This window comes from Micromesistius poutassou, assembly GCF_964030765.1.
Source record: "Micromesistius poutassou genome assembly, chromosome: 14".
NCBI lineage: Eukaryota > Metazoa > Chordata > Actinopteri > Gadiformes > Gadidae > Micromesistius > Micromesistius poutassou.
This window is the reverse complement of record NC_140284.1, coordinates 12,940,811-13,000,488: the sequence shown is the minus strand read 5'-3', so window position 1 is coordinate 13,000,488 and position 59,678 is coordinate 12,940,811. Positions and strand designations below refer to the sequence as shown.

The window sequence follows — 59,678 nt, the reverse complement described above, 5'->3', positions numbered from 1 at the left end:
CAGCAGCCTCAACATTGCCAGGTGTTGGTTCGGCAAGCCTTCCCTCAAAGGGATGGAATGGAGGGTTGTCTGGGACTAATGGGACAAATTGGCATGGGCTATATACACAGACATTTGGCAGGTGGTTCCATGAAATAAGTAAATCTGTAATCCCTGGGGCTTTCAGCTCTTAGGTTGAATTTAAGGCTGTACACTATTCCATGTGGGCACATAATGACGGACCATCCACCTATAACAGCACAAAGTATCAATTTAGTCTAATTTCTTTATATACCTTATGTAACTACTGTAATAAATCTACATTTTCAGATTGCTCACCAGAGGCCCCCAAATGGATTGAAAGACCTTGTCATAGGTCTGCCTGCTCTCCACCCCCCCCCAACAAGTTCCATGCGGGACCGCTTTGTGTACATGTTGCAGGATTTGCAAAGCGTTCGAATAGTGGACACCTAAAAAATTTTGGATTCATAATCTGTGTTTCCCATTAGTGGTGGCAAGTGGACATAGAAATCAAAACAGACATAATTTCACTTTGTCATATTGCATGTCAGAAGAGTAATGCATTTGAATTTGTTGGGAAAAACAGTCTGTCTAGTTACTTGACCAGATGAAATGAGACGGAGAGGTAATAAAGTCTGTCAGCATGAGGGCCTTGGATTTATTGAGTAAAGTAGCAAAAGTGATACAGGTTCATAAGGTGTGAGAGATCGAATATTTCTAAGTCCCTAACAGCGCTGAGGTCGTCTGGAGCTTCGCCTCCGTGGAAGTTCTGCTTCAGAAGAGCGTGAGGTAATCCGTGTGGTAGTCTTATGCTGTCTTTTCCCTCCTAACGAGGTGTGTGCGTTTGGGCTGGTGTGTGTTTTTGGATGTTATCAGTGCTGGCGTGGGGGTTACCTGGATCCAGCTCCCCGTTCAGCTCCCTAACCTTGAGAAAGGCGGGAGGCGCCCTGGGCTGCGGTTAGACTATGTGTTAATGACTGTGGTCCAACGGTGGGATTTCTAACCGTCTTCTGGGTTGACTGGATCTTATGGGTCATGACATAAAAGTTGAAAGGCGTACACACCTGTTCTTGCGAATGTGTGGTGCATTGTCTGAGTCTCCAGCATCTCCCCTAATTGGGATATGCGGCCTCCGGCTCAGGCCTTGGCCTGAACAAATAGCTGACTATGCCTGTGTTAGTTTAGAACTAGGGTTAACTATATTCGTAATGTACGTGTCATGTGGTGTGTTCGTAATGTACATATCATGTGGTGTGCTCGTTGAGCTGTTTTGCCCATCAAATTCCTCATCCTCATCTGCTTACCCGTGGTCGGGTCACGGGGGCAGCAGCTCCAACAGGGGCCCCAGACTTCCCTTTTCCGGGCCACATTGACCAGCTCTGACGGGGGAATCCCGAGGCGTTCCCAGGCCAGTGTTGAGATAGAATCTCTCCACCTAGTCCTGGGTCTTCCCTGAGGTCTCCCCCCAGTGGGCATCCTTACCAGATGCCCGAACCACCTCAACTGACTCCTTTCTAGGCGGAGGAGCAGCGGCTCTAATCCGAGTTCCTCATGGATGGCTGAGCTTCTCACCCTAACTTTGGTTACAGTTCGTAACTGGCGTCTTTAATATCCTGTCCTCTGACCATTTATAATGGATGTTATCCTTGTCTCTTATACGCTTTGCGTTTATTGAGGAAGTTATGATTGCTTGTGTGAACCTTTAATCCATTGTCGCATACATTCGTTCCAGTTTTACACATTCTGTGCTCTGTTCATTGTTACGCCTGCCAGCGGTTCCTCCGCCCCCAGTGGCAGTGGACGTAGGAGAAGCCTTGTTACTCTGCATTGCCCAGTTCTCATAGATTACATGAAATACGGGTTGAGTCAGAAGTTACAGACTCTCTTTATTCTCTTGATTATCGCTTTGCGTGGTCTAAGGAGAATTTCAGGTTCTTGAGTCTGATGTGCCCTGTGACTTAGGTCTTTGTGACTGGGGTCCAGCAGGAGTACATTGATTGGGCTCCGCTCACAGCTTCACCTTAGCCCATAAGGCGAAGCCTAGACGGCGTAGCCTACATGAAATAGAATGATAGTTATGTTATTATAACTCTAGTTCTATGTTTGTAGGCGTAGCCGTCTAGTTTCCCACCTGCTGTTCCCCCCAATTGCTGAAAGAATAGCGTGGAGGACGAACGCTGCTCTGCGCCGCGTTATATACACGGTGCCGTGGGGAATGTGGGCGGTGCCCACGTTGATTGGTGCATAGCTGAAATTTTCAGTGTGCGCGAGCACGCGCACGGGACAAGTCAATAAGGCTACGCCTACAATCATAGAACTAGGGTTATAATAACATAACTATTGTTTTCCCTCAACCCTGGCCAATCAGGAGTGAGGCCCATTAATAAATGGAGCACACCTGTGCAACTCACTAGTGATGAATTTCATGATTCGTTTGCTTGAATCAGTTAGTTTGCCAAGAAGAATCGTTTGTTCGTTCATTCGTTCTTTCGTTCGTTCTTTCGTGTTTCCGGTAGCGGTGAATCGGTTCTCAGCTGAGTCGGTCAGACTCAGCTCCTCCCTCGTTCTCATTCTCAAATGAATCACGGTCGTGCAATGGTGCAAACAATCATCAATCAACACAACAATACAACATTAACTAAGTTCCTTTCACCACTAACACATTCAGCGAATGAACAGTGACTCGCGAGTCGCCTGGGGAGTCGAGTCTCGGAGAACGAACGAGATGAACTGAAATTGGGAATCAGATTGGTTCGTTCTTGTTAAAGAGTCGTTCATTCGTCATTCATGCTGGTTGCTGCCTCAGCTCTTCCGTTGTGTTGTCAGAGCCTTATTTAAATTTGTTAAAGGTACGTGGTGGGAAGTAGGAGGCTAGGTAAGTTGGGTACCATACATATGCATTCACGTAGGTACTCCTACGTGAATAGTTAAAAATACTAGGTCAGTTGATTGTTGCCACCCTTGTATTTTTCCCCCTTTTTTACATGAGCAGAGTAGGCCTTTTGTTGTTTTGTTTTTTGGTTACAGAGGTAGTGAATAGTTAGGCCTAGTTTTGTTATACTTGTTTCATTTGTTTGGCAACTTCCTTTCGGTCCCTACTTCCCCCACAGGTTTGTTTTGACGGCTCTAACAGAAAATTTTCTGTTATGACAATAAAACCCCTTACTTTTTGACACCTTTACTTTGACTCCGTCAATATTATTTAGTTGTATTATTTTGTTTCATTTACCTTCGTCTCATTTACCCCTGGTTCCACCAAAGGGGACGTAATAATCTGCAAAAAGCAGTGATGAGATCCTCAGAACACCAAACTGCAACCCCTCCCCACCACGACTACGCCTCGATATCCTGCCCATGAATATCACAAACAGTATTGGTGACAAAGCGCAGCCCTGGCGGAGGCCAACATCCACCGGGAACAAAACTGACTTTTGACCTGTACTCCCGCAGCACCTCCCACAGTTTCTCCCAGGGGACCCGGTCATATGCCTTCTCCAGATCCACAAAACACATGTAGACCGGATGGGCATACTCCCAGGCCCTCTCCAGGATCCTTGTGAGAGTGAAGAGCTGATCCGTAGTTCCACGTCCAGGGTGGAAACTGCATTGTTCCTCTTCAATCTGAGGTTCGACGATCGGCTGAATCTTCCTTTCCAGCACCTTGGAGTAGACTTTACCAGGGAGGCTGAGAAGTGTGATACTCCGGTAATTGGCACACACTCTCTGGTCCCCCTTTTTGAACAGGGGAACCACCACCCCGGTCTACCACAGGTGTAAATGTTGACTTGAGGAGGGGCGATCGGGATTGTTGACGTGGGGGGGGGGGGCTTGTCATGTTGACCAAAAGTCATTCTCCATGGCCTCTCCGAACTTCTCCCACATCCGCTGCTTAGCCTCCGACACAGCAGCGGCTGCAGCCCTTTTGGGCCTGTCGGTACCCAAGTGTCCGAGGGTTACCACCCCTTGAGGAACCTAAGACCCTGAGGCCACAGCTCTCCGCCGCAGCTTCAGCAATGGTTTTAGGAGCAAGTTTTTTTTTATGATACATTTTTTTTATTTGTCTTTTCAGTCAATGTACACATTGCAATCAATGTACACATTGCAGGGGAAGCATCTTTGCAGCCCAAAATAAACAAACAATAAGCAAATTGACTTGAGCAGCCCTGAATCCATACATACAACAGGGGCACAGTGAAACATTGCTTGCCCCGAAGCCTGCTCCCCCTAACTCTCCCATCCCTCATTCCCTCCAGCCCACCCAATCTGCCCCCACCCCTCAACCCCCAACATGACAAGCTCAAGGTGTTGAACAATTAAAATAAAATAAAGAATAATAAAAATAATAATATATATATACGTATATATACATATATATATACATACATACATATACACATATATATATACATACATACATGCACACACATACATACATATACACATATACATACACATATGTACACATACATATACATACACATACATATATATATATATACACATATATACATACATATACATAATAATAATAAATAAACACACACACACACCCCTGGGAATCCCATGTCCATTGTGTACATACCCATTATATACATATAATAAATGTCATTCAGACATAGTAGTATCAAAAAGAAAATAAATAATAATAAATAAATAAATAAATGCTACGATCATATGATGATATCCACAGAAGTCGCAGTCGTTTTAGGAGCAAGTTAAAAATGTATGGAAAATAATCTGTAAGTTGTTCATAAAGAATGTTTACTTACATTTCTGTGATCTATATGTAAACATCACTAGTTCAATAACATTTATAAAGAAGTAAAATGCTATATTGTTGTTCAGTTCCAAAATGATATTAATATTAATATCAACAAGCAAAGCGTAGCGTGGCAAGTTTTTTTCTTCTTCTACTGATCTCACTCGCATGTCACGTGAGCGGATGGCAGCACACGTGGCCAAGTGTTTCAGATTCCGACCCTCTGGTTAACGGAAGCCTTTATCTGGCCCATGTGAAGGAAATGGTCTACATCAGGCCTATTCAAGTAGCGGCCCTTCTTAATTTGTTTCTGGCCTGCAAGAGGTTGCCTGCAAACCAAAGAAAAAATTATTTAAAAAATATATATTAAATAACAGCTTATTTTAATTAACGATTATACATTTGTTAATGAAATGATAATCTGCAAAATCACTTATTTCAAAATCATCATCCCTAGTTTAATATATATTTCCCTTTAATGGATGTTTTCAAGCAAAGGAAAGGTGATGTATAATCAAGAAGAGATTAAATATTTAAAAATGAAAGAGCAGTTCATTGGATATCCATCATTTGAAATCCATAGTCTTTATAGCTTAAATGCCGACAGAATGTAAAATACACAATATCAAATAATTCTTTGTATAATTTAAATGTTCAATCTCACAAAACTAGCCATTGATCATCAAGCCTTTGGTTCTAGAGAGTAAAGAAGTAAAGGATATTTTGGTGCCATCAACTTTATTTTCTAAATGGTTGTTTTTGACAATGACAAACTTCTGAATATATGTTTTCTTATTTCTGGTAACTTAAGGCCATACACTAGAGGGTTAATTATTGGAGGAATCACTATAAACTCCAGTGATAAAATTGTAGCTATGATTGGATTGAGTTCATCAGGGTTAAAACGGCTAAGTGTGACATCGCTAAATGCTGTAATGGAATAAATCACAAATGTCACAATGTGGGGGAGACATTTTTGCAAAACCTTTCCTTTGAACTCAACTGAGCTTTTTCTACAAACAAGATAAATGTGTAAATAGGTGTACAACACATACAAAAGTGGGAGAAAAGCTGTGCATATACTCATCAGCATACCAACAATGTTATTGAGTGTAGTGTCGATACATGACAATCTGACAATAAACCACGGTGCACAAAACACTTTCTTTATCTCATTACCACATAATGGAAGCCTAACAGACAATAAAACGATAGTGGCTACAGAAAAGGCAGGACATATCCATGCCAATAATGCTAACTTCGAAACTGTTTTACAAGTCATTTTACTGTTGTAATGTAAAGGATGACATACAGCAATATACCTATCATATGCCATAATGCTCAGAATAGTACATTCATAGGATGCATAGGAGTATATGATGTAGATCTGAGTGAAACAAGCCGGACGTGAAATCAAATGGGTGTCTGATAAAAGGTCTTGTAGAAGTCTTGGGAAGAGTCCAGCTGAGCCATACAGGGAGTTTATAGAAAGACATGACACGAAAATATACATGGGTTCATGTAATGATCTTTCTCGTGATATAGTTAATATTATCACCAGGTTAGCAGAAACAATAAAGGCATACAGTAGGAAACAGAAGACAAAGGCTAGGTAGCGGTAGGGTCCTATGTTCACAAACATTGTGAGTTTAAAGTAGACCTCAAAAGTACCGTTTTCCATTTCATCCACTGTACCACAGTCCTTGAGGATATTTGCTATTTAACTTCAACAACCTAGCTGGGATCTATATTGGCTGTTGTCACCTGTATGGAGAGGGAATTAAGCAGAACATATATTTTTGAGTGAGATGGATGAGATAATTGGTTAAAATAAAATAAAACATGTACTTACCATTTAGATGTGCTTTGGTCATTTGCAATGACTAACCTGGTAGTCAATCCCCCAGATCCATGTTGTCTCTTGTTCATAGCCAGACAGACCACTAGAAGAAGATGCTAGGTAGACTAGGAGTCCAATGGACTATAAATATCATCGTCAGCACACTCTAGGGTTTCACACAAATCCCCAAGTGCTTTGGGGTCAACAGCAGTAGTATTATAGTAGGTCTTATGGTGTGAACGTGTACGTGGTCACTGGGATCATGGCTAGGTTCATGAAGTCTCTTTTGCTTGTAGATACTTTATTTGATGAGCTATGAAACTGTGTGATCAATTGTTAAATTGTAATATTCTGTGCTTCCTGTGTTTTCAGCTTGTCTTAAGTTGTTTTATGATGTTTACGGTACGCTACGAAGAAGAAAAGATATGTTCTCTGACTATGGATACAAGGGAGTGTTAGTGCTAAGAAATTAATAAAATAAATGATGAAATAAATAAACTCCACTTAGGTTCTGTTATGTTTTGGGTTTCTTTTAGGGATGTCCCACTTTTTCACTTCCGATACCAATACCGCAGCTTTGGCTATCTGCTGATACCGCTATCAGTCCGATACTTTGTTTTACTCTTGAACAAATAATAATAATAATAATAAAATAGATGGAAGCACTTTTCTCAAGATTCATTCTCATGAAACATCTCACTAAAGAAGAGTTGAATGGCTTAAATCAAGTGAAAAGATTTTGTGACGATCCCTCCACTCAGGCACTAGGTGTCCCTGTTTCTTTTGAGTTGTGTTTTACAGATGCTGAGTGGAGTGATCGTCAGCTTCATGAGTAACACCTGGGCCAGTGTGCTCTGCCTATAAAGACCTTCCTTATTCTGCGAAAGGACTCTTGCGGGGAACTGACTCCTGTTTACCGGCAGGCCTGATGGCAGCACTTTCTTTTTGTTTATTTTGATTTGTACATACATTATCACACATCCATACATGCATTCATGACTGACACTGATCTTTACATGTTTGTATTGGTTGAATTGTAAAATAAATACCGCTTGCTAGTAGCCAGCTCGTGTTTGTTCTCCCTACTTTGGCACAGCCTTGGAGCCGGGTTGTGACAATTTGAACAGAGTTCAAAAGTCTAAATGGAGTAAACAATGTAAACGTGCAAAGTATTAAAAAAATGTAAAATGGTTGGAAACAAAGTGAAGGGTTAAACTAATAGTTAAAGTGATAAAGTTTGAATACAGTTGAGATTATATAGATATAATCTATAGCTGAGCTGTTACAGCTGATAGTTTGAAATGGTTGAATCAAGTGTATGCGTGTGATATGGCTAAAATTTCGCCATCAGGTTTGAGGCAGAGGGTTACCGACACACATTCCAGGTAAGTACGCACGGAGAGTGGAATTCCTGTTTGAGTATTTATTCCAACAATCTGGTTGACTTTCAGGAAGTGCAATTGAAGGATGATAGGATGCAAAAAGAAATGATAGACAAGTGTTTCAGGAATACGTAAAGCTTATGCGGTCGAAAAACTATTCCTTCTCCGCCATTTAACCTGCCCTACTCTCAGTCATGGACTAATAAATAAGTCTAGACAGCCGCGCCACCGAGGCACGTCAGGATTAGAGGGCGTGGCTACGTTACTACGTTTACAGGTAGATATAAGGTAAGCGCGTACAAACGTCCTAATGTCAGATACTATCAAATCACATTAAATAATTTACAAATAATAAAGACTTAGAAAGTAACTAAAGTTTTCTAAGACAAAATGCAAAATGCCAAATTATGGCTTCTACAGCGTGTGTGTGTCTTCACACAAACCAGGAAAAGTGTTATTGACGTTATTCTTTCACATCTAGGTAATCGAGATAAGATCACAAAATGATGAGGCTTGGTTGGACTCCTTGGAGTCTCTTTCATAGGGCACATAATTTGTGTAGATAGCCATGACGTGAAAAATATTGTTTATGTTAGCATTTAGCTTCTACTGTAATGGCTAAATATACTGTCCAACTGCATTTTTTCTTGTTAAAAATATATTTTTCTAGAAAACTAAAATATACCATATATATTTAGTTCCTATCCTCTATGTGTAACCACAGACATTTTTTCAAAAATCATTAGGCATTTCGTTTGTTTTGCTACTGAAAGTGTAAAAATATCATGTGGTGCGACCGTCCAGTCATGAATCCAGTTTTGGACATTTATTTAAAATGAATCTAAATCTATTCAAAGTTATTTTCTGCCCTATCTGGCATAAATTCTATAGTGTTTAGTACCCTCATGTGAAATTACAATGATCTTGTAATGATATTTCTCTCTTATTATGCAAGTAAACTTTGTCCAAGTATGTCCATTTTATGAAATATGTGGTGCGACCATGAAGAAACCACCATTTTGGAGCTTTTATTTTGAAAGCTACACCAACACAGGAAGTTCTATCACACACAACTTTGCAAAGGACCCACAGAAGCAGTTAGCAGGTTTGTAACTCTGTCTCATCTTTTAAAAAAAACCTGCTTTTAAAATGGCTGGTAAATAGTTTCCAAATCTGGATGTCATGTGGTATGACCTCAAAAAGTATTTATTAGGACGTTTTTGTATTTTAATATCATTTTGATGGTTTATATATGATAAAGGTAGTAAATTGTTATATTATTTAAAGATAAAATTTTGCTTTTTCTTAATTTTTTCATGAATTTCAGAGACAACGCTTTATGTTAAATCCTTGTAGATAATATTGAAAAAGGGCAGAGTACCTTGCAAGGAGAAGAGAAAGGTTTGTTGTAAAAGCTGAAAAAAATTAAAACTATAGATTGAAAAGCAACTTGAACTACATGACGTTATATTGTGTGGAGGACATTTAAAATCATACACATTTTCATTGAAATATCAATCTGCTAAAGCCAAACTGTGAACACTGTAGTTTGACACAATGATACATTTGTTTTAGCTACCAGAGAAGAAAGCAGCAGGGAAAGATTCCTTACATAAGGTCAAGTGAGCTGTCAGACAGAGAGAGGAAGAAGCAGAGAGGGAAATGGAAGGCTGCATCCAGTGAATACAGAGATGAAGATGAAAAAGATGGAAAATGCTGTGTTAGACCTCACACCACCATCAATGGAGAATACTCCACCGATTGATGTAAGCTCCAGAGCCTTCAGAAAATGATGATCAACTAGTGGTAGACTCAGTACCAATGAATGAGGGTTTTAGTCCACCAGTGGCTTCCACACCAGAGAGGGTTAAGAGGCTTGATAGGAGTTATTCAGAAGAAAAACGCTGCAAAAGACTGCAGAAGGAGAAGGGTATTCTGCAAAAGCAGGTTGCATATATGAGGAAAAAGCTGGTAGAGATGAGAAAGCTGAAAGATAAATCTCGAAAGAGGGAAAGCAGATTGATGGCAAGACCAAGTTAAGGCCCAAGACAAAAAATCAAGCAAAGGGGAATCAAGAAACTGTCAGCAGAGAGAAAGCAGGCAGTTGTCAAGTTTTTGGTCAGAGATGAAAAGTTTTCTTTTAGCAGGCAAAAAAGATGTCATCACCAAAAATAAACAAAAAATGCAAAGAAGAGTTCTGACCAAGCCCCTCAATGAGCTCCATACTCAGTATCAGACGGAGATGGAACAGCATTTCTCCATGTCATATAGACAATTTGTTAGATATTGGCCATTTTACATCACAGAGCCAAAGTCCAGGGACCGAGACACATGTGTATGTGTCGCACATGAAAACATGAGGTTGCTGGTTCAGAAACTTGCCATAAAAGGGCTTCTGAAGACGACCAGCATCTCAGAATTGTTGACCATGATTGTGTGTGACCTTAAGAAGAAGACTTGTATGGTCCAAAATGTTGCTTTGACGAGGTTGAATTGCCAGAATTAGAGTGTGCTGAAGTCTCTTGGGAGCAATGGGAGCGGGTCAGATCTAGTAATAGTGAGAAGACCTTTGCCAATGTTGTAAAGCGCACACACACAGGTACCAAAAAGCTTGAAGAAATTGCTATCCATCAGTACATCTGGATTCATCAAGCAGAGCAGTTTCTTTATGTAAAAGATACACTCACCAACTCTGAAGCTGTTCTACATGTTGGCTTCTCTGAGAACTATGCCTGCAAGTTGCATAGAGAGATCCAGTCATTCCATTTCGGGGGTAGTCGAAAGCAGGCAACCATCCATACAGCTGTTCTCTACACTGTAGGTGGACTCAAGTCATATGCAACAGTCTCAGACTGCCTTCGTCATGATGAGAGAGCAGTGTGGGGACACACGGAGCCCATCTTGAAAGAGCTGCGAGCAACCAACCCTGAGATAATAACATTACACCTCATCAGCGACCACTTGGACCACTTACTTACTTACATGGACCACTTACTCAATACAGGAACAAAGGGAACTTTTATCTGTTGAGTACTGTGCCATTCCTCTTTGGTTTTGCGCACATAACATGGAACTTCTCAGAGAAGTATCATGGAAAGGGTGCCCCGGATGGCGTTGGTGCTGCTGTGAAGAGGGAGGCAGACCAATATGTTCTGCGTGGAGGTGAGCTGCAGACCCCACAGGACTTGCATGATATGTTGGCAAAAAAGTCTGGAACAAGTATACATTACTGCTGGGTAAGTGAAGATGCCATAGCAAAATATGACGACATGTTCCCGGAGAACATGAGAGCTGTGAAGGGCACTTTAAAGATCCACCAGATCTTGTCTTCCCAAACAGCACAAATCAGGCACAGGGAGGTGTCGTGCTTTTGCAAACATGCCGAAATGAAAACATGCTCATGTTACCAGCCTGTAAAAGTTGACCTGAGTAACACCACATCCAACACGGAGGAGGCCTCAACCTCTGAGGACGCCTCAACCTCTGAGGAGGCTTCAACCTCTGAGAAGGCCTCAACCTCTGAGAAGGCATCAACCTCTGAGGAGGCATCAACCTCTGAGAAGGCATCAACCTCTGAGTCACCGAGGGGGGAAAGTGATCAGGAGTTATGTGGCAAATTTGTGATTGTAACATACGATGAACTTCCATATGTAGGCCATGTTCTTGAGGTTGTGGGAAAAGATATCAGGGTCAATGCCATGCGTCAGTCAGGGAATAAGAACTTATTCATGTGGCCACAAGCTCCAGATGCCATATTCTACAATAAGAAAGATGTTGTAGCAGTCATCTCAGAACCTGAGCCAGCAACTTCTCGCTGTTTGAAATTGAGAAGCCAAGACTGGAACAAGTTTTAAAGTTCCTGGGGTTAAGGAAATTTAAAAAAAAGAATAACAATGACATGTGAAAGTTAATGTGTTAGCAGAAATGAAAAGTGTTGAGATGTTTGTCTTCAATATTCAAATGAATAAAATCTGTTTTAAATATTATATGCAAATATTCCATGCAAATTATTGCCTCCTGTTCTATTGATTGATCTATTGAAGAGAATTAAGTTGGTTTCATCATTTGGTGTGACCACCCATCATGTGGTGCGACCATTAATAGCAATAACTGTAGCAAAATGAAAAAGTGATGCCTTCTTTCTGTGGCAGAAACTTAATCACTGATGGGGTAAGCTGAAGTTAGTAGAATTTTTTTACATTTGCATCATTTTTATGCAATTTACAGGAAAAATAAGCATGCAAACTACGTGCAAAACGGTGACCGTGACTTTATAGGAATGAGGATTATATCAGTATGTATGACAATTCAACAGAAATCCAAATAATTTGTTTCTAGACACATATTACTAAGAACTTGTGGAAAAAAGGGTAAATATGTTGAATAAATAAATACACGCCTGAAAGAGGGTTAAGCTTCTAGGACACTTATAGTATAACACCACGGTTTGCGTGTGAAGAGGTGTGGAGCTCCTGGCTGGCGTTGATTGTGAGTCCGCATCCAAAGGGGTTAAACTTCTTGGATACATACTATAACGTTCTGGACTACTATAGAACCATGGCGGTGCAACATGGCGGCCTCTGTGAATGAGAACCCGAAAACAAAACGATTCTTATTTTCATGGGATTAAACACTTATTAAAAAGTACTTGAATGTAATGAATGATACGGTCCATTTCTGCAAAGTCCATTCCACTGGATACCACTCAATTCTACACATTGGACCTTTAAGTTATATATGGAAACTACTACCTCTAGAACTGTGTCAGACGTTATGCATACATTGCTCTTCTCTTTTCGGTCCCTTAAATTTCGACTGTGTAGTTCAAACCTGCAGTCATTGTCTAATTGACAATTACTATTATTTGAGTTTCCCACTCATTCAAAGCGCTCAGAGACCAAGCAACCTGTGTATCCCCTAAGTGATGTAATGTCATGTCACTTGTATGTCTTAACACTGTCTCTACTGACCCCTGGCCTGAGGGAACTGGCTGGCTACAGCTAGGCTAACAGCTAATTATGACCCAGTGGTCACTCTATGACGGCCTCGCGAGAGCCTCCACCAAACAAACAACTGTGTTTATATTCTCAAGGTCCTTAGTGTATAGAATACAGGTTATTATCTCCATTAGTCCCTGGGGAGCTATTACAACCCCTAGGCCTCCCTGGAGGATAAGCCTGGACATTAGGTGTGTCTTGTAAAACACAAATTATCCTAGAATCACTGAGCTAATACCAGGTCATTTTGCATTTCAACACTGCATAACATTAATGAAACAGATTTGGAACTTGAAGAATTATAAAATCTGTAGTTTCAGATACTTATTTTACTCAGAGCTGTACAAAGTAAAACTGTACTAAGTAAAAATCGACTAGACTGTGAGTGTTTCAGAGTGTTTGTTAAGGTTTAATATGTGCATATATATATATATATATATATATATATTAGTGCTGTCAACCTATATATATATATATATATATATATATATATATATATATATTCTAGATTCCATATCCCACCACGCTTCTCTTCTCCACTCAGTAAGCACCTGAAACTCAAGATGCTGAACTCGCACACTATTGGTTACATAGTGGACTAAATGTATTACATATATTACCTAAATATGGACTCAAATTGTCTGTTAAGGGTTGAACACTTCTTATTGAAAGCAGTTTTGGCTAACCTGGTACAGTCAATCAAACATTCTGTCTACCCCCCCGAAAAGTGGGCCAGGAGGCTTTTTTACATTTATAGTGAGTGGGGACTAGAGGAAATACTGGGGCGGGGGGGGGAATGATTTTCCTTCAGGACAATAAAGTGGATCTGGTCTTAACGTGGCTAATTCGATTATATATTAATAAACATTTGAGCCTACTTGTTGGGCTTTAAGCCGACTAAGAATTTACATTAAAAATTTCAAACTTTCACGTGGTTTTAAGATGATGAGAAGATGTATTATTGTGTCAATACATTGTATACATTCATCCAATAAAATATTGTTGCATAACTAGGTTCTGAAAATGATGTAATGACATTTTGAATAAAGAGAATAAAGAAGTAGCCAATGGGGAGTCTTGATCCTGCCCCTTTTGTTTTAGATGAGGCAGTAATAACTGACTGGATGTGTTTCAAGAAATGAATAAAAGGGGTTGGATGCGGGGATGGATGGCATCAAACCATGTATTAGCTTGTTAGCATGATGCATATCTAAGGAGTTACAAGACTTGGATTTGTTGAGTATGAACAGTTTTCTTTCTCAAGTTGATATGTGTAAAGATGAATACATCATTTACTATCTGTATCGATATGTGTAATGGTCAATACATAATTTATGAAATGTAACGATGCGTGCAATGCTTAATACATCTTTTATATTTTCTCTGTCTGGATTAGAAGAGACAATGAACCAGAGACTCCCACTTTTCTTTCTTTCTTTACTTTGCTATTTTGTCATTCTGCTGGTCAATATTGCTTTAATTCTTACCATAATAGTAGACAAACATCTTCATGAACCCATGTACATCTTCCTGTGTAATCTCTGCATCAATGGACTTTATGGGACAGCCGGATTTTACCCCAAATTCTTCTTTGATTTGCTGTCCTCTACTCATCTCATATCCTATTCTGAGTGTCTTGTACAGGTGTTTGTCATATACTCCTATGCTGCAGGTGACTTCTCTATTCTGGCTCTGATGGCTTATGACAGACATGTTGCTATATGTCGCCCTCTAGAATACCTATCAATCATGACTAAAGAGAGAGTTGCCTTTCTAGTCTGCATGTCCTGGGTTGTACCCTTGTGTCTTGAGGCTGTTGTAATATTGATGACATCATTGCTAGAATTATGTGGGTCTCACATAGATAAACCCTATTGTGCCAACTGGTCCATTGTTAAACTTTCTTGCACCTCAACAACAAACAACAATATTGTTGGTTTTATAACAATTCTTTTCTACTTTTGCCATTATGTGTTTATTATTTGTACATACGTGAAACTTGTCAAAACATGTTTAAGATCCACAGAAGGGAAGAAAAAGTTCATGCAGACATGTCTCCCACATATACTCTGTCTACAAAATGTCTCCATTGCCTTACTGTTCGATCTTTTGTACACTCGATATGGAACACAATCTGTACCACAGAATCTCAGGAACTTCATGGCTGTACAGTTTCTTGCCTTTCCTCCTATTCTCAATCCTCTAATTTATGGACTGAATCTCAGTAAGGTTCGAAACAGAATTGGAGGTTTCTTTAAGACCAAGTAGGTTTTGAACAATCCACCATGATCAGATTTAAACTGTTAGATTGATCAAACATGGAGGCTATTCTATAGTAATTCCCCTAAATTTCACAATGTCTTACAATATGTTTGATAATAGCCAAGAAGTGCAATAACTATATATGATACATATATATATATATACCCATAACAAAGAAGTGTTAATCATGTTAACATAAACTTTGCAGTAGTGAGAAGCATGTTGCAAGACCAGATGGGCAAAATAAATGTTTCTTTAAAGGTGTGTTTAGCGGTTCCTACTGTATGAATCAATGCATTGTTGTAATTTACTTAAATTAAATTATAACAGGTTATCTGCTTTACAGAAGAATACAAGAGCAGATCTTTTTATTTTATAAACTTATTTTCTTAAGTCACAAGTGTGTTGTTAATTCTTCAGCATTGATATATAACGTGTCATCATATTTAGGTAACACTTTAAATGAAGATACACATATTAATCATAAACAAGCTGCTTACTAACATGGATATTAGCAGTACATTAGCCCTTTATTAGCCATTATAACTTAATAATTAATAATTCACTCAACATGACCATATTCTATTTGTTGACTATGAATTATGATCTGAACAGACAAAGTTTAGTACGGGCCTTATAAAGTGTCAGCATCTCATGAAGTTATTCACCCTTTACAACACATAATTATTATGGTCTGTTCTTGTGGTCTGTGTTGTTTATATTTAATTCATGGATAATTCAATAAGTATTAACCCTCACATGTTCCCTATTCTAAAGTTGCCCCCTCTTCACTAGTAAACCATAATTACTGCACACGATAACCGATAAGCAGATTGATAGCCAGTAATTATTTTAGAGAGAGAGAGATAGAGAGAGGATCCAGTGGGAGAAGGCCATGTGATGTGACCCCCTGGAACAGCAAGCACACCTTGTTATCTTGTGGTGGTGTGTGTGTGTGTGTGTGTGTGTGTGTGTGTGTGTGTGTGTGTGTGTGTGTGTGTGTGTGTGTGTGTGTGTGTGTGTGTGTGTGTGTGTGTGTGTGTGTGTGTGTGTGTGTGTGAGTGAGGTGTGAGACCTAGCTAGGTTATGAGCAGCTTGTTTCCTGGAGAGCACAGGTGAAACACACATGGTAAACAAACATACATTTAACATGGGTAACATATTTGTGATGATTTCCACGCCAGTATGTCCATTCAATTACGTCCAAGTGATCTCGCAACACATTTTGAGTGCAGTTGCCTCTCAGTCTCCATATAGTTGACTTGCAAACACCCCAAAGACGCTCCACATTGTGTGTGTGTGTGTGTGTGTGTGTGTGTGTGTGTGTGTGTGTGTGTGTGTGTGTGTGTGTGTGTGTGTGTGTGTGTGTGTGTGTGTGTGTGTGTGTGTGTGTGTGTGTGTGTGTGTGTGCACCTGTGATGGGGTCAACAAAACATTCTTGGTGGTTGACAGTCTGGTGATTGAAACCCTTATCCTGAAGATGGTGGTAAGACCTCCACCCATCTGAAATGATGGAGCTTCCACACCAAACGTGTTTCTTGATAAGGGGCATAAGATGACTGGCTGAAAAATAATTTGGCAGGCCACAGATTAGGCTTGTTGGGACAGACATTTTTTGGCTGCACATTTTTTAACCACTATTATTCCACGGCTCTTCTCAATGCTGTGGAATGCTCCGTTCACTTGCATGGGCCTTCCCGACTTCCGGTGGTGAATTATTTTTCGATAATGACTGTTGCTAAGCATATAATGACCGCTGTCAAGGAAAGTGGATTTTTTCACGTCTTTCGTATCACTCTGCAAGTAGTCCGGTTACTTATCAACCCCAGCGTACTCGGTTGCTAAGCGACGTCAACGTCTTTGGCAGACTATTTATCTGCTAATCAACACTACAAATGCTTGTACAACATATAAATTGTAAAAAGACACACCGTATAAAGTAATTTTTTTGTTTTGGCAAGTAGCCGTGTAATAAGCGGGATAATGTATAGAACGTCGCCGGTCATTATCGAAAATAAGCCCCTTCAGGGCGAAGCAAGACCCCTCCACTTCACGTCAGGGTCCTGTTCGCTCTGTCTGGGCTTATTTTCCCGTTAATGACCGGCATTCTATACATTATCCCTTACATATAGCTCAAAATAGCACCAAACCTCTGCAGTAGCATGATTAGGGTCCCTACACATTTATGGAGTTTATTAAAAAAGACTGTTTTCCAAGTCTGTGCCTCACCGGTAGGTCCATGTTTCCAGGAAGTCCACACAAGTTGATTACCGGCTACCGTAAATAATATAATAGAGGCGCCAACAAATTTAACTTAACAATATCCCCTCTTGATACATGGCTGTTTTAAATTAGTTGGCACCTCTATTATATTAGTTACTGTATGTGGTATATACGGTAGGTGTGTGGACTTCCTGGAAACATGGACCTATGGGTAAGGCACAGACTGAGTGGGGTCTAGCTGCAGCCTGTAAGACATGGACATCCACATCCAACTGCTCGACTTCTACGTCACTCACTTGCCACGCCCACTGCCGTTGCTCTGGCGAAGCGTAGCGTCTCGCGAGTGTTTTATGAATAAATAATACCAAATCTCCGGCCGCGGGAAAGTTTAGATCTCATCTCTACTACTTTGATGAGACGACTACGCTAGCCACAGAAGGGGAACGAAAGTCAAGACGAATTATGGTGGCAAGTCACAAAAATGAAAGAATAAAAAACCTAATTGTATTTTATTTTGAAATGTGTTTTTGATGGGTACTTGGCTACTTATACTGAGCCACTTGATATCAAGTTAATGCAATGTAATATCCAGGGGCTTCATGTACTAAGACTTGCATGGATTTCTGAAACTTTGCGGACACCAAAATCTGGAAAGCTGCTGCTCACAAAAAAATCTGGATGTATCAATCCTTGCGTAAGCACGATTTCACGCAGATTCTCTTTGTACATCCCAATTAACGTGAAATTGTGCGCACATGCACGAGCCCGTCTCTCCACCCAGTCTCCTCCCTCATTTAATATGCTAATTTGTATAAATAGACCTGCAGTAGTGCGCTCGTTAGGAGAAAATGGCGAAAGGAAGAAAAAATAACTTTAGTGAATGCGAGGTGGAGGTGCTGATTTCGGAGATAGAGGCCAGAAATAAGATCTTGTTTGGCTCTCTTTCCTCCGGAATCAGCACCAAAAGCAAAAAACTGGCGTGGGAAAATGTTGCCAAGTCGGTCAATGAGGTTGGGGCGGAAAGCCGAACTGTGGCTGACATTATAAAAAAGTGGTCGGACATCAAGGTGGACGTAAAAAGAAAGTTGTCTGCCCACCGTAGAAGCGTGGGTCAGACGGGCAGCGGGGCGGAGTCGGAGAGCTCGCCTTATTTGAGCAAAGGGTGGCAGCTGTGATTTGGGATCGGCTCACTTTTGGCCAAAAAATCATAATAGTCGCGGAACACCCCTTCATTTCGATTGCGACCATCTTCTAACAAGGCCAACACTGCCATTGTCAACCAATCGATTATTGCCACATTTTGCGCATGCTTTTATATTCTCATTTATTTGGATGCATGCTGACGGTTGTTCCCATACACCCAAGGTGTCAATAATATGTACATAATTCGAAATCGACCGACTGGTTCATTGATAGATTGAATTTAAGTAACAATGGCTTGTTCTTACTCCACGCATCAAATAATAATATTGCAGTCAAGAATCTGACGACAAATGCGTGAAGAGAGATCCATTAGCGATGTCATGCATGGTCCTGAAATATGTAACGTTTAATAAACAAGTCATCACTGAAAATAATATTGATGGGGCTTCCTTTTAATTTCCTTTTAACTCCAATTGTAACAATATATTTTTATGGGTCTGTTTACGTTTAGTCTAATATCAACAACATTGCAGTGTCACGTTTCAACTTTCAGTGTCAGTGTCAACTTTATTGTCCTACCATAGGTCTACCGTTCAAATTGATGTTTGGGTTATGTAACTTGCTTTGATATCGAAGATAACTCAACGAAATTTGTCAAATAGTAGCCTAGATGTCAATATAATAAATAAAACCGGCTAATATAATGCAGAAATTATGTGTGACAAGAACACGCTGATAATATCAACAATAATAATAAAATAATAATAATATATACATTATATAATTTATATCATATATATAAAATACCACCTAAACCATATATGTTCGGAAAGCACCCTCAGGATGAGATCCAAGATGGTTTTTGACATGTCCCACCCTCATCATCATTATTATTATACCTGCTTCCTTTGTTCAGATTTCTTTCCCTGAAATGCATGCATGCAAATTAAAAAAAAAAGTGCATAGTTAAGTACTTAATGCCTTATTTGCTTATACAAACAAAAAAACTTGCAATACAAAGAAATTTTGTGTTTAATGTGAATAAAAGGCTGGATAAGTTTTCTCCTGTAGTATCTTGCCATAGAATGCATAGGACATTAGGGGATTAAGCCTAATAGATGAAGTTGCCCAAGGGATATCACCTGGCCCCTTCGAAATCTTGAGTAGCTACCCCAAATCTATAAGTTTAGGTAGAAAAAAGACAATACCACATTCAGTCCCCCTGGACAATCTATAGTCATCTATAGTTGTGTTTAGTTTGTTTCCCATTGTCCTTATGTGACGTATTATCTGATGTATCTGTCATTTTGTTCCCATTAAAATTAGGTTCATGTGATTTTTTTGATTCACGGCATCCATCACAACAACGACAATCCTGACCCTGAAGAATTCTGTATGGGTGGTATTTATACATGGCCCTGCTGCAGCTACAGTAGTAAACTGCAGTTACATTTCAACAAACATATCAAAAACCACCTCAAACAGGCAGTGCAGCAAGAAGGCATGACAATAAGTGTAACAATTATGTAAATGTAACAATTACAATGACAATTTAACAGAAATTGTGCTCCCACTCAAAGACTTTGAATATATGTCTGTGCTTCACAGGTTACTTCATCTGCAAGTGTAATCGGCAGTGCAGAACAGCTGCTCACTTTCACTGCCTATACTGCCAGAAGACAATTTTAAGGAAAGAGCATTGTAATATAAAATCTCATCTCTTAGCCATCCAATATACCTAACTTCACAATAACCATTATAACATCATAGGCTCATATGGCTACTGTGAAAATGGCAAAGGGAAACTTTGATTCTAAATTGACTTTGATTGACACATCACATTTGTTCTGGCTTTGCATGACCTCTCTGCAATTGCAAGTAGTAGCATCAGTAGTAGCACTATTATATTAGTTAATTACTATATTAATTACTTAATTACTATATTAGTAGCACAGTGTACATACATTGTGTATTGGTTATACACAACTTCAGAGGATATATGTATCTACTTTCAATAAATGTGGACGGCACTAAACAATCCTGAACAACAACAAATATTATAACATGTCTCACTTCTTCCACAGTTACACAACAACAGCATAACATTTCAGCGGGAGTGCCACAGCATTCTGGGACATGGTCAGTCTCGAAATGCTAAGTCGCGGACTAGTCCCAAGTAAGGACATAATGTAATTATGACTAATTTAGATGATTATGATAAAAGTATGTATAGTTTTGTTGATGTGTTTGTCTATCTTGTCATTAAAAGCCAACAGGTCAAACCCGTTTGTGGTCCACCCATCATACCACAACTGGGCCCCCATGGTTAAAACATCACCAGGGCCTCTGATGTTTTAATAAACACAGTACCAGAAGGTTATGCCTGCTCATCCTCCAACTGGTGACAGTGAATTCAACATCACTGAGGACAGGCTTACTGATAAACTGCTAAAGCTCAAGGTAGGGACTTGCTCGATCATTTTAAAGTTTGCTCATTTAAATGTCCCTTACATTTAAGCACATGGAAAAATCCCTCATCATCATCTTCAGATGGATTCTGTGCGTAGTCTATGCCAAAGGTCTAGCATAGATGTTGGATGGGGGTCTCGGATGGACTTGGTGACACGTCTCCAAAATGAGATGAAGTCCAGAGCCACCTGTGACAAAGTTTTTTCCCAGATATAGGGAGCCTCCGGTAAGTTGTGGTTACCCCAGTTGTAGCGTATTTTAGCATTGTAGCATATTCTAGCATGCATCAGGCCAAATTGTAACGTATCAATTCTAGCTTGATCAAGCCAGAGATCCTTGGCGACTAGGGAAGAATTAGTGTATAGCCATTCATACACGTATCAATTCTGGGGATATAAGCAGGCCAGGTGTCTGAGAAGCCCAGAGACGGAAGCCACGAAAACAGGCGTAATACCTACACATAGCCACGAGAGGTTAGGATCAAGCTTGGATTCTAGCTCAATCAGGCCAGATATGTCCTTGGCGACTAGGGAAGTATTCGTTCATGTGTAGAGCCATTCATACACGTATCACGGGCAGTGTCCCCGTTTTAGTTTTCCATGACTAAAAAAACACTACACATTTGGAGGTTTTTACACCGCTGAACCCAAAATGTCCCCGGATTTTGTCTCAGAAATCTGGTCACCTTACAATAGACACACAAAAAAATCCTGTGTTCTAAATAGGACCTTAGCCAGCAGATGACAGAGCCAGAGAGACCCACACAACATTCAACAGGGTATCCACACGGTAGTAAGAGGTAGTAAAAATAAAAGTAAAAATGAAGGCCCTTGAAAGGTAGTAAAAGTTAACAAACCCAATTTGACTTGGTAGTAAATCTTTCATCACCACCTCAATATATAATGAGTTTCCATTTTTTGCTTAAATTGTGTTTACATGTTTTAACTTCATCTAGCCTAAAAATACAGTTTACGGTGCTAACAGGACCTGAACTGAGTAGCTGTTAGAGTTCCGTGGTTGCTATAGCGACGCCACCAACATTTTCCGCCTTTTCTCCTCAGTTTCCCCTCAGAGTTCCGTACGGCTGAGTTTCTAGCTCTATGAGAAATGGGGAAATGCAAGTTTTCACAAACGTGGGTTGACGACCCGACATTTAAACACTTGCTGAAACCCGTGATGGGAAATGACCAAGAAGCTTTTTGCTTGTTGTGCAAAAAAACGATCAATGTGACATGGAACGGCATTACAGCGATTAAATCACACAACGCTTTGAGCGTTCACCAGCAGCAGCTTCGTGTGAGGGGGGAGCAGCTCTCTATGTCGTTGTTTTGCGGTGCTAGCAGCAGCAGCACTAGGACTACAGGGATTGCGGCAACACAAGCAAATGCCATTAGCCCTGCTGGCACCTCAGCAGCGATAGACGGACAGAATTTCAAACGTCACAATTTCAAACGTCATCCCTCAGGGCTGAGGTTCTCTGGTGCCTGAACACTGCAGCCAAACACCACTCGTACACTTCGAACGAAGGTATTGGGGCAGTGTTCGCGAGCATGTTCACAGACTCCCAAATAGCCACAAGTTGTGCGTGTGGCAAAGATAAAACAGCCTATATGGGATTGTCAAAAAATGGTGTATCAATGAACATTCTAATGTACTTTTTAAAAAGGCCATCTCCTTGCTACCACCTCTCAACCCATGTTCTGCTGATGATCTTTTAGAAAACTTTAATTTGAGTCATAGATGTCATTGCACCTTATAAGGTTAAAATGATTTCTGGAAAGCAAAAGGCACCTTGGAGAAAAGCTGCTTTTGTAACAGCCCAGAAAAAAGAATGCAGGAAGGCTGAACGCATATGGCGTAAAACAAAACTTCATATTCACCATGGCATCTATAAAGAGAGCCTCTGTGCCTACAATTTAGACTTAAAAAGTGCTAGAGAAACATTTTTCTTCAATATTATTAAAACCAATACTAATAATGCCAAAACCCTATTTGCAACTGTTGACAGACTGACCAAGCCCCCAACACAAATTCCACCTGACCTTCATTCCACTCAGAAATGCAATGAGTTTGCAGCATTTTATACTGATAAAATTGAAGGCATCAGACGCGCCATCAATGACTCCAAATGTTGGACTACCACCCTATTCAGGCAAAAGTAAAATGGCAATGACATGTTTTAATGTCATAGACTCTCTTGTGGAAACTGTGACACAACTGAAGCCATCCACCTGTTGCCTTGATACTTTACCTACCAACCACTTTAAGAATGTTTTTGACTGCCTAGCAATAGACATATTGCAAATAGTTAACAACTCTCTCCAATCAGGCACTTTCCCAAAAGCCTTAAAAACTGCAGTTATCAAACCCCTTTTAAAAAAGCAGAGCCTAGATGCCTCTATTATTAACAACTACAGACCAATATCAAATCTACCCTTCATAAGTAAAATCATTGAGAAAGTTGTCCTCCAGCAACTTAATGACTTCCTGGCATCAACTGGTTGCTATGACACCTTCCAATCCGGATTTCGACCCCTTCACAGCACCGAGACCGCCCTTATTAAAGTTGTAAACGACATCCGTCTTAACACAGACACAGACGGCAAAATCTCAATACTAATGCTACTAGACCTCAGTGCTGCATTCGACACTGTAGACCATACAATACTTTTGGACAGATTAGAAAACTGGGTGGGGCTTTCAGGCACAGTCTTAAATTGGTTTAGGTCCTACCTACAAAATAGGAACTACTTTGTTTCCATTGGCGACTTTGTTTCAGAATCAACAAACGTGACATGTGGAGTCCCACAAGGTTCGATCTAGGGACCCTCTCTATTCAACATCTACATGCTCCCACTAGGGAAAATCATGCAAAATAACAATATTGACCATCACTGCTATGCTGATGACACACAAATCTATGTATCTCTATCACCAAATGACTATCAGCCCATAGATCTGTTGTGCCAGTGCATTGAGCAAGTCAAAGACTGGATGTGCCAAAATTTCCTTCAACTAAATGAGGACAAAACCGAGACAATTGTATTTGGTGCTAAAACCGAAAGGCTTAAAGTTACCCAACACCTTCACTCTCTGTCCCTGAAAACCTCAATCAAAGCCAGAAATCTAGGGGTTATCATAGATTCAGATTTACATTTCGACAGTCACATCAAATCAGTTACAAAATCTGCATATTATCACCTTAAAAACGTAGCAAGACTTAGAGGTCTCATGTCTACCGAAGACTTACAAACACTTGTACATGCCTTTATCACTAGCAAGCTTGATTACTGCAATGGTCTCCTTACAGGTCTCCCAAAAAAACCTCTAAGGCAACTACAGCTTGTTCAGAATGCTGCTGCTAGAGTTCTAACAAAGACCAAAAATTTGAACATATTACACCAATTCTTAAATTATTACATTGGCTCCTTGTATGTCAGAGAATTGATTTTAAAATCATGTTGCTAACCTACAAATCCCTACATGGTTTAGGGCCAAAATATTTAACTGATATGCTTCCACTACATAAGCCTTCTAGGCCACTAAGATCCTCTGAGACCAATCTGTTAATTATCCCCAGAGTCAACACGAAACATGGGGAAGCAGGATTTAGTTACTATGCAACAAATAGCTGGAATAAACTCCCTGAGGATTTAAGACTTGCCCCAACTCTGACAGCTTTTAAAACAAGACTGAAGACTTTTATGTTTGCTTTAGCTTTTTGCTAAATCTTAAATCTACAATGCTTCTATTTTTAGTAGTAGTAACTTTGCCTTTATTTTCTCACTTTCTAAAATGCATTTTTTTAACTGCCTTTCTAAAATGTTTTTTTTTAACTTTGCCTTTATTTTCTATCTATTTTACTTTTTACTTATCTATTATTTTCTTTTATTGTATGACAATGTTTATATGTGAAGCACTTTCAGTCTGCCTTGTGTATGAAAAGTGCTATATAAATAAAGTTGCCTTGCCTTGCCTATATGATCGGTTTTGGAATTGCTCCGCATTTTAAGAAACTTCTTACAAATAGCATCAATGATTCTGGGCCATTTGTGCTGATGTTCGACGAGTCTCTTAACCAGTCGCTTAAGAGTAAACAGATGGATATTCACGTTCGGTTCTGGAAAGATGACAGCGTGACGTCTTCATATTTTGGATTACAGTTCCTTGGGCATGCAAGGGCTGAAGACTTGCTGGAAAGCATTAAAGTAAGTGGATAATTTATTGTATGTTCTTTCTTCATACCTGCAAATTTGTCACTTTTTGGCAATAATCGCCGTTTTCTTGGGGGGGGGGGCATAAAGTTAGCCTATGCTTCGAGCAAAATGGCTAATGTTAGCTAGGAAGACAAGCGGACCTGATGCTGGAATTTCCATTAGCAAGATAGCAAACTTACTAGCCAGCTAACGTTAGCTAGTTCTAATGTTAATTCCAGCATGGTCTGCTTGTCTTGCTAGCCATTTAGCTTGCTACATAAGGGCATAGTCTTTCAGCTAGCAACTCCTGTTACAACCTTAACGTTAGCTAGGCTTATCATTAGCCCCTAACGTTAGCCGGGTGCTCTGCCCTGAGTTCCGAGATATACGGCTACTACTCGAAATCTGAGCTACCCTGAATATTCATTACAGAGGTTGTCGTGCGTGCAGTCATTCATGGCAAGTGAACCGAGAGGAGCTGGATGTAGTCCAGTTGTCAAACAACGGCATAGGCCTACTTTTAAAGCGATGTGGATATGTGTTAATGTGGGTAAATGTGACTGATGCGAGAGTAAGTGTAACATAAAGCAATAGGCCTTATGCGCAACATTCTTCCGGGTTCTACAAAACAGTGGTCTTGGCTTCCGGCCGTCCGCTGCTCAATAAGCTGAGCTTATTATGGCGACCTTCTACAGCCGGTGTTTACAGGAGCTACCTCGAACAACTATTACCGATGTGCACAGTATTGCCAAACGGACGTCCAGAGCCCCGGGGACTCTGTTAGACAAGGGATTTAAGTTTTACGCCTCCTCATTTATTCATAATTATGAAGGTATCTACATTTGTAGCTTTTGCTAATAGCACTCGTTAGCATTAGTTAACTGTAAGTAGCCTAGTTGTGTACTTGTATGCTATCGGTTAGTTTATCAGTATTTTTGCTCACAGACAATTAAGACAATCAGATGAAGACTGCATTTTAGCGATGGGTTTATACTACCAACAGTATAATTACTACGATGTCCTGTGTGTTTATGCTGGTCTTTGTCTACGTGGTACGCTGGTCTTATGTGTCTACTAGGATAGCTGCTATGGAGGTAGATTTGTGTCTTTATTATGCAATCAAACAGAATAGGTTTGAGAGCAAAACTTTCCACACTGCAATCAAAAAATAGATTTGAGAGCAAAACTATCGACACTGCAATCAAAAAATGTTTTATTGCAAGTAAAATAAATGTGAAAAAAGTATAAAAAATGTATTAATGGGAATCCAAAAGTTTTGTTTGCGAATCCAAAAGTTTTGTTTGCGAATCCAAAAGTTTTGCTTGCGAATCCAAAAGTTTTGCTTGCGAATCCAAAAGTTTTGCTTGCTGTTGAGCTGAATCTCGTGGGCGGGACCTACGCCGAAAGATGTAAGACACGTCTCTAATGGCCAGTCTCGATCGGAGTGACAGCTTGGCAACATCCACAGTTAGTAACGAGAGAGGGAGTTTTGAAGTCCATGATGAGAACGAGCGGGACTCAGGAGCGGAGTTGCCAAGCTGTCACTCCGATCGAGACTGGCCGATAGAGACGTGTCTTACATCTTTCGGCGTAGGTTCAGCTCAACAGCAAGCAAAACTTTTGGATTCACAAGCAAAACTTTTGGATTCGCAAACAAAACTTTTGGATTTGCAAACAAAACTTTTGGATTCGCAAGCAAAACTTTTGGATTCACAAGCAAAACTTTTGGATTCGCAAACAAAACTTTTGGATTCCCATTAATACATTTTTTATACTTTTTTTCACATTTATTTTACTTGCAATAAAACATTTTTTGATTGCAGTGTCGATAGTTTTGCTCTCAAATCTATTTTTTGATTGCAGTGTGGAAAGTTTTGCTCTCAAACCTATTCTGTTTGATTGCATAATAAAGACACAAATCTACCTCCATAAGCTGCTAGGTTTAATGTTGACTGGCTGCTACCGTTCTGGCAGGTGTTTCAGATTTCTAAAACATTGATTTGTATAAAGACAACTGTGATGAATAAATTAATGAATGAATGAAAGGATGCTGTATCTTCTTTTCTACCAGTTTCAAACAAAGACAGGTTGAGAGGTACTGTCACTGTCAGAGCAGCTTGTCACAGGTCCATGCAGAAGAATGAAAAACTAGGCTATGTTCAGGGATGGGTTTGTTAAATTGTCTGTTTCAGTTTAATGACTGTACAGCATGCGTTCATCAAGCCTCTCAGAATGAATATATTTACACTGCAACTGCTTTCATTTGGCCACCAGCATGTTCTCAACTATGTAAACACCATATTCACAAATACAGATATAATACACAAATACTTTCAGACAGCTCATTACTCCAAGCTCAATATCCAGGTTGTCCCCCCTGTTCATGCCTGTACAGAAATGGAACAACAATGGCACAAGCCCAGAACTGCAGTAAGGGTTGAGGCAAATGCACTGTATATGTATGTAATAGTTAGGCTATGTGTGCTGCAATAAAATAGTAATTTGCTAAAAGAAAGTATAGTGATCTAAGGTTAGAAGCATTAGAGGTGCAGCGTAATATAATGGCGACTCAGTTAATTTTCTTTACTTCATAAGGGAGTAAAACCCGGGCCTGTAAACAGCATGATTATTACAAGACCCAGGCTTAACAGGTGCATGGAAGGAGGAATCAGGTGAGGTGTAGTCACTGAGGTCATACATGTAAACATTAGCTGGGGCACAGCAGGTTATGATTTGTAACAATATCACTGTATTTGGAGGTCACGAGCAGTTACTGAAACCATTAGACTATGCATACCACATATTTTACTTTTAGAATTGTAACCTTTTCATAGTAGGATATTACCTTTACCACTTTGTTTCATAGAAGTACACTCTACAAGGGTATGCATGAGCACCCTTTTGATATTGGGCTGCTATGCATTGAGGACACATACGAGGACTTTGCTATAGAAGAGAGGCCCCTCATAGCAACTATGGCAATAAGTGCTGAGAAAACGCTGGTGGAGACATCATTTGGCTTAGCCCAAAAGGGAAGTGTACTCTCTTATCAGCAGCCTATACTACCCACTAAAGTGATCACAATCCACGTGGATGCTCCACCTTTCCCAAAGTTACCCATTGATAACTTTCAGCTTCCCCGACAGACATGCTGGAGTTTACACTAACAGACAAACAAAATTTTCATCTGAAAAGTTTGACTTACGTTAGAAATGACCAGGAAGATTGAAGAGGCAACCAGAGAGCAGGCTGGAAATGTGGAGTGGCATCAGCTGCACAGGTGTAGAATAACCTCCTCTCACTTTAAAGAGGTGTGTTTTGTGAGGGGAGAAGGCTCAGCACAGTCACCGGCTGAACGCATGCTGAAGGGAACAAGGCAGACAGCAGAGATGAAAAGAGGTACACACACACACACACACACACACACACACACACACACACACACACACATAACTGTCCATTTCTAAATGAAATTAACCGTTACCTTGCAATGACATCAATCTCCTAATTACAATAATTGGCATTATGATCACTGTATTGCGATCATTCAACTCAAATTTAGAAACATCTTCTATTCAAACAGGTGCAGATATGGAGTTCACTGCAGCTCAAGAATACAGCAAAATCAGGAACGTGAACTACATGCCTACAGGCCTAATTATTCACCCTGATGCCCCATGGCTAGGCACCTCACCAGATGGCCTTGTATTTGACCCTCTCGCACAGCCACCTTTTGGCCTAGTTGAGATCAAGTGCCCCAATGTTATCAGCTATGTAGATTGCAAGTACCTTAACATGAAAGAGGGAACACTGCTCTTAAAAGAATCACACGCATATTACTGGCAGGTGCAGGGGCAACTTATGCTTACTGGAATGACATGGTGTGATTTTGTCATTTGTGCCCAAGAAGACATGCTGGTCCAACGAATAGTTGTTGACCCAGAGGTCACAAAAGTAATTAGACAGAATACAGACAGTTCTTTTTCAAGATTTACATGCCCAAGTACCTGACCAGATGTTAGGTACTGAGCACAATATTTAATTGACAATCATTTATTAAAATAATTTTCTGTTTCAATCATTTTTCATGTATTTACAATAGGTACAATGGGTTTCCCACAGAAAATGTGTTAGTTAAGGTGGTGGGGTTTGCCGTGACACAAGAACAGTTTAAGAATTTGTGCAATTTGAACTCTACACATATTTAAAAGGAAAGTGCTACTGAACATTGTCAAAATAACAACTGAAACAAGAACAGTTAAAGAATTTGTGCAATTTGAACTTTTATGACAACGTAGTTAAGGCGGCAGGCGTGTGTTGCTTAGGCAGCCGCCTAAGCAGTAAAGTGCTGTGGGAAACCCTGGGTAAATTAGATAATCTATTTGGCTCACGCCTTGACCAGTGGTTTGTTCTGATAATTTGATAGAAGGCAGGCTACTGTGAAAAGCTGGTTGATACTACCATTAATAGTCAAAGGGATGATGGAATCAAACTATTTATTCTGTTTTATGCGCCTAATCACTCTCTCCACGTGTATTCTCAGCCTGCCAATTTCCTGAGTAGCTAAAACATCTTCACGAGACAGCTGAGAGTTCCTTCCCAGAAAAGGTGGTCTGTGTACTTTGCCCGGTACTAAATCATCAATTGTAAAGCCTTTATCAACCATTACAGCCATGTTTTCATCTAGTAGAGGGATGATTCCAGATTGCTTGAACAGTTCTTTATCGCTAATAGAACCAGAGTACAGTGTTGACACAAAGGGGACAGCACCGTGCGGGGACACAACAATCATTCCCTTTACTGTGGTATGAGACTTATACTGGGAGTACATCTCACTCTGCAAAAGGAGCGAGGAAGGCGTCTGACATTTTAGTTCAGTGCAGTCTACTATCACCTGTGTGTCAGAGTACTTTTCAAACGTGTCAGGGATCATGGCACGGACTGCATCAGGGGACATCCAAATGCCCACAGCACCCAAAACTGTGCAGAGAAAATTAGCCCAGGTCCTAATTGTTCTACTAACAGTTGATTGATGTACGTTGAAGCGGTCCTCTAGATCCCTCTCCTTCAGACCCAGAGACAGATAGACCAGAAAGAGGAACAGCTCATCAATCAGTGGTAGACAGCGGTTCTGTTAGTAAGAATGTACAAAGAAATAAGTACATTGTGTAAGACAAATGTGTTTGTAACAGCATAGCACTACATCGAAAATATTCAAAGTCAAAGTGGCTTTATTGTAGTACTTCACGTCAAGATATACAAAGGAATCGAGATGACGTTTCCCACTCTGCAAAAATGCAGTTCGTAATAGCAGCATAAGACTAAGATCTTTGTGACATTGACAGTGCAGAATGACAGTAAGTAAGTATACACAATGTACAATATGGACATGGTATGTACAGTAGGTACAGAGGAAGGGCAGCAGTGTACAGTGCAAGGGGACTAGCTGTAATAGTGCAAGCATGTGGCTGGGGAGTGAGGGGAGAGAATTTATCATTCTAACCGCTTGGTGTATGAAACAGAGTCTGGTGGAGCAGCTGTGGAGGATCCTGTTCCTTCTCCTAGAAGGCAGGAGGCTGAACAGACTGTGTGCGGGGTGGCTGGTTCTGGTCTGCTATCGTAGTCGTGACACAAAGCCACGCTGGCATCGATCGGCACCTCACCCTCATCCTCCTCCTCCTCCTCTTGCCGCTGTGTCCTTTGCCACACGCTTGGCCGAGTGACCGGCAGGCTGTAGTTGTTCCAGGCGAACAACACCGGAATCGCCCCGGGTTTCAAACGGCATCGGCCACCTTCAACGATATCTTCTGGCATAAAATGCCGACTGCAGACAGTGGTGTGTCTCCTTATAACGAAGTTATCACGCCTAATGTTTCGGACCCATATCGCCTTAACTGACTCATCCTTTGGAAACTGGTGGAAACTTACGCTAGAGTTAAATTTCCCCGACACAGAACATCTCGGCTCAACAAAAACCGCTGTTCAGATGTTGCCGTTTCTGGTATTTTAACATTTGTGAAATTTTAATCACACGAATACACTAAAGCGAAACTTAGAAGTTACCAGGAGATCACCTACCGCTGCCGTCAACCAGTGTACGGAAGTGAAAAGCGCAAATGATTAGACCCGTTTACACCTGTTTTCCGGTTCGAACGCTGGGCGCTCCGCATAACCCCTATTTGGCGACCGTGTTAATCTCTTGTTTCATGGGATGCACCGCATACCTGGTAAACAGTAATTTCTAACAACATAGTGTGGCGACACAAGGAGGATTTACTAATTTATATATCAGAGTATCTTTTCTCTTTGTTACCGACAACGCCACCTTGGGTTAGGGCCCAAGGACCCGTACTAACTACACTATTACTACGACTGTCACCTCTGACAAAAGGACACTCAGGTTCGTTCAATCAGGGAGGGCGGGAGACGGAGTTCAAAGATAACATAAAACACATTATTATAATGAACACAAGGTTTGGCACAAAAAGATAAAAAGAAAAGTGAGCCCAACTGGGGAAGGAAGTGGGTACAAGCTGAGGCTTACCGGCTGGAGGAGGGGTCGACAGGGGAAAGTGATACCCAAAAAAGAAACGGGAGAGCACCCCACTCACACAGCAAAACAGGAAGTGCACACAAGCACACGCACACCAGGGATCACCACCACCACCACCACCACCGTCGGCCTTCAGCCCTAAGAGAAAAGAGGCACAGTTAAGAGGGCTCACAACTAACACAATACCAACATAACATAACAATATCACACAACATAAACCAACTGATGAATAATCAATCAATAAACTAAAGAGTATTAATTTGCAGTAACCAGAAATCAATCAAAATGAAAGAAAACAAGAAAATTAAAGAGTCTCTGGCGGAGCTCGCAGCGGCCTACCCGAGCGGCAGCCACACACACACACACCACACCACGCACAGCAGCAGCGGGAAACAGGGTCAGCAACAGGAGGCAAGCCGACTAGGGACAGCTGACGGGACCCGTAACCAAGCCGGTGGAAGCGGCAGCGAAGCAGCAGTGGCAGGGCAGCGTAGCAGTAACAGTGACTAAATAGCCATGATTACTCAGCTCTCAGATTTAGCATTCGTAAGCTCCGGTTCTCAGTCCGGTTGATTGCGTTCCTTCTAAAGAGGGAGAGGGGTGAGGAGGGTCGGTGTAGCAGGGGAGACAGCCACCACACACCATGCGACCAGCAGACTGTTAGAGGGAGAGGAGCGGAAAGGGAGCTTAGCACCTGGCTAACAGCAATTAACAACAAAAAGCTCACCATGACTCACCTATGCTCCGGTCAGCGGCGGTAAACGACCCCAATATATTGCCCCAATTGCGATGAGGACGTCGGATCTATTAGAGTACCGATTTGAGTTAAATGAAACGCTGACAAATGTACACAAAACATCATGCTAAGGTGTGCCTACCTGTTCTCTGAGGTGAGCGGCGAGAGCAACGACTCGGAAGTGGGCGGGCCGAAGAGGCAGGAAGCGAGAGGTCAGGAGGAGAGGCACGGCCTACTTTTATCCCCCCGGCATAAAAAATGATTGGCGAATAAGCCAGAGAGGGCGTGGTGAAACAGAAGCTTGTGTTTAAATAAGCAGTGGTGCCTCATACCACTACAATCTGGATATTTAGATAAACAATCTGGTGAGCGTGTTGTCCTAGGCTAATACGCCAACAGCAAATTTCTATATAATAAAGGGCTACACGGCCACTGTCACCTTTTTTACTCTGAGGAGTTTGCAGGTCTGATTTCTTATTGTCGTTATATCCCCATTTGAACATTTTATGTCATAATCAGGGTGCTATGGGTTTTTTATTTAAATCAGAAAAAAAGCAATCAACACTCAACAGGCCTAATTATTTGTTTAAGTTAACCGTAGGCCTATTAATTTAATTTTTTTTTTTTGTGACAATTCATAGGAATGTGTTGCAAAACTAAATTTGAGACAGCTGCTGTCTGTCAGTATGGATGGCCCAAATGTCAATCTCAAGATGATGAAGCTTCTTCAGAACGAACATTCAGAGCTTTATGGGGATGCACAACTCAGTGTTGGCAGTTGTGGCTTGCACATCCTCCACAATGCCATGAAGGCAGGATTCACAACATGGCAGGTAGACAGGCTGTTGCAAGCTATGCACTACATCTTCCACAATGTTCCTGCCCGAAGATTACACCAGCACCACAGGATTTTCTACCTTTCCCCGACCTTTCTGTGGCCATAGATGGATGGAACATGTCCCTGTGGCTGAGAGAGCTGTCGACATTTGGCCCATGCTTTTAACATACGTTGATGCAGTTCAGAAGAAAAAGTTGCCAAACCCCAACACAGCCTCATATGATAACATCGTGGCAGCGCGGGATGATGAGTTAATAATTCCAAAGCTCCAGTTCTTCTTGTCAGTTGCACGATGCTTCCACCCATTCCTGACCAAATATCAGACAGACGAGCCTGTGCTGCCCTTTTTGGCTAAAGATCTGAAAGAACTCCTGATGGTATGAATTGTAATTACTGTAGAGTTACTGTCTTCATTTGAATGTGATTGAACTGTATCAGTTGACAGGTGTGGCTGGATTACTAACAGTTTTTCTTGTACTTTTAAGGGTTTACTGCGATGATTTGTGAAAAGGGAACTTTTACAGAGCCAAAGCTCACTGCAAATTATCACAATTCAGGTGTCTGAGGAGAAGAACTGGGTCTCTCTTAAAAATGTGGACATCGGCCTGGGTGCTGAAACTGCCATCAAAAACGCTTCTGGTGGAGTGGCAGCTCACCCCAGATGGCGGGGGGCAGCCACTGGCCCCATAGGCATGTGTGATGGTGTCGACAACCCAGTGGGACAGCCGCTGCTTGGAAAGAGCACAACCTCTGTTAGGGCCACTATGACACACAAACAGTTGCTCTGACTGCCGTATACCGGCAGAAGCAGCAATGTAAGCCTTAAGTGCCCGTACCGGGCACAGCAGCTCAGACCTATCCTCCTCAGATGGGTCAAAGCGTGCAAGCTGGATAGGCTGGTTAAGATGGGTGCGTGAAAGCACCTTGGGCAGGAACGCCATATTCGACCATAGGACCATGAGCCATCAGGTTTCCACCACAGGCATGTATCTGCCACGGATAGGGCATGCAACTCCCCGACCCGCTTCGCAGAGGAAATGGCGAGCAGAAAAGCCACCTTCATGGACAGCCACTTTAACCCTACCTTGGTCAAAGGCTCAAACGGAGGTAATGACATGGCCTCAAGCACCAGGGGCAGGTCCCATGCTGGAGCCCTCAAGGTTCTTGGGGGAAGCAGCCTTAGAGCCCCTCTAAGGAAGAGGGACACCTACCAGAGGGACTGTTGACCCCCACTGTGGCTCCGTCGACCATCTCATGCCAGGAAGAAATAGCAGCCACATAGACCCGTGGCCACGGAGCAACTATTAGTAGGTCTACTGCCTTACCCTTACACCAGTCAGAGAACAGCTTCCATCTGTTCTCATACTGTTCCCTGGTAGATGGTGCCCTGGTATTCAGAATAGTACTCCTGATGGTCGCAGTGCAACAAACCCTGCAGCGGCCAAGCCCAGAGCTGGAGGCAGCAGGGATGATACGTCTGGATGCCAAATCTGAACCCCAGCTGTGAAAGGAGGTCCTTCCTGAGTCTCCCTGGCCAAGAGGGGGGCACCAGTAGCCTTTGGCCCCACAGAAGCACCCTCTGGAGTGTAAAAAGAAGCAGGGGCAGTGAATAGAATCTTTATTATTTGTTAATTAATTAAATATGTTGGGAAAAACAGTCTGTCTAGCTACTTGACCAGATGAAATGAGACAGAGAGGTAATAAAGTCTGTCAGCACGAGGGCCTCGGATTTATTGAGTAAAGTAGCAAAGGTGATACAGATTCATAAAGCGTGAGAGATCGAATATTTTCTAAGTCCCTAACAGCGCTGAGGTCGTCTGGAGCTTCGCCTCCGTGGAAGTTCTGCTTCAGAAGAGCATGAAGTATTCTGTGTGGTACAGTCTTATGCTGTATTTTCCCTCCCAACGAAGTGTGTGCGTTTAGGCTGGTGTGTGTGTTTCTGGATGTTTAGCTTGACCTTGAGCCTCTGGGCTCTGATATCTTTTATGAGTGTCTTCTGTGTTTCTAACCAGGTGCGACGGCTTCTCGAGGGGTATCTTGACCCTGAGTTGTGGCCGAATATCAGCAGACTGACTCCTGTTCTTGCGAATGTGTGGTGCATTGTCTGAGTCTCCAGCATCTCCCCTAGTTGGGACATGTGGCCTCCGGCTCAGGCCTTGACCTGAAAAAATAACTGACTATATTTGTAATGTAGCTACATGTGATATGTTCGTTAGTTTAGAACAAGAGTTAACTATATTCGTAATGTACATGTCATGTGGTGTGCTCGTTAGGCTATTTTACCCATCAAATAGCAAAGCCGTCTCTCGGTCTCTTTCTCTCTCATGCTCACTGTCTCTCAGTCTCGATTGCACACACGCACGCTGTCTGAGAGGTCTCCGCTATCCCTAGTCTATCCTTAATCTACGTCAGTCCATGGGTTTGTCCGTCAGTCCCCGCATATGCAATGAATATATGGCCAAACTAAAGATTATTTATCGTGCTTTTCCAGGCACCTCAAATCCACTTATCAAGGTTCTCGAGGGTATTATTCCACCATGCAGCGAGCCTTATTTACCTTGGCCATCAGGGGTATTGTATCACCATACCCGATCATTATAGGCCTTAATTCCTCTGGGTCTCTCTCATAGCCCAGTTTATTCCATTTATCATCTTTACCTTGGCCATCGGGGGTCTGAGTCTCCAGCATCTCCCCTAGTTGGGACATGCGGCCTCCGGCTCAGGCCTTGACCTGAAAAAATAACTGTTCGTTAGTTTAGAACAAGAGTTAACTATATTCGTAATGTACATGTCATGTGGTGTGCTCGTTAGGCTATTTTGCCCATCATATCCCCCTCAAGTCGCCGCCAGGCAACTTCACTTACTAGGGATACGAGGGGTGGGACCTCAGCGCATGTCGCACCACTGTAGCACCGTCAATAACACCAGAAAGATGACAAACTCGATCATAAAAATAAGCAACCATGAGCATGGGATCCTAATATCTCGCTTGACCGGGTGTATGGGGAACCACGTGGGAGAAACGCTACCCATGCTTTGGACATGAGTATGCCATACACACCCCACCTAGGGGGTGGCATCCACCCCAGCCTTACATTGCGAGCATCCCTTCCCTTACCTTCTCCTTCTGTGTAATTACACAGAAGGAAAGGCAAAATCAGAATATGCGATCAAGGAAGAAATTGAGATTACTAAACCAAACAAAAACCGAATAAGGAAATCAAAACAAACATCAAACAATACCAAAAAACAACAATCAACATCAAAATTAACTCCAAACAATCCCAAAAAACATCAAAACAAACAATAAACAATAACATCAAAACAAACAACAAACAATACACAAGCAGCGGGGAAATCCTTCATTAGCCCCTGCCAGGGAGTCACATGGGAGTATGGGCGGTACCACCCCCATACTAGTTTACGACCAATTTATACAATGGCCCTGGCAGGGCGCTATCCTGGTGAGCATGAGCAAAACAGCAGGAAACATTATAACAAATAAACAATATCAGAAAACAACAAAAAACACCAAAACGAACATCAAACAATCTCGAAAAACCTCAAACAGTATCAAAACAAACAACAAACAATATCAGAAAACAACAACCAACAGAAAAACAAACACAAAAGAGTCAAACAGCAGCAAGACAAACAATAAACCATACATGAGCAGCGGGGACATCCTTCATTAGCCCCTGCCAGGGAGTCACATGGGAGTATGGGCGGTACCACCCCCATACGAGTTTACGACCCGTTTATTCAATGGCCCTGGCAGGGCGCTATCCTGGTGAGCAAAAGCAATACAGCAGGAAACATTATAACAAATCAAATCAATACCTAACAAAACATCGTCTCTACAGGTGTGTGGTGCAAGACCAAAACGAACATCAAACAATGTCAAAAGGCACGATCAATACCAAGACTAACATGACCGCAGAAAAATGGCAATCCCCCTCAGCCCGTCGCTAGGCGACTACACTCAGTAGGGATACGAGGGGTATTATGGCCGATGGATAATAACAAGCAAACACACGCATGGGATAATGTACAGGGTAGGCCCAGGGCACGGGAACCTCTAAGAAACCACGGAATAGTCCTGAGCGGCATCACGGGCAGGCGGACGCAATGCGCCGCCTGAGCATTAGACCCTTTTATTCAACTGCACTCAGGACCTCGTCTGATAAACGGGCAATCAAGGCCCCTGGAATCCCGCCCGCGTGTAACCCCGAGCCTCGTTCAGTGGGACAGCGATATAAACAACATTTGAGTTCCCGTCGTACCCGACCGACGCCGGGAAAAAATCCGGACCTATAGTCAGAGGCACAGACACAGGCATAGATATGGGAGCGGCTAAAAACAGTGAAGCGTACAGAAGCAAATACAGCCAGGGGCGCCCTCAAGCCCTAAGGGAACAAGCCGTAGCCCCTGGTATCGGAACGCAGATCCCTGGTCCGAGTGGCGTGGGAGGAGGGGGCGGCACTGTAGGCGGGGACGGGGAGTGGGGCCACCCTCCTGGAGAGGTTACTAGCACTTCACAGGCAGGGTGGGGGGGGTGGGTTGGCGGTGGGGTGGCAGCAGCCGGAGGTAGAAACTGGAAGCCGGGGCCGTGTGCCTGGAGAGGCTACTAGCACTTCACAGGAATATGTCCGGCCCGGCAGGGATGTAGTCGATGGCGGGGAGGGGGGGCGGGGAGGGGGGGCGGGTAGGGGAAGTCGTACTCACAGTCAAAGGTTGCAGGCTCTAGGTTCTAGGTTCTTCCTGGCCGTCCTGGGGAAGCTGGTCAGGCAGATCCAGTAGGGGCATGAGGGGGGCTGCCTCGGAGCAGGGAGGGGGCTGTTGTTTCTCCTTTTCGAGGGCTGTGGTGATGAGGCGCGAGCAGAGGGTGCGGGCGCAGGGGATGCAGCAGCACCCGCAGCAGACCAAAACCCCGACAAAGCAGGCCAGGGATGACATGATGGCCATGAGGAGGCCCTTCCACTTCCCGAACATGTCAGTCATCCATTGCTCCATTGGGTTGTCGACACCAGAGTCCTCGGCCATCTGGATAGAAAGAGCTCGAAGGCCGGCCAGTGCCGTTGTCACCGATCCGTCAGGGGCCGTGTTGTTGGGAATGAAGGTGCAGCACTGAGCCCCAAACATCGAACAGACCCCCCCTTTCTCGGCTAACAACATGTCCAGGGCCAGACGGTTTTGATACGCCATCAGAGAGGTGGCGGCCAGTTGTGAGGCTAGCCCCTCTACCGCGTCGCGATTCAGGTTGGACAGGCGCTGGACGTTATAGTGAATGTAATTAATCCGTTCAACGTTTTTGTTGGGGGTGTTGGGGATTAGGGCGGCGAAAACGGGCATGTTCTCGAAGCCTGCGGCTATCCGATCTGCCAATTTAAACTTGTTTGGCACGCCCCGGGGAATGCCTATGGCATCCATGTACGTGGGCGTGTTTTTGGTTAGGTCAAAGTGGTCGGTCAGCGCGGTGGAGCGGCGGTTTCAAGATGTAGTTTGGTTGCTGGGCCCGGGCAAACCCCGGGTAAAGAGCGTGACGAGCATCAGTAGGCGCACTATAATGCAGGTTCCGGACCATTGTGCTGGAAGTGTCAGTCTAAGGGTGAATTTGTCACAGGACCAGAATAGGTCTTGGCGTCCTACGCAAGGGTTGGTCATGTTGGGCCAAAGTGTGACGTTCGTGTCGGAGTGGCACCATGACAGTGGTACTGCCCCGACGCTTACCGTTCCGACCCTGGTAATGCACGAGTGGGTCGACCCCCCAGGGGAGCACACAGGGGGAAGTGAGTCGTTAAGGCCGGGAGGAAACAGAGAGCTAAGGAGGCCGCACCCGGCCGGGTTGATGGTCATAAACAGAGCTAACATGCAGTGAGAACCGATGGGGTCGTTGGTAAAATTGTACTGGGGTTGAGACAAGATGGGGGCGGGCCGATGCACAGGCTACGCAGTCGGACAGCCCCTGGAATCTGACAGCGGCAATCCAGTTGAGCCATGCGTTATCGTCGGTGTAGCCGGTCGCGAGCGCGATGGAATCGTGGGTGGGGAGCTGCCCTACGGAATCTAAATCGAAAACTGTGACCGGGCCGTCGCGAGTAATTATGGGTCGGACCGGGGGCTTAGGAGTCGTCGTGTTGGCCCTAGGGGATGGTGCGGTGGGTGCGGCAGGGGCCTTCCTGAAATTGATCTTTAACAAAGCCATCGTGTCCGCGCCAGAATGAGATAACCCGAACACAAAATAGGCAGAGTCAGTGGTTACACCGCGCGCCCGAGTCGACCATGACGCGGGCTTGCCCCATCCTCGGTACGGGTTTCTGGTAACGTTCCTGAGGGTAAGGGTGATCCCGCCTTTGCCTCCCGAGAGGAAGCCATTAGCCTGTAGTGCGGCCGTCTCGTCAGGCCCTGGTTGTTGTCCTGGGACACCATTACCCCGTTGCCCTGGACTCTCGTGAAGGAACCCTTCGGGCCATCGCAGATGTATACATCGTACTTTTCCCAGGCTGCGGGTTTGCCTACGCACGGAACGATGTCGCAGAGGAGGAAGGTATAGGCGGCGCTGGAACCATAAGTATAGGTTAGAGATAGCCCACCGTATTTCGTATTTGTCGAGGCAGGGGTCGTTGGGGGACTTGGTGGCCCGCTGGGATGTCTGTCTCCTGCGGCGGTGTGGACCCTGGGTTGGGGGTCCCGGGGAGGGTTGCATCGCTGTAGACGGGGGCTCGGTGAAGGCCTTGCCCGGGATGGCCCGATGGAAATCAATCCCCCACATGATCAGGAAACCCAGGAGGGCCCAGGTTATTTCTACCATACCGATGATGTAGCGTCTGTTGGCCCGGGGCTGATGTGCCGTCGTTGGTAGCCTCCTGGTGCTGCCGGGCGAGGTCGCGCTGAGTGGCGGCAAGGGAGCGGTTGTTGGGATTGTCGGCTTCGCGGATGGTGGTCAGATGGTGCCAGCGGGCGCCGCTCTTTCCTGCAAGGGAGACAGAAAAGGGGGTGGCCAAAAGTACCTCATAGGGGCCTTCCCACCATGGCTGAAGGGACTGTCTTTTGTGGACCTCGACCCAGACCCAATCCCCGGGGTTGACGAGCACGGGTGTGGATGCCGTGGGGGGCGGGAGGGAGGTGACCTGTGAGTATAGAGCTCGGGAAGCGAGAGTTAGGGCTTGCACATACTCTAGGAGGGCTTCATCATAATGGTCTAGCACTGGTCCCCTGGGAGGGGCATGTGGCCCGGGCATGGGCCTCCCTGTCACCAATTCGAAGGGGCTGAGTCCACATCGTGAGCTAGGGTGGGAGCGCACGCTGAACAGCGCCAATGGGAGGGCCTCTAACCAGTTCATCTTTTTCTTAGAGGCGTAACCCGCCAGCTCCTCCTTCAGCAGTTATTGCTGCTGGGGACCCGTGTCCCCAGGATGAACTGCCTTTGTGGTCACGCTTTTGAGGGTAAGAAATCGAGATTATGAAATTAAATCAAAAACGCTTAAGGAAATCAAAATAAAAATATATTTTTTTTTTTTATAGTCATTAAAACCGAAAGTCAAAGTAATTAAAATCAAAAGATAAATGGGGAAATATTATTGCAAATCAAATCAATCCCCAATAAATCTTTTGTCTTTTCATGTGTGTGGTTAAGTGTGGTGTAAGTGTGTGTTGATACAACAAAACAAATCAAATCAAAATCAAATCCTGGCTCGGCTGGTCGGCTCCGGGCGTCTCTGCATCTGGCTCCTCCTCACGCTCTGGAACTCGTGTTTCTATTGTTGGAATATAAACTTATGTACAGCAGTTAGTGGACAAACATATTTTCTTAATCCTATTACTTATTGCTCTAATGGAGGTCCCGTATGGGGCCTTGAATAATAGGTGAAGGCATGGGTCGACCCGTAAGCATTTCATGCGGGGTTAGATGCATCATTCTAGTAGCATGCGTGTGATAACTCATTAGTGCTAGTGGTAGTGCATCTACACAAGTCAAAAGTCAAAAGTTTGATTACAGCATCCACACTTTGCTCTAATTTCTCACTACTTCCCTCCTTGCTTATTAAATGATAGGTAAACCCAAAAACGTCATTAGTGCAACCAACTTTGAAGCCCCTAACCTTAACAACCTTTAAATAAAACCAATCTGGTGGGAAGGGAAATCAAAGCCAGTATATCCAAAACCAAAGGCTAATATTGGTGGGTTTACCATCAGCCGCTGTAAAACCACACTGTTCCCAAAATTAACAAAGTCATGCACTAAACCGAAAACGTAACTTGAGTTATATACCATTTTATAAACGAAAACGTGACATGTCCACCACTTCCGCTGCCTGAGCCAACATATCTGACTCCTGTTCCTCCTCCACCTTTCACCCCACCCGGCTCATCCCATTGTAGCAGTATGGGCCTTTAATTAGTGCTGCAGTACCGGCCTATCACTGTTGGGTGCGCTGCCTATAAAGGTGAGTGGTGGTGGTCTGGGAGCTCCTGGCTGCCCCGCCTCCTGTTATCACCGCACCTGGCCGCCTCACCTGATCGCCTTGTGGCTGGATCGCGCAGCTCGCCGTTGGTTGGTATGTAGTAGTTGTGTGCATCTGTGTACCTTCTAAACTTTGCACAAGTCCTCAACATTGGCTTCCATCCCTCAGGCAGTTCATTGGCCGGGTCTTCCCTCTCCTGTATCGGCTGCAGTTGTAGGGCGTGCGAGTGTTTTCCCCCTCCACCTGTTGCAGCGGGGAGCGATCAGCTGAGTGATCGAGTTGCACTTCAGCTGAGTGATCAAGTGATCCCCTTCCTCCCCTTTAGTGATGTTCATTCAACTGACGGTATGTGGATAAGATGACGCTAACTCAAGTTATTACAGTTGTTCAGCCTCTAGAACAAATGTATTTTTCTATGGCAGGGCTGACGTGTGTGTGGGCGGTTTCTGCCAGCACGTTCCCCCCCCTCTTCACGCTGCTGGTGGCCGGCTGCTGTTGGCCGGCTGCTGTTGGCCGGCTGCTGTTTTGTCCACTGGTTTATATAGCCAACACATCCATCCTACTCTGCATCTCCTACTGTGCTGTACCTGCCACCGAGTATGGTGATTGCTGCCTCATCCTCATTCTCATTATCTTAATCTATTCATTTAACCGACTTCTAACTGATCTTATTGATGATACTATTTGTGTTTTGTGGGTTGCTTTGCATGTTTGTTTTGGTTTAATTCGTTTTCTTAGTTATTTTGGTTTGGCTTAATTGCTTTACTTATTTATTTGGATTTATCAGTTTGGATAAATCTCCATTACTTTTGATTTAATTTCTTTGTTAGTTTTCTTTTGTTTGCATTCATTGGGTTTGTTTAAGTTGTGGGTTGAAGTGATTTAACCCTGATTTAAACCCCATTTAGTTATTTGCCCTCCCCTTTTTGTGTATTTTGTGTTTGGTTTGTGTGTGTGTGTGTGTGTGTGTGTGTGTGTGTGTGTGTTCACTTTAGTGTGGTTGTGTGAACATATTTTTATTGAGAAGTCATGTTTAAAGATTATATATATTGTTAATTAAAAAGGAATTGAATTTGTATGCTGGACCCAGTCTCAAGCTTTCATTAGTAACGAACTTGTGTGCTTTAACTTAGGTTAATCTAACTCTCCAGGTGAAATTCCTGGGGTGGCGTTGTTGGCAACTTGTCACTAGTTCTTTAACTAAACTAAACTATCTTATTGGTCCCTCGACCGTCGAATGCCACACCATGATGGTTGCAGCTCGTCACTTCACGATCAAGTGAGTCAATGCTCACAGTGACTCTGCCAAGTAATCGTGACTGTGCCTGCTTTAGGTTGTCCCTGGTTTCAAGGTGGGATCTTATCCGTCGTTGGCTAACCAGCCTTCCATACTGGCTTACTGCAGGATGCCGTGCCTGGGATACAATCAATTTCCACCCATTAGGTGGAATAGATCGCAAAGTGGAGGGATGGAGACAGAGTCCTCAGCCCCAGCTACTCATGCAGCCAAGTGTGTGTATAATGGAGACACATCAGGGCGGTTACCCTGTGTGTGTAAGTGGGCGGATGATGGGGCCAATCAGAAAGTAACTTTCTGTTGGAGTGAGGAGGAAAATACTATCGAATGTTAACATAACAGCAGTAGTAGTGGCTGAAAGGTAAACCCATTACTTCTGAATGTAAATTGAGAACCTAGCTTGTACATTAGATCCCTTCCCAGCAGATGTAGCATTAACCCATCCAATCCATAATCCATCTAATTGTCCTACTTGTACAGGTTATTAAGATCAAGTTTTATTTTACGTATTTTTTATTCATTCTTATCCTTATAATATCCATATTTTTTCAATTATCCTTTCCCGTGTGAAAATAATAATAATAACTTAAGTCTCCTTAAAGTTGCATGACACCTATTGTTTATCCGTATTCTTTTAGGTTAAATCAGGTTAATAACACTTAACTTCAATTGTAGTAACATTATTATTTTGTATGAGTGATGTGTATTCCCCTTTAGCCATAACGTGAATATCCAAACATCTTTTACAATTTAGTAATTGGTTGACGAAAATGTAATTGTAATTATTTATAGTAAAGACCATTTCCTTATTAACTCTATTGTTTCATCTGAAATATGCTTCCAGAACCACCTTGTGTGTTCCAACACTGCTACTACCTCAGTGGCCCTGATGAGGCCTACTACCCGGCCTTTCTCTGTCTTCCATCTCTATTGGTCCTCTAATGTAAATTATTATGTCTATCATCAATTATAAATTTTAATATAATGTCTGTTATTACCGTAATCCCTCAGGAATTTTTTATTTCTTTATTTATGCTGTCTTTTGGTACTTAAACCTCGTCAGGTCTGTTGAACTGTGCATTAACCCCACCGTCCCCGAGTCCTTTTAGGGCGGGTCCTTCTGCTCAGATTGGTGAGAGAGGATTTTCCCTGAACTCTAAAAAAAGAGTCCCCAGCGCTGGTTGTCCCCTGGACTTCTGTGGACGAGCGGTGTCCATGCTATGGACAACTTTAAATGCTAATCGTTGTGAGGCGCACGTGTTCTGGGGGCTGGGTGTGGGGAAACCAGTGGTAGCTTCTCTTTGCGGCGGGGTCTCAGAAACAACACATCCAAGAGACGTTATTCAACATTAATTTATTTCATCATTTATTATTATTGATTTGTCTATTCCAACAGAACAAGCTGTAAGTCAAAGCAACACGGCAAAGAGATATTATTTATTATTATCGATTTATCTATTTCAACAGCCTAAGCCGTAAGTCAAAGCAACAGGGCAAAGAGATATTATTTATTATTATCGATTTATCTATTTCAACAGCCTAAGCCGTAAGTCAAAGCAACACGGCAGAGAGATATTATTTATTATTATCGATTTATCTATTCCAGCAGACCAAACCGTAAGTCAAAGCAACACGGAAAAGAGATATTATTTATTATTATTATTGATTTATCTATTTCTATCTTTTATCCGTTTACCGGGTGAAGATAGTGTGTACCACGCACACACACACACCACTCACACACCATCTCTCGGTCTCTTTCTCTCTCATGCTCACTGTCTTTCTCTTTTATGAGTGTCTTCTGTGTTTCTAACCAGGTGCGACGGCTTCTCGAGGGGTATCTTGACCCTGAGTTGTGGCCGAATATCAGCAGACTGACTCCTGTTCTTGCGAATGTGTGGTGCATTGTCTGAGTCTCCAGCATCTCCCCTAGTTGGGACATGCGGCCTCCGGCTCAGGCCTTGACCTGAAAAAATAACTGACTATATTTGTAATGTAGCTACATGTGATATGTTCGTTAGTTTAGAACAAGAGTTAACTATATTCGTAATGTACATGTCATGTGGTGTGCTCGTTAGGCTATTTTACCCATCAAATAGCAAAGCCGTCTCTCGGTCTCTTTCTCTCTCATGCTCACTGTCTCTCAGTCTCGATTGCACACACGCACGCTGTCTGAGAGGTCTCTGCTATCCCTAGTCTATCCTTAATCTACGTCAGTCCATGGGTTTGTCCGTCAGTCCCCGCATATGCAATGAATATATGGCCAAACTAAAGATTATTTATCGTGCTTTTCCAGGCACCTCAAATCCACTTATCAAGGTTCTCGAGGGTATTATTCCACCATGCAGCGAGCCTTATTTACCTTGGCCATCGGGGGTATTGTATCACCATACCCGATCATTATAGGCCTTAATTCCTCTGGGTCTCTCTCATAGCCCAGTTTATTCCATTTATCATCTTTGCCTTGGCCATCGGGGGTATTGTATCACCATACCCGATCATTATAGGCCCTATGGGTCTCGAGGGTATTACTTCACCATGCAGCGAGCCGATATTCGATGTGTCACGCGTTTAGGGTCAATCAGGTTTTTTACAGGTTAACACTACGTTGCAGTCAGATTCGTCCCCGCGGGATGTCCCGTAGCAAACCGTTCTTACAGTCTCACCTCCTAATGTGGTTCCTATATAACTATGCAGAGTTCGGATTTTATCAACAGGTTCTGCCTACCTTTTGTTTAGGATCCCGAGGTGAGACTGCAGGAATCGGTCCAGCGCTCCGGGGGCCCGGGGCGTGCCCCTCTCCGTCCTCGGTGGTTTTCCCAGTTACGGTTCAATTCAGAAAAATCACGTTGGGGTCACTAATTTGTTGGGAAAAACAACAAATTAGTGTTGTCTGTCTAGCTACTTGACCAGATGAAATGAGACAGAGAGGTAATAAAGTCTGTCAGCACGAGGGCCTCGGATTTATTGAGTAAAGTAGCAAAGGTGATACAGATTATTTTCTAAGTCCCTAACAGCGCTGAGGTCGTCTGGAGCTTTGTGTCCGTGGAAGTTCTGCTTCAGAAGAGCATGAGGTATTCTGTGTGGTACAGTCTTATGCTGTATTTTCCCTCCCAACGAAGTGTGTGCGTTTAGGCTGGTGTGTGTGTTTCTGGATGTTTAGCTTGACCTTGAGCTTCTGGGCTCTGATATCTTTTATGAGTGTCTTCTGTGTTTCTAACCAGGTGCGACGGCTTCTCGAGGGGTATCTTGACCCTGAGTTGTGGCCGAATATCAGCAGACTGACTCCTGTTCTTGCGAATGTGTGGTGCATTGTCTGAGTCTCCAGCATCTCCCCTAGTTGGGACATGCGGCCTCCGGCTCAGGCCTTGACCTGAAAAAATAACTGACTATATTTGTAATGTAGCTACATGTGATATGTTCGTTGGTTTAGAACAAGAGTTAACTATATTCGTAATGTACATGTCATGTGGTGTGCTCGTTAGGCTATTTTACCCATCAAATAGCAAAGAATAAAAGGAGAAACATAGTAGTATATACAGTGTTTATCCAGCATAGCACACACACACACGTCATGAGTTCAAGGACCTGATGGCCCAGGGAAAGAAACTGTTTTTTAGTCTGTTTGTCCTGCTGTTGAGGCACCTGTACCTCCTGGCCGGGGGCAGTAGATTGAACAAGTGCTGTCCTGGGGCCTCATGTACACAGACTTGCGTGGATTTCTGACTAAAACTTTGCGGACGCCAAAATCTGGAAAGCTGCTGCGCACAAATAAATCCGGATGTATCAATCCTTGCGTAAGCACGATTTCACGCAGATTCTCTTTGTACATCCCAATTAACGTGAAATTGAGCGCACATGCACGAGCCCGTCTCTCCACCCAGTCTCCTCCCTCATTTAATATGCTAATTCGTATAACTAGGCCTGCAGTAGTGCGCTCGTTAGGAGAAAGGAGAACATGAAGAAAGGAAGAAAAAATAACTTTAGTGAATGCGAGGTGGAGGTGCTGATTTTGGAGGTAGAGGCCAGAAATAAGATCTTGTTTGGCTCTCTTTCCTCCGGAATCAGCACCAAAAGCAAAAAACCGGCGTGGGAAAACGTTGCCAAGTCGGTCAATGAGGTTGGGGCGGAAAGCCGAACTGTGGCTGACATAAAAAAAAGTGGTCAGACGTCAAGCTGGACGTAAAAAGAAAGGTCTCTGCCTACCGGAGAAGCGTGGGTCAGAGCGCAGCGGGGCGGAGTCTGGGAGCTCGCCCTATTTGAGCAAAGGGTGGCAGCTGTGATTTGGGATCGGCTCCTTTTTGACCAAAAAATCATAATAGTCGCGGAACACCCGTTAATTTTGAATGCGACCATCTTCTAACAAGGCCAACACTGCCATTGTCAACCTATCGATTATTGCCACATTTTGCGCATGCTTTTATATTCTCATTTATTTGGATGCATGCTGACGATAGGTTGTATCCATACACCCAATGTGTCAATAATATGTACATAATTCGAAATTGGCCGACTGGTTCATTGATGGATTGATTTTAAGTAACAATGGCTTGTGCTTACTCCACTCAACATCACATAAGAACATCACACAGTCAAGAATTTCACAACAAATGTGTGAAGAGAGATCATATGTCATGCGTGGTCCGGAAAATATGTAACGTTTAATAAACAAGCCATCACTGAAAATAATATTGCTGGGGCTTCCTTTTAATTGCAATATTGACAATTTAGTTTTATGGGTCTGTTTAAGTTCAGCCTAACAACAGCGTCACATTATGCGTCTCGACAACAATAACGCATGATTGAAGCGCATTTAAGATCACGCATTCTGACGTTCAAATCCACTTTGAACTCGCCTCATATTGCAATATTACTTCATGACTCGTGATCGTGTAGGCTTAATGTTGTTACGCTGCATTGCCTCTATGTGCCGCCAACTGACAAAATGCAGCAGAAATGTGCGTAAGCCAGGCATTTAGTTTGCGTGGAGAACCGCACTCTCACGTCAAGTCAGTCTTTGTACATCCGAACGTTTGCGTGAGAAGTTGCTTACGCAGCTTTTTTGTGCGTAAGCAAGCTTTGTACATGAGGCCCCTGGGTGTGAAGGGTCTGCAGTAATTGCCCTAGCTCTCCTGAGACACCGCTTGCTGGCGATGTGTTCAAGCGAGGGTAGGGGACTGCCAGTGATGCGTTGCGCTGTGTTAATGACCCTCTGCAGGTTCTTTCTGTCCGCCACAGTGCAATTGGAGAACCAAGCCGTGATACAGTACATCAGGACGCTCTCGATGGTGCTGCGGTAAAAGGCCACTAACAGTTTCTCCTCCAGATGGTTGCTTCTAAGTATCCTTAGAAAGTGTAGTCGCTGTCGGGCCTTTTTCACCACCGCGGATGTATTGGTAGTCCAGGAAAGGTCCTCGGCTAGGTGTGTCCCAAGGAATTTGAAGGAGGAAACCCGCTGAACACAGTCTCCGTTTATGCTCAGTGGGGCTGGTTCCCCCTTTTGTTTCCTGAAGTCTATTACCATCTCCTTTGTTTTGCTGGTGTTGAGCAGCAGGTTGTGTTCTGAGCACCAACCTGCCTGCCTGTTGATCTCGTCTCTGTACGCAGTCTCGTCCCCTCCGGTGATGAGGCCGATGACCGTAGTGTCATCTGCAAATTTAATGATGGTATTGGAGAGGTGGATGGGTGTGCAGTCATGCGTGTACAGGGAGTACAGGAGCGGGCTCAGCACACAGCCCTGGGGGGAGCCTGTGCTGAGGTGTTGAACGCCGAGCTGTAATCTATGAACAGCATCCTGACATAGCTCCCTGGCTTCTCGAGGTGGCTGAGTGCGGTGTGGAGAGTAGTAGCGATGGCGTCCTCTGTCGATCTGTTAGCTCTGTAGGCGAACTGATGAGGGTCCAGATTTGAGGGGAGACAGGTCTTGATGTGATGCAGGATGAGCCTCTCAAAGCATTTCATCACTACTGATGTTAGGGCAATAGGCCTGTAGTTGTTTGGGCACTTTGGAGCAGGAGTCTTTGGGACAGGGATGATGGTAGCTGACTTCAGGCACCGGGGGATGGTAGCCTGTGACAGTGAGAGGTTGAACAACCTGGTTAGGACTCCCACTAGCTGGTCAGCACAGGCGCAGAGCACTTTTCCGAGTACACCATCCGGACCGGCTGCTTTCCTGGTGTTCACAGTCTTCAGCACCTGCCTCACCTGGTGTTCCTGGAGTGTGAGTGTGCTGTGACTGGAGGTCTGTGGTGTCCATGCAGCTGTGTGTGGGGCCACAGTCTCGAAGCGGGAAAAGAAGGTATTCAATTCCTCAGCCAGTGATGTGTCAGCGGTGGTGGTTGTTAGGGGTTTGGAGCCTTTGTGGTTGGTGATGCTCTGCCACACCAGCCGCGGGTTGTTGTTGGCGAGATGGTCCTCCACTTTTCTCTTTTGGGCCGCCTTAGCAGTTTTGATGCCCCTCCGCAGTTCTGCCCTCGCCACGCTGTACTGCTCTTTGTCACCTGACTTGAAGGCAGCATCCCGGCTTCTCAGGAGTGTCCGGACTTCTGAGGTCATCCATGGTTTCTGGTTGGGGTAAATCCGGATACGCTTCTCCACAGTAACACTGTACCATCGGTACACCCGCAGAGAGATATGACCTCTGTCTCCACGGGGACAGAGAGAAGAGACATCGCTGACACACCCTGACCTTCCGGTGCCTGTGCCACTTGGGGTACAAGTGGAGGCTGTTTAGCCACATCTGCAGTGGGCGCAGAGACAGCAAGCCGAGAGGCACCACAGCTGAGGCAGCTGTCAGTTTGCCAAAGAGCTGGAGGAATTGAATGAAAGGCACCATCCTGCCACACCCAAATAGGGGAAGGCGGAGGAGGATGTCGTTTACACGCTGAGGTGACAGGTAGGCCCTCATAGCGTCCGAGTCCAGGACCGTCCCCAGGAAGTGCTGATGGTGCAATTCAATTGGGACGTGGAAATATGCGTCCTTTAGGTCTACAGTGGTGATGCAGTGAGCATATGAAAAGGTAGCACCTTCAGGAACCTGTTGAATCCCCTCCGGTCGAGAATAGGACAGAATCCACCATCTTTCTTTCTTACGAGAAAGTACCTTGAGTATAACTCTCTGGGATGCAGCAGAGGATCCACTGGCTCGATTGCCCCCTTTGCCAGGCGGACAACTCCTGACTCAGAGTTAAGGCTAGGGGCCGGCGTCGGAACTGCAAGTCATACCCTTGGGTTAAGGTGGAAACCACCCAAGGGTCTGAAGTACAGGCAGCCCAGTAACTGAGCTGCTGCTGGGAAAACCAGCTGACGACTGGCCCCATGGGCCTAGCGCCTGCTGCCTCGGCCTCCTGAAGCTCTGGGGGGGCGTCGGTTAGGGTTGTGAGGTACGAGGCTGCCAGGAAGGTAGGCGCCATCAACAGGCTGTTGAGCAGGCCGCTGAGACCTCCGTAGGCCACCAGGGTAATCAGGTGGCTGACAGCACCACTGGGGGACAGCCGAGAGGCCCTTAGGCCTGCTAGGAGCGGACACACTCCTGTTAAGTCGGGATAGCTGCTGGCTGGTGTTCTTAGCTCGGGCAGCCCTCTCCAGTGCATCCAGTTCAGCTGACCCAAAAAGCTACCCTGGTTCTACTGGCACAGTGCGGAGGACCTTCCTACGACCTTCCTTCCTACGACTGAGCAAGCCAAACCTGGAGGCGAGTCTGGACGAGGGTGGACATTGTGCGCCCCAACTCCCTCGACATGAGAGCAAACGCTTGTAATGAGGCGTAACTCAGACTCTGCAGTGACGGCTCAATCTGGGCCTGCTGCAGAGAGTTTGAAAGGCCCAGCAGTAGGTGGGAAAGGGAGTTAACAATACGACCCATGAGTGCTGCAGAATCATAGGCCTTTGATAGAAGGTCGTCTGTGACCCTGCACTGCGGCTCAACTGGTGGCATGCGGACCAACCCAACCTGTGCCACATCCTGCATGGCAGCCAAGGTCTGGGCATCTGACGTTGAGTGGGAAAAGGCCCTGGTGTCCCTCCAACATGCATGAAGCTCCTTCACGTATTCTCCTGAAGGGGGAACAGTGAACGTGGCCAGGGCACGCCTGAAGAAGGCGCTGGCCTGAGCCGAATCTGCTTGCGGAACATCGAGCTGTAGGCGAGCCAGAGCCATGCGTATGATGGCTGCCATGGAGGTGTCTGCTGCCCCCTGCAGAGAGCTCTGAGCAGCTGACAGGACATTGTCAAACTGAGGTGTATTCTCCAAGGGAGGGTCAGGCTGTAGTCCAGCCAACCCCCCACCAGTCCCAGGCTGAAGGGCCAGGAGGGGCGACCTCATCTGCTCCATGTCGGATGCCAATCGGTCTACCTGTTACCCGCTGCTCCATCTCTGCTAGCCTAGCCACTCTGAGCGCCCAAGGCAGGAGGCTACATTTCATGCAGACGCTGTCAGTGAGGCCCTCCCTCAAATGCTCAAGGCTGAGGCAAGGAGGGCAGGTGTTATGGCCGTCCTCAGGCTCAAGAGGAGCCACACAGGCGACACATTGATGGGCCATTACGGGGAGAGCCAAAAACAGCGTCACTGGAAGCGGGAGCAAGAGCACTTCCCTCATCAGTAAATTGACAACAGAAATTAATTAGCCTGAGCGCTGCTGCTAATTGTCAACGGAAAAGCCAAAGGCAGCATTACCGGGAGCGGGAACACTACCTTTACCAGTGATTAAGTAAATAACATATTAATTAGCTTAAGTGTAAGTGCCAGAGATGGAAATTAACATTTTTCACCAGCCACTTTTTATCCGCAATATTTTTTTCATATATGCGGCTAATGGTAAACAATATAATAGAAAGAATGGCTAAGAAAAGTGTTTTTCATACACATAATTTTTTACATCAGAAGTGATTTCTACTGTAAGTAGGTGCTACCAAGGAACTGAGATACAAATATTACTCTTACTGCATATGATAAACAATACACAGGTATCTGCCATGTTAAGTCATGTTTATTTCAAAACATTTTATAATTGAACACAGACCATGAAGAAACAAGAAGCCTTTACAGTCTTTGAACACCCGCGTCATGAATATTCAACTCTGGAGTTAATTCGGGATTTGCCTATGGTACATAGATAATATTGGTCAAGATATTCACCAACACAGATATAGATGAATTTTCAGTTATTTATTGGATGTTACTTACCGGGTTTTATATTTGGTGAGGATTGTCTGGGTGGTGGACAGACAGCTGTGTACTTCAGCTACTGTGACAGTTGATGCTTGAACTGCCTTGAAGAGGCCACTGAGGTGTGTCAGGCACTTGACACACGACAAATACCATTTTTTTTAGTAGGCTAGAGTTTATTGCTCTACTATGAACTATGTGCTAATTAGTAATTTTTTTTGATTTATTTTTTGATGTCCGTGCATTGTCAGAGATCATCATCAGGCGATTCGACGCCGGTAGGGAGAGGAAGAGGGAGAGGACAGAGAGGCAGTGGATCAGTGGGAGCTAGGCGAGGAGGACGACGAGGAAGAGGAGAACGAGAGTCACAACCACGACGACAAAGACGCCTGGCAGCTACAAGAGAAAATCTTGATAGGATAGTGCTTTTTTTCTCGGCAGTTCATCGTTTTTTATAGACCGGAAGGACATTGAAGCCTCCGTAGAGCTCACCCGTCCTATGTAAATACAGATAAGTGATTCTTCGCTCAGGAGGATAAGTGAGATTGTTGGCAGAGATAATTTTACACCAATGAGGACTTACTTAACATGCTTCTCACTACTGCGAAATTTATGTTTACATGATTAACACTTCTTTGTTATGGGTATATATATATGTATCATATACAGGTATTGCACTCACACTAGGCAAAGTTGCCCTGTACTGTACTCAAGTACGCCTCAACTGGGCCTGAGTATTGTTGCCTCGTACATAATAGTACATCCCGGCATAATACATCATCAGCAAGCGTCAACCCTGCCAGAGTTAGTAGAACAACAATGGAGAACAACACAGAGAACACGATTGGCACTTTACTGACTTTGTTGCTTATTTGGAGCCGTTAGACTCAGATACAGTCCTCTCTAGTGGTGGATTTCATGATTCGTTTGAATGAATCAGTTTGCGTCGGTCAGTTCGCCAAGAAGAGTCGTTCGGTAGTGGTGAATCATGGTTCTCAGTCACTGAGTCGGTCAGACTCAGCTCCTCCCTCGTTCTCATTCAAACAAATCACGAATGCACAGTTCTCAGCTGAGTCGGTCAGACTCAGCTCCTCCCTCGTTCTCATTCTCAAACTAATCACGATCGTGCAATGGTGCAAACGGTCATCAATCAACACAACACAACATTAACTAAGTTGCTTTCAGCTGAGGAGCACTTCATGTTTGGAATCGGGATGTTGTTGCCCATCTGGCTCTCGTGACTTCTCAGTCCTCGAGTCTTCACCGCTAAACACAGTCAGTCAGTGAACGAACGGCGACCCAGCGACTAGTGGGTGGAGCTGGGAGTCGAGTCTCGGAGAACGAACGAGACGAACTGAAACAGGGAATCAGGTCGGTTCGTTCATGTTAGAGTCGTTTGTTCGAACTGATTCGTTCGCGAACAAGCCATCACTAGTCCTCTCTCACTGCAGTTTTTTACGCAAGGCAGAGATTCGCAGTTAATCGTGCGGCACGCGTAAGAGGATTTTTACGGAGGCAGCAGGAATCGAGGGTGGCCTTCGTAGCATTAGTTGCGGACTACAATTCCCGCTCAAGAACCATACTTGTTGTTAATCCAAAGATTGTGGTATGAATCAACACCTATACCCTCCCTGTACTTTTTAAAGTTTATGTGTGTATGTGAACTGTTGAGCTCATTTGTACGTTATGTGATGGGTTACGTGTCGTTGTTGTGGATGAGGATTCGGACCCTTACAGGCAGCATCATGTTTTGATTTATTTATTAGGTAGGCCTATTAATTCTCTTTTTATTTACCAATTTGGTTTTGACCTGTCTATGTAAAATCAAAGAGCTCCCCAAAATACATTGTATAGTTAGCACACAAGCCCTAACTTGTATAGGTAACATTGGTAAACGTCAGTAGCCTATAGGCCACACAGACGTTTTTACACTGCCAAATATGCCTGTCTTATGCACGCCTTTTTTGTGGCACGGTCCGCGGGTTTACACAGCCCGAGGTAAATTGCCTGCTTGAGCTAATGGTGCCTTCTATTTGTCCACCCGACTCGATCTGCGAGTCGGATTTCCGAGTTACGAACCGGAAGTTGCAAATAGAACACCCCCGAGGTCGGAAAAACGACTCGTCAACTCGTCTGAACTCAGAGGACCCCGAGTTCAATAACAAAGATGGCTACTCCGAGCATCACATAAGTAAACATTGTGGTTTTCTACTATTTTAAGCACTTGTGTTTTTGTTGTAACCAAATGAAGAAGTCGTACACATAGCACTGTATACTGTTACCTATAGGCATGTCGTTACAGTCTTATTATGTGTTAAATACCGCATATTTTGTAGCTTGTGCCGCTGAAATTGGCTAGAGATCTCCATGTTGCTATGACAACAATGCCGATTCTTGAGCAGAAAGCAGAGCTCCGACTCGTCTTGTTGTGTGCCAAATAGAACGAAAAACCCGGGGTCACTCGTTTTACGAGACGGATGTGACGTCACACCCGAGCTGCAAGTCGCGATTACGAGACAAATAGAAGGCACCATAACACCCCAATTGACCCTCCCGGACTCTACACACATTGACGGTTTGGGTTTCATTCTGATGTAAATGCGACGGTTCCGGGGGTGTGGGTAGAGGTGTTGCTGCGTTGTCTAGACAGAGACAACGCAGCGATATCAAAATGAGGAACTAGGGAGAAAGTGAAATCCACAAGCTGCTGATCATCATGGGAGAGAAGGTGATGCAGTCGCATTAAACGAAGATGTTGAAAGATGGTGCGATCTACGAGAAAGACAAGGAACTTTCCTTACAAGGCTTTTGTCAGGATAAAAAACAAGTGGTCAGCAAAATAAAGAATATGTTGGCGTTTTTTGCACTTGTAAATAGTTCATCAGGTTTGTAGCCTACACTCAGAAGTATACTCATTCTTGCATGCAAGTCTCTTGAATCATAAAAAAATAAAAACATTCATAGTATGCAAATTATTCTAAAGAGGTCTAGACTCTGTGCGCAGCCCCACCTTCTCCTGTGAACCAAGAAAGCCCGCTCCGTGAAGACGGGCGATTTTACCCCCTCGGTTTTACACAGGCAACTTGAGATTAGTGATGGATTTCATGATTTGTTTGCTTGAATCAGTTTGCGTTGTTCAGTTCGCCAAGAAGAATCGTTCAAATAGTTTTTTTGTTCAGTCCACAGTAGCATGCAAAAGCAGAACATCCCCAAATGGTCAGCTGCAGACAAAAATAACTTCTTGACATCACTGTAGAATGGCCTCAGTTCTAGGTTATCCTGTCTTTGGATGAAGGTGTTGGTGTCATGGCCAATTGAGAGTTCCTCATTAGCATTTAGCATTAGCATTAGCATTTCCCTTGTGATGGTTGGTTTGATACCTGTAGAAATTTCATTCATAATGGTAATCACAGGCTCAGGTTTACAGAACGAAAGCAATATCTTTTGCAGTTGCAGTTCCAAAGTTGGAAGCAGGATATGTATGCATGGCTCCTTTCTGAAGCATCTTGTTTCCAATATCAAAAATGGGTATGGCCCTCTGCAGAAAAATTACATAGACCTTTGACATAGGATTGGTGAGGAACTGAAGTACCTTTTCAGGTTTTGTCAGATCCCCTTTCTCTTCCTTCTTGGTTCTTTCAGACTTTGATTTTCCTTTTGCAGCTCTCTTCCCAATTTAATTTTGCTTGAAAAATGAGGAAAGTTGTCAAGTCAAACTGTGGAGCAATGTGTGCAGGAGCTTTAACCTCTGGCTTACTAAGTGGTGTTGCTTTAGACCTCTTGGCAGGACCTGGAGAGGATGTGGGCAGCTTAGGTAGGCTGGAAGAGGACTGCTTGGGCTATACTGTTGCAGGTAAACTGGTGGAGGGTGTGGCTTTGGATTTTTTAACAGGACCAGCAGAAGACTTTTAGCCTCGTGAGACCATCCTGATCTCGCAAGCTCCATTGTATTTACTCGCAGATCAGTCTGGTAACCTGCGATAGAGAAAATTTGGAGCCGAACGCAGAATGACCGGCCAATCAGCGTTGGTTTTGAGGCGGGTTTAGGTGTGACGCAAAGAGAAGCGACTGTTAAGTCTAAACAAAATGGCGGCTTCCACGGATGAGATGAGCGTAGCTATCGCGCAAGTTTTAGTAAAAAACGTCACTGGAGGCTTTTCTCGGAGGAAAAGATTTTTGTTCTGGCTCCGCTAGTCGCGAAGAAAATGGGAAAGGTCAAGAATCCCATAGTAGTGGTAGTGTCTCCGTTGGTTGCCCCAGCAGGAGCAAAACTTTTCTCTCTGGACTAACCTTTGTATGTGTGACCCCCAGGGGGTGCTCGAATCTACAATTTAGAGTATGGCTAATTTTAACTTAGTTGTACAAACAGCACTCCCCTTCAAACTATATCCAGGTGTGTCCAATGAAGGCACAGAAATGGGACTGATGCAATCAATATACATTTATTAGACAGTAATCGAAATACATGCTGGTTAACAACCAGGGCAAATAAAACTCTCATGCAGTTAGCAGCAGATGAAAATCCAACAAATACTGTTCCCACAAGAGATGGTGTAAAATGCCCATAGGCCACACAAGAAATATATAATGAACAAAATAACAAACAAAAACAGACAAAACAATTAGGTTAACGGGCTACCACTAGCCGGCCTTCCCCCTAGGCCCGCCTAAGTCTCCCAATTAGCCAACGAAAAGGGTGGCAGATGTTAAAAGCACTCGTAGGTTACATTTAAATAGATAAGAGTAGACAAATTCAGTCCTGGGAAAAACAGTGGCTGGTCGAACAGACAACGGCAATCCTCCTGTAATCAAGAATCACAATCGACACTAGATTTGGCGCTACATCCTCTCATAAGAATCCTAGTGTTAGTATAGGCATGATTAGGTGGATTAAAAGACTAACTAGAATGGCTAACTTACGTGTTTAGGCCAGCCTAGATGAACTAGACACTAAAACTCCAGTACCAATGCGATTTACAGGTGGATGACGCGAAGCTGTGCACACTCACCGACGTGAGCGTTCTCTGTTCATACACAAATTAAGTTAAGTTACCCTTTATTGTCCCTTTTTGGGGGAAATTCTTTCTCTGCTTTTGACCCATCCGGGAGCCGGTGAACACCCGGAGCAGTGGGCAGCCGCAGTGCAGCGCCCGGGGAGCAGGTGGGGGTTTCAGGTGCCTTGCTCAAGGGCACCTCATCCGTGGATGAGGACATAGGAGAGTGCTGCACAACCACTCCCCCGTCCATATTTTTGTCTACCGGTCGGGATTCGAACCAGCCACCCTCCGGTTACCGGTCCAACTCTTTAACCAGTAGGCCACGGATGCCCCACAAATAGTGGACATGAAATGATCAGTGCTACAAACACTACGTCATACATTTGTATGAGAACGGGAGCAAGTACACTTACGTTGCTGCTAACCCGTGTGACTCACAAAGCGCTGTTATGCGATCCATGTCTCCGTAGACTTGTGCTTGTGTGCACCATTTACTGGTCACCATACGCACAGACACCAGGCCAGAGTTACGCGCCGACACCAGGCCGAAGCTACAAACAGACAGTAGACTGTTAGGCGCTGCACAATAAGAATGAGTTTGCATAAAAGGGTAAAACAAACATTTCCAAAAGACTCACGTTCTCCTGTTTACACAGCTGCTACTGAGGCTCTTACTTCAACTGACACTGCACTAGTTGTTCTCTCCGAGTTCGCACCCTATTTAAGATGTGCCACATGTGCCACCTGATCTAGATGATTAGTGCCAGTGGGAGGGGCCAAGGTGCATGCACTGTTGTGACACTTGTCTCGTCCATGTTCCAAATGTCGGAACCATCAAAGCAGTTCATCACAATTGCCTCCCCCAGGCGACTGAAGAAGAGCTTGACATTTGCCTTGTTGAAGGAGGTGGCCCTTGAAAGGCTTGTTGCTTGTGGACACCTAATAGATAGTGTGGGATTCCGCTTAAGAAAATTGCTGAACCAAATGTCTGCCCCGCCATCAGCTTCTAGTCCCAGGTTTCAGGATGATTTATTTCGAAACTCACGGCTAGCTGATATGCAAACTTTCTGACCTATGCAAAAGCATAACACATTTCTGTTGATTGTCTAAATTCATATTAATTGCGATTAATTGCATTTGCGATAATATCGCGATATGACAAAACAAGATTTTCTAACCACAAAGGCTGCGATTTGATTGGTCACGTGACTTGCGAGTGAGCCGTGTTATGGGAATTATTGTTTGATTAGCGGTAACAGCCAGGGACGTGCACAGGAGTTTTGAGGGGCAGGTACCCTCAGGGGCAGGGGCACCCTCAGGGGCACCGTCAACAATGGTTGACAGGGGCACCGTCAACCATTGTTGACGGTGGGGGGGGGGTTGGATTGCGGACGAGCGCTATTGTTGACGGGGGGTTGGATCGCGGACGAGTGCTATTGCGGGCACGATTGTTGAGAAGGGGGGGGGGGCGTTCGATCGCGGACGAGCACTATTGCGGGCGCGATTGTTGAAGAACACTCAGAGGGCACTTTTTAATACGAGGCAAAAAGGGCAGGGGCTCAAGCACCCCTAGGGCCCTATGTGTGCATGTGCCTGGTAACAGCACATTGTCGGACCGTCGGGTGAAAATGAGTCGTGGCTCAACATGGAGCGAAGAGGAGACGGAATGTCTATTGGATATTTGGGCAGACGCCCACATAGAACGTATGCTGGCAAACACACATAAAAATGTCGATGCATTTAACACATTGAGCACCAGGATGAGGAGAAGGAGTTCGAAAATAAATCTGATAGTTTATTATGAAACAGATTGATTTATTGCTTGTGTTCGTTGAAAAATACATGAGAAGAGGACCTTGAAAAAATAATTGCATATTAAATCGCAATCGCAATATTGAGGGGAAAAAATCGTTCAGCCCTAATATTTTTAACTAACTTTTTACTGCTTTTATGTAATTTATTTATCATTCACAAACATTGAAAAATTGAGTTTGCATGAAAGGTTGAATACAAATTAGGAGGTCATGACTCTTGCCTATTCTACCCTGTTCTCAGCTATCATGCTTACCTTGCGTGGAGTTAGCCCAAAGTATATATCAGCTGCCTGGCTAATATACTCCAATAGATCTTCCTGCTCCCTGCTGAAGACTTGGTTTGGACTGACGTATCCTACCTGAGGAAGGTCCCGGGATCCCTGGTCTTTAAGAAGTTTAAATTTCTGCCAATATCTGTTAATATGTTAATATATGTTAATAGGTAACATGGCAGATACCATGCTTTCTTGCCACTGCCCTGACAGATATTCCATTATTAACCTACTCTGCTGCTCTTTTCAGTATCTTGGCATACACTCCA

The 59,678-nt window shown here is 43.8% G+C and overlaps 3 protein-coding genes and 1 pseudogene across 4 annotated transcripts; 2 read left to right on the top strand and 2 right to left on the bottom strand.

Moving 5' to 3' along the window:
- Nucleotides 1-5,504: 5,504 nt before the first annotated feature.
- Nucleotides 5,505-6,440, bottom strand: LOC311358354 (olfactory receptor 10J4-like; the record flags this gene model as incomplete). The annotated part of the gene is made up of 1 exon (XM_084478364.1): nt 5,505-6,440. One exon carries the CDS (start codon nt 6,438-6,440, stop codon nt 5,505-5,507), a length of 936 nt encoding a protein of 311 aa, XP_084334490.1.
- Nucleotides 6,441-14,334: 7,894 nt separating this feature from the next.
- LOC311358062 (olfactory receptor 1D2-like) lies at nt 14,335-15,246 on the top strand (the record flags this gene model as incomplete). Its single annotated transcript, XM_084478055.1, has 1 exon — nt 14,335-15,246. The coding sequence occupies one exon, from the start codon at nt 14,335-14,337 to the stop codon at nt 15,244-15,246; it is 912 nt and encodes a 303-aa protein (XP_084334181.1).
- Nucleotides 15,247-22,625: 7,379 nt separating this feature from the next.
- Nucleotides 22,626-34,624, top strand: LOC311358205 (annotated as a pseudogene). Its single transcript has 5 exons — nt 22,626-22,706; nt 25,038-25,283; nt 33,202-33,775; nt 33,884-34,037; nt 34,431-34,624. The product of its transcript is annotated as an uncharacterized misc_RNA (transcript).
- On the bottom strand, nt 27,531-31,085 carry LOC311358717 (uncharacterized protein; the record flags this gene model as incomplete). Its single annotated transcript, XM_084478844.1, has 3 exons — nt 27,531-27,556; nt 29,850-30,402; nt 30,858-31,085. The coding sequence occupies 3 exons, from the start codon at nt 31,083-31,085 to the stop codon at nt 27,531-27,533; spliced, it is 807 nt and encodes a 268-aa protein (XP_084334970.1).
- Nucleotides 34,625-59,678: the final 25,054 nt, after the last annotated feature.